Source organism: Acinonyx jubatus, chromosome D3, assembly GCF_027475565.1.
Source record: "Acinonyx jubatus isolate Ajub_Pintada_27869175 chromosome D3, VMU_Ajub_asm_v1.0, whole genome shotgun sequence".
In the NCBI taxonomy this organism is placed as follows: domain Eukaryota; kingdom Metazoa; phylum Chordata; class Mammalia; order Carnivora; family Felidae; genus Acinonyx; species Acinonyx jubatus.
Window position 1 is genome coordinate 85,168,790 of NC_069392.1, and position 72,089 is coordinate 85,240,878.

Genomic DNA, 72,089 nt, shown 5'->3' on the forward strand with positions numbered 1-72,089 from the left:
CCCTACTTTGTGGAGGGTTTTTATCAAGAATGAATGCTGTATTTTATCAAATGCTTTTTCTGCATTTATTGACAGGATCATATCGTTCTTATCCATTCTTTTATTTTTCTTTTATTTTTTTTTCATTTTTTATATTTGAGAGAGCATGAGCAGGGGAGGGGCAGAGAGATGGAGACAGAACTGAAGCAGGCTCCAGGCTCCGAGCTGTCAGCACAGAGCCTGATGTGGGGCTCGGACTCATGAGCAGTGAGATCATGACCTGAGTCAAAGTCGGACACTTAACTGACTGAGTCACCCAGGTGCCCCTTATCCATTCTTTTATTAATGTGGTGTAACTGTTGATATGAAAATATTGAACCAGACCTGCAGCCCAGGAATAAATCCCACTTGATCATGATGAGTAATTTTTTAATATACTGTTGGATGCAATTTGCTAGTATTGTGTTGAGCATTTTTGCATCTATTTATATCAGGGATACTGGCCTATAATTCTCCTTTTCATTGGGGTCTTTGGTTTGGAATCAAGGTACTGGCTTCATAGAATGAGTTTAGAAGCTTTCTTTCCATTTCTATTTTTGGAACAGTTTGAGAAGAATAGGTATTAACTCTGCTTTAAATGTCTGGTAGAATTCCCCTGGGAAGTCATCTGGCCCAGGACTCTTATTTATTGGGAGATTTTTGATAATGGATTCAGTTTCTTTGCTGGTTATGGGTCTGTTCAAATTATCTATTTTTTCCTGTTTCAGTTTTGTTAGTTTGTGAGTTTCTGGGAATTGGCCCATTTCTTCCAGGTTGCCCAGTTTGTTGGCATATAATTTTTTGGTAGTATTATCTTAAAATTGTTTGTGTTTCTGTGATGTTGGTTGTGATTGCTCCCTTTCTACCTGGCCCCCGTTTTTGTTTTTTGTTTGTTTTTTTAATTTTGAGAGCGAGAGAGAGCGCCCCCATGACTTGGGGAAGGGAAGAGAGTAAGGGGAGAGAGAAAATCCCAAGCAGGCTCTGCAATTCCAGTGCAGAGCCTGATGTGGGATTCAAACTCATGAACCGTGAGATTGTGACCTGAGTTGAAAACCAAGAGCCTGATGCTTAATCAGAGCCACTAAGGTGTCCTCAGAGCCACTAAGGTGTCCCAGATCTCTCCTCTTCCATTTGTGATTTTATCTACTTGGGTCCCTTCTATTTTCTTTTTGGTAAGTCTGGCTTAGCAGTTTATCAATTTATTAATTCTTTCAAAGAACCAGCTCTTAGTTTCATTGGTCTCTTCTGTGTTGTTGTTTTTATATCCTTGCTTTCTTCTCTAATCCTTATTTTCACTCCTGTTGGTGTTCTTTTTTGATGTTCCTTTTCTAGCTCCTTTAGGTGTAAGGTTAGGTTGTGTTTTGGGGACCTTTCTTGCTTCTTGAGATAGGGCTGAACTGCAATAGCCTTTCCTCTTAGGACTGCCTTTGCTGCATTCCAAAGGGTTTGGACTGTGGTATTTTTCATTTGCTTCCATGTATTTTTTTATTCTTTAATTTCCTGGTTAACCTATTCATTCTTCAGTAGGATGTTCTTTGATCTCATGTATTTGAGGCCTTTCCAAATTTTCTCTTGTGGTTTACTTGAAGTTTTATAGTGTGGTCAGAAAATAGGCATTTTATGATCTTGATCTTTTTGTACTTGTTGAGGGCTGATTTGTGACACAGTATGTAATTTATTCTGCAGAATGTTCCATGAGCGCTTGAGAAAAATGTGTATTCTGCCTTCGGACGAAATGTTCTGAGTATATCTGTTAAGTCCATACAATCCAGTGTGTCATTCAAAGCCATTGTTTCCTTGCTGATTTTTCTGCTTAGATTATCTATGCATTGTTGTAAGTGGGGTGTTAAATCCACTAATATTATTAGTAATGAATTTCTTTATGCTTGTGAATAATTGATTTATATATTTGTGTACCTCTAAGTTGGAATAAATACAATTCTTATATCTTGTTAATGGATAGACCCCCTTAATTATGATACAATGCCCTTTTTCATCTCTTGTTACAGTCTTTGTTTTAAAATCTACTTTGATATAAGAACGGCTACTCTGGCTTTCTTTTGACCTCCATTATCATGATAGGTTGTTGTCCTCCCCTCACTTTCTATCTGCCAAGTGTCTGTAGGTCTGAAGAGTCTCTTGTATAGAGCATATAAGTGTGTGTGTGTGTGTGTGTGTGTGTGTGTGTGTTTATTTATCCATTCTGATACCCTATATCTTTTGATTGGAGCATTTAGTCCATTTATTTTCAGAGTCATTATTGAAAGATAGGAATTTAGGGCCATTGTGTTACCTGTAGAGTTGGTGTCTCTGGTGATGTTCACTTGTCTTTTCTAGCTTTTTATCCCCCCCTTTCTGAGTACCCTTTAAGACTTCCTGCAGAGGGGTGCCTGGGTGGCTTAGTCGTTTGAGTATCTGACTTCGGCTCAGGTCATGATCTCACGGCCTGTGAGTTGGGACCCACATCGAGCTCTGTGCTGACAGCTGGGAACCTGGAGCCTGCTTTGGAGTCTGTGTCTCCCTCTCTCTCTGCCCCTCCCCCATTCGTGCTCTGTTTCTCTGCCTCTCAAAAATAAATTAATTAAAAAAAAATTAAGACTTTCTGCAGATATGGTTTAGTGATCATGAACTCCTTTAGTTTTTGTTTGTGAAGCTCTTGATCTCTCCTTCTATTCTGAATGTCAGCCTTGCTGGATAGAGTTTTGGCTGCAGATTTTTCCCATTCAGCGCATTGAGTATTTCCTTCCATTCCATTCTGGCCTGCCAAGTTTCAGTGGACAGGTCTGCTGTTAAACTTCCGTGTCCACCCTTGTAGATTAAGGACCTTTGTCCAGGGCTGCTTTCAGAATTCTCTTTATCTTTGCATTTTTCAAGGTCCACTATGATACTTTGTGACATTGACCAGTTTTTGTTGATTTTCAAGGGAGTTTGTTGTGCCTCTTAGACTTGGATACCTATTTCCTTCCCCAGATTAGGGAAGTTCTCAGCTATGATATGTTCTGTTACCTTTTCCCACTTTTCTTCTGAGACTCCTATAATATGGATACTGTTTCACTTTACAGAATCCCTGCGTTTCCTAAGTCTCCTTTCATGATCTAATAGTTTTCTTTCCATCTTCTTTGCAGCATATTTTTCGTAATTTTATCTTCTGTATCACCTATTCACTCCTTTGCTTCTTCAGTCATCATTGTGACTATATCTAGTCAGTTTTGCGTATCAGTTACAGCTTTTTTTTTTTATTTCAGCCTGGATAGTTTTTAGGGCTTTGATCTCTGCAACAAGGGTTTCTCTATGCTTTTTTTCAATCCCAGCTAGTAGTCTAATGACTATTGTTCTCCATTATTGTTCAGACATATTACTTATGTCTGTATTGAGCAAGTCCTTGGCTGTGATTTATTCCTGATATTTCTTTTGGGGAGAATTCCTCTGTCTTGTCATTTTGGTCAAGTTTCTGTCCCTTAGGTATTTTTAAAGCTTGTTCTGTTTCCTGCACTTGAGAGTAATGCTGTTTTCAAAAAGGGTCTACACTGTCCAGGGAGTGGCACTTCAGGAAGTGTTTCTGGTGCATGCTGTGTGCACTCTGCTGTTAGGGTTTGGCTGCTCTTTCCCACTGGTCAGTCCTCTGTGGAGCACCTCCTTGCTTGCAGTGGGAATGTTTGAACCTTTAACTAGGTGTGCTTTGGTTTGTTTGTTAAAATAAGCCTGGAAAAAAAAAACACCGATTCAAAGAAAAAAACAGAAAGAAAAAGGAACAGAAAATCCCAATAACAATAATAACAAAACCCCCCCAAAAAAACCTATACAAACCTGATTCTAAAGAAAAAGGAAAAAAAACAAAATGAAAAGAAACCTGATTAAAAAATGAAAACCAAACAAAAAACTGAGTCTGATTCCAGAGGGATGGGGGAAGGAAGGGGGGGGGAATTAAATATGGTCCTATTTCCACCAGAACTGCAGGTGGTGCTTTGAAGCACTTGATTTTCAGTATACTTGGTGCATGAAGGGTACTGCTTGGGCTGGTTGGGAGGAGAGCCCTGCTGAGCTGGCTGAGAGTCTGTTGAGTCTGTTCTGCCCCAGGAAATAAGCAGTTGCCAGGCACGGGGGACAGGGTTTGGTGTAAGCAGGTCCTGCCCTCCACTGCAGGCTGCTGTACTGCTCTGTGAAGTCCCATGTCGGTGTTGAGGGAGGAAATGGTGCCCCCCTACCCTCTATTCCCCAGAGAGGGGATCTCACAACCCTGCTGTTCAGGAAGCCCATAATAAATAGCGAGGGCAGTCGATGTGCCCTGAGCCACAGTTTTGGTGCATGGCTGGGATTCAAAACTAGAAATCTTTAAGAACCCAGCACCACATGGATCCACCCCCGCTTCTCTGGAGTTGAGCTTCTGTGTGCTGTGTCTGATGTCCTTTGTTCCCCCAAAACGAGTCCCATGCCTGTTGTGTGTGTGGAAACTATGGTGTAGCACTGTGAGAAGCCACAGCCAAGTTATTGGAATTCTGGATGTGCCTCTCTCCCCTGAGGACAAAAGCCTTTTGCTGGCATCTGTGAGGTGTTTTGTCCTTGGAGAGGCATTATACCGTATTCCAAAGGTACTCCAGGAATAAGGGAAACACCCTCTCCCACTGCACCTTGGAGATCCCTACACCCTGCTATGCACTCCTGGGCCAGTGCCCTCCTCCCAGGAGCCGACGCCCCAGCTTCGCTCCAGGGAAAGTCGCACACTTCCAGAACCTCACATTTTGAGCTCCACATGCTGTTTACAAAAACCTGTGACACCCAGTATTACTTGATTCCAAGTCTGTGGTCCAGAGAGGTTTTTCTTTAGTACAAACCTGACGATGCACTCTTCAACACTTCTTTCTCTCCCTTTTGTCTCTCCATAGAAAGCGTTCCCTCCCCATCACGGCGCTGCCATTTTTCTCTCCCTCCATTTTACTTACATGTACCTCGCTCCTGCCATTCTGTCTCCCTCCAACCTTGGAGATCCTTCTGTTACTCTGCAGGTCAATTTCCTGAGTGGTCCCAGTGATCTGACCTTCAGTATAGCTGTGTTTAAGGGACCAGGAATGCCCAGGGTCCCCCTACTTCTCTGCCATCTTAACCCCTCCCCTCAATGGTCAAACTTTTAAAACAATTGCATGCATTGTCTTAATTTTAAGAACAAATTTAAAAAGTAGCCAGTCATTTTATCCTTGTTATAAAAAGGCAGAAATTAACTTTTTACATGACACATTTTCCTGTGGTTACATAGCTAAGATGTGGTGAAGCTGGGATTGAAATCCACATGTGTCTGCAGCAGAGAAATGGGGAATTGGGTAGACCTAAAACCTAGTTTCAGTTAATTTTAAATACTTGATGTAAAAATTATTTTGGATTTTCATTCTTCCGAGTGAAGAAAAACCCCATACCACCCCCCCCCCGTTTTTTTCTCCTATCTTAGTTGACTGTTGTGCTTGAGATGGGTTATGGTTAGTCCAGAATGGTGGGGTTCATTATCATGTTTTCATATTCAATGTCCTTTTCAATTTCGTACTCAACTAAGTAAGATTCTGACAACTACTGATAAGGTCCCTGGATATCATGAAGGATGAAGAGGAAACCAATTTTAAGTCATGTGACAAGGTTAATGTAAAGCTCTTTACTTTGTCATGTTCAATATTTGGTCCTCAGGTCTGTTGGAGCAGGTGTGGTCCTTTCACTCAAAGCAAGCATTGTCAGCCTGTAGAGCCCCCTCTAATGTTGCTAATCTTACAGCCCATCTCTCCCTCTCGCCCTCACTTCTCTCACCACCTGCATTTTAGAGAGCAGAAAAAGAGGGCAAACCTAGTACGTGTCCTTATCATTCCCCTGCCTGTGTTCCTTTTTCATCTTTCAGTAGAGTTCAACAACCCTGCACATCTTCTCTTCCACACTATATCCTAGGTGGAATTTTATTCTTTAATTTTAATAGGCCATTCTTTCTCATTGTTGTTAAACAGCTTTTGAGAGTTCATTCAGCATTTGAGTTCCTATAGAAGAGACTGCCTTAATATGTCACACTTCCGAAATGAGAAGCCGTCTGTTGCCAAACCCTTTCCTCCAAACATCTGGCAACCACTGATCATTTTACTGTCTATAGTTGTGCCTCGTCCAGAATGTCATACGGTTGCAGTCATGCAGCATGTAGCTTTATAAGGGCTTGATAGTTCCTTTAAATAGTTACTCTGAACAGTCTGTCTGAATATACCACAATTGGTTTATCCATTTACGTATCAAAGGCCATCTTGGTTGATTAGGTTTTGGTGATTCAGAATAAGGGAGCTATAAACATTTTTATGCAGGTGTTTGTGGGGACATGAGTTTTCACATCAGTTGGGTAAATGTGTTTAGCTGTGTTCCAAAGTTTACACTCACAGTTTACATTCATACCAGCGATATGAGATTGCCTGTCCACATCTTTGGCAGCAGTTGATGATGTCAGTTTTTTGGATTTTTATCTACATAGTTAAGTAGTGTTACCTTATTGTTCCAACTTGAAGATCTCTACTGACAAATGATGTTGAGTATATGTTCATACATTACTTAACAGCAGATTTTCTTATTGAGTTGTATCTTTCAAAAAACGTTAAAATTGTAATTTTGAAATGATTTCAGACTTACACAAAATTGTAAACACATTACAGAGCATTACCCTATAAATTGCATCAGATGTGTGTTAAACCATAACTTGATAAAAAGTTAACTAAGCTATAGGGCTTATTCAGATTTTACCAACTGTTAGTAATGTTCTTTTTCCACTCTAGGATCAAAATTACTATTGTGTACTACATTTAGTTTTCATGTCGTCTTGATGTCCTTTAATCTATAACTGTTCCTCTTTGTCTTCTAAGTCCTTGAGCATTTTGAAGAGTACTGGCCCAGTTATTTAGTAGAATAGACCCTTGCATTTGGTTTGTATGATGTGTCCTTAGGATTTAATTCATGTTGTACAGTTTTGGTAAGAACCCCACAAAGCAATAATGTGTCCCTCTCACCGTATCCTATCAGGAGACCTGTGATGTTGACTTTTTTTTCCTTCATTTAATGGTCATGTTAACTTTAATCACTTGGGTAAGGTGTTGTCTGTTGTTTCTCTGTGTTTGTTTTTTTCATAATATCTGAGGAGATTCATGGAGACCATATAAATAACTTTTTTTTTTTTTTGTCATGAGTTAGTATACTACTTTTATCACTCACTAATGAATTACTTGGCTGGGCCAAATGGTGGTTCTTCTATTTTTATCATTCCTTTTATATTTGTTGGAATTTGCCTGCAAGAAATAGTTCCCTTTCCCCCTTTGGACTGTTCATTAAATTATTTGTTAGTGTGTTCTCCTGGTATCTTGTTCTATTTGGGATCTTTGCCATTACTGTCATTTTCGCTCAAATTGGCCCAGGTTTGGCCAGTGGCAGCCCTGTCAAAAGGCACCGTTACCCATATGATATGCTCTAAATTTGCTATAAGTTGAAACCTAACACCAGACGACATATTTCAATAAAAAGGAAGCCTACACAAAAGAATTCACTTGTATATGGGGCACCTGGGTGGCTCAGTCGATTAAGCATCTGACTTCGGCTCAGGTCATGATCTCGTGGTGTGTGGGTTTGAGCCCCATGTCAGGACAGCTCAGAGCCCGGAGCCTGCTTCAGATTCTGTGTCTGTCTGTCTGTCTCTCTCTCTGCCCCTTCTCTGCTCCTGCTCTGTCTCTCTCAAAAATAAACATTAAACATTTTTCAAAATTTAACCTTGTATAAAATTTACATATTATGTATTCATGTGATTATGTGTGGGTATGCATATATACATTTGTGTAAAAAGGTCTTGACTTTGAAGTATTTTAAGAGTTACTATTGACTTTTTTTTTTTAAAGCACGTAGCCTCTGTAGTGTAAGATTTTCCTCCAGAAACAAAAAAAATGATGTTCTTCACCAGATGGTTTTGCCTAAACAAAATATCTGTTCAAGTTGATGGGTCAATTGATTCATTTGCTTAACAAATAGAACCGAGAAAAGAAGCCCAGGTCCACCGGGAAGGGGGCCGGAAGAGCTCAACTTTTCCTCCCATCCTTGGTCAGGTCATACAAGCTTAGGCACTGATGAGGAAAGGTGGCCCCTTTAAAATGATACATGGGAGGCAACCCGCAGAGTTGAACCCGGGGCCTTTATTTATTGGAGGGAATGTAAAAACAAGGATACACTGGAGGCATGAAAGGTGGGTTTATCTGAATGCTGACACGTTACTAATAGTCCTACCTGGCACCTTGTTCCACACATGGCAGGGGTAGCCATCACCTCTGCCACAGAAAATGAGCTCCATTTCTACTTAAGAATTTTCTGCTCATATTAAACAACTTCTTCTCCCTTCTCCCACCCCTCCCTCCACCCTCTCCTCTTCCCCCTTTTTTAAAGTTTATTTTGAGAGAGTGGGACAGGGGCAGAGAGAGAGGATCCGAAGCAGGCTCCAAGCTGTCAGTGCAGAGCCTGATGTGCTGGGCTGTGTCCCATAAACCGTGAGATCATGACCTGGACCAAGATCAAGAGTCTGATGCTTAACTAAGTCGCTCAGGTGCCCCACATTCTTTGCTTTTTAAGCCAACCCCTTCAGAGGTTCATAGATATTGACATCATAACTACAAATCCATTTTTCTTCTGTTATATCATACCTGGAAGCTGACAGCCCAGCATAACTAAAGTAAATCTTGATTATTTTGTAAACTTTGTAAAAAGTAAATTTTGATTATTGAAACCTTGTACTTTCTGGCAATCCGTATACAGTAAGTTCCAGAGGAAAAGCCACTGAGAGAATTAGAAATAGGCGTCCGTTCTGAAAAAGCAATCTTAGGAAGGAGTAAAGCCACGATCAGGAATACTTCTTACTCCTGAAATGGCAAACTTGGGGGATGAGAGCCAACGAGAAGCCCCAGTTTGCAATGTCAGAATCCAGAGAAAAATAAACCTAACGTGAGCCACTCTTCTGGCCAGTATCTTGACTGCTTGGGCAGTGCTTGATTTTTGTGTCCTGCAAATGAGGAGCTGCAGTGCGAGGTCAGGCTGGTGGCCAGCAGTGGTCATCCCCGTCACGTTCCTGTGTCATCTGCTGTAGCCACACACAGATCGTTGGGTCACGAGTTCATCTGGCCTTGGCGAGTGAAATAAGGGGACAGATGGGAGTTGCAACTCGCTTCATCTGTATCCAGTATACTCCCTGTAGAGGTACTACTGCTTTTTCTTTTCTTTTTTTTTTTAAGAGCCTAAATGTTAATGGTAGATACTTAAATCATTTGATTGCTGTTCTGTTGGGGGTAGTTGGTTTAAGTCTTAAATTGTAGGAAACTACCTGTTTTGACCCAGCTGAAACAGAAACAGCTCTATGCACTGAAACTCTATGCCCCTTGAGACCACAGTGGCACTTCAGGAAGCACTATCCTGAGGAAGGGAGTACCCCGAGCTGCTCAGAAGCTAAATATTCTTCTGAACTTCGTGAACCTTTTTTTGTCGTCTTGCTGCTTGGGACCTCAACCCTTTGCCCCGATTTGAAATCGGCTTTTCCAGACAGTTTTTTTTTTTAATCTTCTATTAAAAACTCGAGTTTGGATAATACTGTCACTTAAGCACTGTGTAGTAGGTCTTATATCTGCTGTAGTCTTTCTCTCCTAATCCAACAAAGCTCATTTTTAGCCTGTGGTTTTGTATTCGTTTTCATAAGATTTTTCCAACAATTCTTAAAGGATACTATTACAAATATATTTATAATATATAGGCTAGTTACTTGGGTTGGTAGCCCAGGATATAAATATTCATTAACCGGTATACAAATTGGTTCTGCATATGTAATGGTTTTAAGTAGACTTTCACGTGTCGTGGGTAGGACTTCCTTCGTTGTACTTAAGGTGTTGTGCTAGATGAAGTACATCTTCACCTAGAAACTGTAGAAGCAGTTTCTACAACTGCTAAGCACTTTATTTGCATTATCCTGTGCAATACTTAGGAAGAATATTCATTCACCACATCTACTGTGGGCTCAACCTTGTGTGCTAAGTGTTGAGGGGAAGCCACATCAGAAGGAACATGCCCTCTGCCCTCAAGAGACTGAAGATGTGGCAAGAGAAATTTACATTTGTATTACCCAAACAAATAGACAGTTATGAACTGTGAAAAGGGCCAGGAAAATGTAGAGGTTGAGGGAAGACTTCCCATGGGAAGGAGCAGCGGAATAAACTTCAATATACAGAGGAGCTATATAGACGGGGAAGATAACCATTTTTTAAAAACCCTGAGGCAGGGAGGAGTAAGGCTGAATTTTGAGATACAGGAAGAAGGTTTTTACGGCTGGAGGAAAGGGGAGGCTGGATAGTGAACTCAGACTTCTAACAAGAAAAGTGGTAGGTCAGGTTGAAACTGTTGGGTCTTAGAAGAACAAAGGTATCACAGAATTTGAAGTTGGAGGGGTGTGATTTGTGATGATACTCAACATTTTACAAGTGTACTCTACTTAGTGGAAAACAGAATGGAGTTGGGAGCCAGAGGGGGGTGTAGGCTGTGGGGGCTTGGCTCTGCCTCGAGTCAGAGGCTGAGATCATAAACAATACGCCTCTGAAATCCTCAAGCTTCTAGTCTGAAGATTGTGCGCTTTTAGTGCTTAACTAACGGGCAGTCGGGATTTCTGTTACTCCCTTTGAAAATCAGCAGCTATTAAGTTAAAGGGGAGCGGCCCACATATGCTGGCTGTTGCCTGGATTCTTTCCGCCCAGCCATTCTCCACCCTTACTACACCTTGCAATCAACAGGGGAGCTTTCCTTTTTTCTTTTCTTTTTTTTTTAAATTTACATCCAAATTAGCTAGCATATAGTGCAACAAGGATTTCAGGAGTAGATTCCTTAGTGCCCCTTCCCCATTTAGCCCATCCCCCCTCCCACAACCCTTCCAGTAACCCTCAGTTTGTTCTCCACATTTATGAGTCTCTTAGGTTTTGCCCCCTCCCTGTTTTTTTATATTTTTGCTTCCCTTCCCTTACGTTCATCTGTTTTGTCTCTTAAAGTCCTCACATGAGTGAAGTCCTATGATATTTGTCTTTCTCTGACAGGAGAGCTTTTCAATTTACTGAGCCCTGGGTCCCACTCCCAAGGAAACCGGTTATGTGATACAGCACAGATCTTTTATAAAGTGTCCCAGTTGATTCTATTGTGCATTCACAGTTGAGGACCCCTGTTCTGTCTCCTCCAATTTCTTCTAGGGAGCTTGACACCTGGGTCAGCGCTTAAATTAGGTCTTGACATGAATGTGGAATGTTCCCAGACATCAAAATTTTATATTAAAAGACAAACAAACAAACTTGGTGTCTTTCAAACCACATAGATTTTTTTTTAATATGAAAATCGATTATCATACATATAGGTTTGGTAAGATGACTGAAGTCTAAATCTACTCTGGGCTGCTTGATAGTACCTTTTGGTGGTCATGAAAATATTCTCTAACTGTACCGTGAGACAACACAGGAATGAGGTGTTTGTGCTTGACACCAGAGTTGTTTCGGTTATTTCCCTGTTCCTAAATCAGATTCCTCAAGAGAGCCTCTCTGGAAGCAGAATCAACACGAGTGTTCACAGCCAATCTCATCCAGTGAAATAATTATGCATCGCTGTAACTTCAGCCATCTTCCCTCCACTTCGGTGCTCTAAATGACTGGTTCAGAATGCCCTTTCCTCAGTGACATGGAAAAGAACACGATACAAGTTTCCTTTCAGCTGAGGAGCTAATAATGAGAAAATATTATGTCTGTCTTTGGCAAGGAAAGACCCCAAGAGAATTCTAAAGAGTTGTTTCAACTAGCATCTCATTACAAGTGGAAACCTTTTTCATTTTAACTCACTGAAAAGATATCCAAAATACATATTTTGTCTTTGGTTCCAAGAATAATCCCTTGGGGTTTAGGCACCAGTGTCTTTTTTCAATAAACCATATTTCTTATTATCGAATGGAGAGAGTTGATAACATTCATTAATAAAAAATAAAATTCTTTAGGAGACTGTAGATGATTCAGGGGCCTAACGTAAAACAAAAATTTACCACATAATTTATTGGAAAGATGATTTTACTGAGGTTTAATAGAATTTATAGAAGACTATATTCCAATTCATTTTGTGATTTTGAAATTAAGTGATAATTGTGCTTACTGCTGGCAACAGTGAAAGGGGTCATACCTATTCCTCTGCAATACTATGAATTAAAGATATTTATCGTCACATTTATTCTTGGGTGTATACAATTTTTCTTCAAACAGCTCCTTCCTACTCTGCTGTAATGTGTCTACTTAGCTAGGTGATAGTCCCCAGTTAAACACTGATCTAGGTTTTGCCGTGAAGGCTGGTTCTAGATCATTAAAGGCCATGATTCATTGACTTTAAGATTGGGGAGATTATGCTAGATCATCTGACTGGCCCAATTTAATCCGTAGAAAGGATTTAAGAGTAGAATTGAGGAGTTTCATGACAAGGAGATTCTGTCTTTTGGTCATAAGCTTCATTTCATGGACAAGAATTTTCGTCTGTCCTTCCTGACTGTCTGCCCTGTGGTTGAAGTTGCCTCGTAGCTTTCATAATCTGGTAAACCAGTTCCTTACAAAGTCTATCTTACAGTACCTCCTCTTGTTCTCTCTGTAGCCCGTCTGCTGCTCCCACCTTGTGGTCTTTTAGGTCCTCACTATGTTCATCCCGTAGGAGTGTTCTCTGGAGCAGTGCTTCTTGAGATTCACCTGAAGACCTTGTAAAACACAGGTGGTTCTGTATAGTAAATCTGGTGTGGAGTCCTGAGTACCTACATTTCCACCATCTCCTAGATCTGAGATTGGTAAAGCCTTTTTGTTTTTTTTTTTGTAAAACGCTAAATAGTAAACATTCTAAGTTTTATGAGCCATACGGTCTCTGTTACACTGCTTGTTTCTGCTATTGCAGTACAAAAACGGCCACAGATCATATAGAAATGAATGGATGTGGTTTGTTCAATAAAATTTTATTGACAAAAAAGGTAACTGGCACTGAAGATTGCCCACGCTTGTCCTAGAGTCTGCCAATGCAACTGGTTCAAGGGCTACACTTACAGTAGCAAAGTTTTGGAGCAAAGGTTCAGAGCAGTAAAGCATAAATTTTTGTGAGGTGTTTTGTTTCTGTAGGTTGCTGGAAGCTTCTACCGGCTCACAAGAGCCAATTTAAACATCTTTGGCCATTTTGTGAACTGCAGACTGTTCGTATGTTGAAATGGGCCCTGGTGGAATATTTCACCATGGAAATCAGCAAATGCTAAAACTCAGGACTTTTAATCCACACCCTCCACCCCGAGGTTTTAACAGCAAACCGCTGGTGGTGGTAACTCCTTCAGGGTTCTTTATAACTTGATTTGATCAAGTTTGAAAAGATTAGAAATAAATAAATAAATGGTAAATGAATTATTTCAGCTGACATCCATTAAAATTTTGTCAAAATTTGACTTTTGGGGGGTGGTCTTTGTCAGACACAATAAGTAATTCATCTGATTCTTGTCATGGAAAAAATAAGATTCAAATATTTATGGATTTTTGGCACCTGTTTTTCCCTTGAAAATGTGAAAACAGATATTTTAGACCACAAATAGCTGACTAAGGATTAAAGGTAACCTCTTTCACTTTCCTTACACGCTATGATCAGCGAGAGGCAATACGGTAGTGAAAGTCACATGATGTTGAGTGTAAAAGGATTTATTTTCAATTCAATTGACCATATCTATTTTCTCCCTTGAATTTGGAAGAGCCATTATTTTTATTAGCCATTAGTGTCATCCCGGTAGAAGTCTAAGCTCAATTTGTAAGTGTTTAGTATTGGAAGTGTCTGCTCATCTTCACGTTTTATAAGCTGATTGGAATTGGAGAGGTGAAGGTGAGTAATTAGAATGTCATAGCCACTTCGCAGCAGAGCTGGGCCTGGAACTTGGGCCTTCTGACTTCCCGGGCAGCACTCATTCCACTGTGCGCCAGGCTCCTTCAGCGCTGCTGAGCTCACACTGTGCACCAGGCCGTGTGCCAGGCTCTGGTCATACAAAGCAGAATAGAAGACGTCCCCTGCTCTTGAGAAGCTTCATCTCCTGCAGGTAAAGAAGTGATTTCAGATTGCTGGAAGTTTTAAAGTAGGCAGAAAAAAAAGTTCTGTGGGTGTAGAACGTGGAAGGAAGAACTCTGAAAAAGGGAAGTTGAGAAAAACTTTCAAGAGAAGAAACATTAGATCTGTTTCTCAGAATGTTTGCTGAGGGATTGAATGAGTACACGGACGCATGCATGATGAATTGGGGTAAAATCATGAGTCTGATGACTCGGTAATGGCATCTACGTAGATGCGTTTCCTTTGCCTATTGTTCCCGAGCTGTCCGATAAAGGAAGGGGTTTCTGTAGGGATCCTTGTTGAGCAGGATGAGGAAGGAACTCATTTAGGTTCATGTGTCCCCACCCAAAACACAACACGCATCCGGAGACAGCAGGGACACTGCGTAAGGAGGCGTGTTAAATCCATCACCTCAGGGGTGAAGAAGCAAAGGAGGCTAGTGGGTGGTTTCTATGGCATTCATGGCACCCAAGTCTTGGCTGTTAATTTGTAAAGCTCCTATCACTAGGCTGCTCCGTTTTCCCTCAGATGTGCAGCAAAGCCTCACATTGGCTCCTGGGAGACAAATGTGTGCATCTCTTCCCGGCTTGATATTGGGTGAGGTCATGTTGGCAGCCTGCCGTTAACCATGGTGGGAGTACTTAGACCACGGAAATCCACAAAAACCGTAGGTCAGGGACTAGTGTTCTTGGTGTTTTTTTTTTTTTTGGCGGTGTGTGTGTGTGTGTGTGTTTTAAATAAAGGAGAGCTTGTTTACCACCATCTTCTTGTACGTTTGTCTGTTTTTACTGACTTCTGGCAACGGATGGAAAAAGTAACCAGACTGAAGGCAGCACAAGTACAGGGTTGTAGAGTTGGCTGGAGAGAATGGGCTGAAGCTGGTTGGTGGCCATGATGGCTGTGATGTTCGAGGGGCTCAGACCTAGCAGACCCTCTGAGTCTGGGAGCATGGAATCAGGGCAAAAGAGTGAAAACTCACACTGGTGTGTGTGAACATGCCTACCTGTATGTGGAGAGAAACCCACTCCATGGTTTTTCCCCTCGAAGGCCTTGGTCTTTTGTTCAGATGCCTTCATAAGTTTGGCCAGGTTTTCTGTTGTTGCTCAATTTGGCAAACTTTAGGGATTCAGAGAAACCCTACAACTTGACCTAGACTTGTCTCAGTGTTAGTGAGATTCCACTGTCATTCAAAATAGTGACATTTAAGTTCCTTTGTTTTTGTTTGTTGTACTTAGAAAATTTTTTAAAGTTTATTTTGAGAGCATGAGAGCAGGAGGGAGGGGTAGAGAGAGGGAAGAGAGAGAATCCCAGGCTGGCTCTGGACTGCCAACTTGGGGCTGGATCTCGGGAACTGTGAGATCTTGACCTGAGGTGAAATCAAGAGTCAGATGCTTACTTGACTGAGCCAGCCAGGTACCCTTTTATTTCTGTTTTGTAGTGAGAGATTCCATTTGAATGAGAACAAATTCAGCTTAGCAGCTGTGCATTCCAGTGTTCATTGTTGATTGTCAGTTTCTTTTCTGGATTCTTTTTTCCCTTTACCTGATTCTCTTACATGTTCTTATCCTTGTCTTTTGCAGGCCTTTTTATCTCTCTTTGCTTGGAAATTATTCTTTTGGTTTAGTATGTTACAGGAAGGAACATTTTGCCTCCAGGTGAAATCGATAATGTGGACCAGAGGTCTTTGGCTGGTTAGAGAGATTTTGTGCCTTCACGTTTTGGTGTGTCCCTTTTCCTAAGTTAATTCTTGTTTCCTATTTTGCTTAAGGGACTACCACAATGTCGTCCAGCAGATGTTCGGGTCTGACTGGACAAGATTTTGTTTTCTTTCCTTTCAGGTTGTCAGACTGCGGGCAGTGAATGTGTAGTAGTAATGGGCCCGCCATGTTCTGAACTTCTTCCATCTTTTGTACTTCTCTTTGGGGCGACAAGACTCAAAGGTTTATGCCGCCTCCAATGGCCCCTGGGCTGAACTCTGTATTTCCTTCACATACTTCAGAGACGGTACGAAGATTGTGAGCAGATTGGATTTTTTTAGTGACCTGGCATCACTAGCAATTAATAAAAGCTGACTTGTGTTTTGGTCACTTAATTAAATTTCTCTCACCTACTTCTTTATTTTGCCTTAAGTCGGAAGTGTTCAAAGCTAATTTACTTAGTTGGGGATGAGACCGTGGCTGTGCATTCCCAATCCTGGATAATTATTTCCCTTACCGGCTTTTGACCTTGTAACACAGATAATTTGGAATGCAGCTCTTTGAAAACCAATTTCCAAATATAGATCTTTCCTGAATGTGATTTTGGGGGCGACTTTCATTAGTCTGTTCAGAGATTGGATAAAGTATTTACCCAAATCAAATATCTAGTGCTTAAAACTCAGAGAAAATAGAGAAATGAATTTAGAAAAGCTAGAAAAGTATTCACATAAATTCCACTGTGAATATTAAATTCCCAAAAGGAGACATACGTGGGCACACCTGACAGGGAGTGGAATACTGTTTGTGACATTACTAGAAAACAGGACAATAAATGTGTTCAGCTTATTTCCTTCATTTTAATTAGAAATATTTTAAACATGGAAGATTTTCCTACAAAAAAAATTCAAAATGGTGTATCACTAGCCAATTACTGATTCAAATTTCATCCCTTACAGAAGTCCTACTGTAAAGGATTTTCACTATTAGTCCCTTTTGAGTTTTACGTCTTGTACGTAGGAAATAAATTTACAGTATATTCATACAGAACAGGCTCAGTTAGCCCATCACTTTGCTTCAAATATGCAACCAGGTGTTAAGAGTATGTGAAAAGCTATTTTCTTTCAAGTGCCATTTTTGAGAAGAAAAAAAGCAAAAATACTGATGCACAGAGAATTGAAGTAAATTAATCTGATAATATAAGTGAACTGAACAAGCTGTGCAGTATAAATATTTTAATCACTTCTTGATCCAGAAGTGCCACATCTACAAAATGAGCAATTATGTTCTACCACTTGGGAGTCGACTCTAATTACAAAGCTGTAGGATATTACTAAATGTTAATATATGTAAATATCAAACATCAGGCCCTTAACTTTCCACGTGATTTTAAAAATACATATACATGTAATCTTTGTTTCTGATAACTACTTTTGGCCTGAACTGCATAGGGCCAGAGGTTGAGTATTAGTTGTCTTATTAAGCACTTTATATTAGAAAATACTATTCAGTGTTTTCTAAGAACAGATATTAAAAATAGGCAATGGAAATACATAAACATCTAGAAAGCTATCAATTTAGGGTTCTCCATTATACCATGCCATTGTATTTCTACCCTGGATTTCTACGTCCACCAAAGACGTCTGGGGGCCACGTTGATGGAGAAGTTAGACACACTGGACTTTGGTAATCACCAGTACTGGCTTTCAGACCTGAGACAGGGAACACTCGGCTGTAGAACTCTGCTTGTCCTGCTAGGATGCATTTAGTTCCTGTGATATCTCAGATGGCTTCTCTATTCACAGCTTTGTAGTGGGAAAAGGACAATTTCTTAGGATGAAACCTTATGTATGTATATGGAACGTAATTTTAGATAGTCTGGAGGTATGTAGCAGGCTAAGTTTTAAGGTGACTCCTCATTCCTGGCCACTGTACACATCTTCTCCCATTCTTGAATCAGTTATAAATCTTGGTGTTGCCGTGAAGAGGTTTTGTAGGTGTCAAGTGCCATATTAGTTGATGTAAGGATGACAAGATGACACAGCCAGGTCTGACCTAAACACATGACTCCTTTAAATACAGGGAGCTTTCTTCAGTCATAGAATGGAAATCAGAGAGTCCAAGCACAGGGACGATTTGACACTGTTGCTGGCTTGTAGGTGGAGTAAGGGGGTGCCTCTGGAAGCTGAAAGCAGCCTCAACTGACAGCAAAGACACAGGGTCCTAAATCCTAGAGCTGCAAGGAACTGAACTCTGTATATAAAAATGAGTATGGAACAGATTTTTCCCACAGCCATCAACAGGAGCTCTGCATATCTGATTATCTTCATTTTACCCTTGTCAGACTCTGAGCAGAGGGCCCAGTTGTGTTGTGTTAGACTTCTGACTTACAGAGCTGTGAACTAATAAATTGGTATTTTAAGCTCCTGAATTTGTGGTTACTTTGTTATGCAGCAATAGAAAACAAACGAGTCCTAAAATGGTTAGAGAGGGAGGGAACCCAAACATAAGAGATTCCTAAAAACTGAGAACAAACTGAGGGTTTATGGGGGGTGGGAGGGAGGGATGGGTGGGTGATGGGTATTGAGGGCACCTGTTGGGATGAGCACTGCGTGTTTTATGGAAACTAGTTTGACGATAAACTTCATAATAAAAAAAAAAACAAAAAACGAGTCCCTCTCTCTCTCCCTCTGCCCCTTTCCCACTCACTGTCTCACAAAAACAACAAATCATAAAAAAAAAAAAAAATTGCAGTGGGTAAAGGGCTACATCAACCATCCTGCCTGGAACCATCTCTGTGGATCTTTCTTAATTAGGAAGAACCTCAGCAGGCTCATGATGATGTCATGAAGCTCAGAATATTCCTCAAATTTCACAATATGTTTCAATCTAGAAATTGGGCTACAAGTCCCTTGCTCAGTCTTAGAATCCTACCAATACTTCTACCCTTTAAAAGTTGACTGAGGGAAAATATCCTTTAAAATAATGCCTATTCTTCCTATATAAAATACCCCTGTGAAAAAAATAATCCTGTGAGATTTTGAGGAAATTGCCGAGAAAATCACCAATACGCATTTCTTTGGAATAAAGCTAGGAGAAAGATATTGTGGCATGTTTCAACTACTGTGTCTTTTATCATGTGTCAAGAACTCTATATGCTTACCCAATCAATAAAAACAGTGGGAGTCAATGCCAATTTCCTGTCTGTGGTGGACATTGCCAACAATTTCATTTCAACTTTCCATTGCAGGAACAAAGAACACTCATTCATGTTCACACGTTGTCCGGCCGTGATTTTGCTATTCCTATTTTTTTTGACATTTTAGTTTGTTTTCTGTGCTTTACATAATGCAAAATGCTTCTATATCTCTTAGCAAAGAGTATACTAAATTTACTTTTCTCATTTTAGAGATGATAAAAAAATATGTTCAAAAATTATAGGGATGATGTGTGGGTACAAATCCCATCCCTTTTTAGTATAAAATGATGACTTAATTAGCATACTTAAAATGTAACCCATAATGTAGGAGAAATATTCCCTCATAAGCATGAAGACCTATTTTGAAAGTAATTTTGTCATTTCCCCTTTTTCAAGGGATTGCTTCTTGGGCACTGGAAGGCCACAGATCCAGCGCATTCCCAAGATGGCCAAGATTAGAATTTTCTGCTTTGCTCTCCGAGGATTCAATATGTTATTAGGTTATATTTGCTAAATCCAAGGATACTGAGCTACATCGTGTGTTCTCAAAAATGTTGCTTACAGAAATAAATTTTCTCATAAAATAACTAACGGTTGCACCCTAAGTTGCATCAAAAAAGTGCTCCATTTAGGTAGAAGAAAGTCTGCAGCAGTTCCAAAATGTCCTACCCAAGGATGCAGTCTTCGCCTTGAAGCTGATAGACCAAACATAACCTGCTTGAACTCTGTCTTCTAACTTCTCTTTTAAAATAAAATGCACTAAAAGTGAAGACAAAGTTGTGGATTTAAATCATTCAATTTTGAAAAAAAAATCACCCTACTAAATTATCTTAGAATCATAATTTAATCAGATAATTTTTGAAAGTGTTCATTTTTCCTAGCTTTAAATATTCCATCTCCCGCCCCTCCCCCCCCAGTATTTCAAAAAGTACTTTTATCTTTGCATCCATGTTTGTGTGTATGAGCTTGGCAGTTTCTGTAGCTATGACTTGGAGGCTTATTGAGACTTTTGGTGAACTGGTGAAAAAAAAATTTAGGACAAGTAGAATTAATTCAGCTGTACAATAGATCCCTAAAGGAGATAGCCAGTGTTCTTTCTATATAGGGTATTAAGTAACTATTAGGAAAGAAAGAAAAAAGGCTGTGTTAATATGAGCTTTTTAATTCAGTATTGAAGCAAACAAATTGTAGAACAATGTGTATAGAACATACTCCTGCATAAGACTATATGTTAACTATATAGTTAACATAATGCAATTGTCTGTGTACTTTTGGTGTGTGTGTGTGTGTGTGTGTGTGTGTGTACGTATGTGTATAAACGAGAAATTTCTGTGAGTTTAAAATATTTTGAAGATGTAGGATGAGTGGTCAGTTTTGGTGGAGGAAAACATTATAGTGTTCTTTCAATGGCCACATGGATCTATTACAATTCTCACCATGCACATTTATTTTCACAAAAGGTCGAGTAATGGTAGCTAGAGGGGAAATGAGAATCAAGATTAAAGAGAGGCCTCTGCTAAGTACCACGGTACCGGGAGCAGATTTGGTTTCTTCAGTGCTCTATTATCAATACCTAGTGGAGTATCTAGAACACACTAGATGCTCAGCATGTAGGTAGAAAGTAGCAGTAGAAATTTCTAGATGGCTGCTATTTGCATAGTCCAGGTAGGGGCATTGCTCATTGGGAGTATGGTCTTAGCCGGTCCTATTAAGGAAATAGACTTCATTCAACCAGAGGAGGGCGCCAGCAAAGGCTGGGTGAGTAATCAGAGCAATGTGGGTTGGGATGGTGTTCCAGTGCCTTTAGGAAAATAAGAGTGCTAGTGAGAGGACTGAAGTTGGGGTCTAGGTCAAAGGAATGGGCAAAAGAATTGGACATGAAGGAGAGTCTGTGGTGGTAAGTGTACACGTGTGGGGAATAGTTCTGGAATCACTGCAAATTGGTCTTTGAGTTAGACAACTCCTATGACTCCACCAGTGAGGATGTAGCTACTGCTCTTCCCTGGCCAAGAACTGTTTAGAAATTTGCAGAAACTGAGCTTGAAGATGGGAGTGTATTAGTCAATTTGGTGGTGCTGAATGGAGAGGAGAAATGAATGGTGTGGTTTGAGATGCTCATTTTAGCAGAACTATCTTGCAAAAGGTAGCATGTCTCTACTTTTTAAAATTTTAGAGCATGAGTGCGAGTGTGGGGAGGGGCAGAGAGAGAGAATTTTAAGCAGGCTCCATGCTCAGCATGGAGTCTGATACAGGGCTTGATTCCATAACCCTGGCATCATGACCTGAGCTGAAACAAAGAGTCACATGCTTAACCGACTGAGCCACCCACGTGTCCCACACGTCACCTACTTGGTTGAAGTAACTGCAGGGGTGAGTATTATGTGTTCCAGAAACTAGATGATGAGTCACCCAGTGTTGCTAAGAAATGTCTTGAATTATATTACTGATCTCTTAGGTCTTCTAAACTTGTAAAATAACACACGTGTGTGTGTGCATATATATATATGTTTTTACATAATATATACTTTACTGTATTAATATAGTAATAGTGGAAACTATGTTAAAAGTAGAAATTTTTAGGGGCGCCTGGGTGGGTCAGTTGGTTAAGCAGCTGACTTCGGCTCAGGTCATGATCTCGCGGTCCGTGAGTTCGAGCCCCGCGTCGGGCTCTGTGCTGACAGCTCAGAGCCTGGAGCCTGTTTCAGATTCTGTGTCTCCCTCTCTCTGACCCTCCCCCGTTGATGCTCTGTCTCTCTGTCTCAAAAATAAATAAATGTTAAAAAAAAATTTTAAAAATGTAGAAATTTTTAAAAGATGAGATTTTAAGAAGGCATAAATAAGTTTTCGAGTTAGTCCCTACTTTAGAACATGATCTTGTCTAGCCCATGGAATAATCTCCCTAGTGGCCACCATGCATGGTGGCTGAGGAAGTGAAGGTGGCAGTGAAGTCACTAACACAGAGTTTATATCATCAGGTAGATAAATAAAATGCAAGGACAAAAACAGAAAGTGAAACACAGATTCTGCAATTAAACTGTTACCACTGTCTGATAGGGAAGAAAGGCACCCAATACTAACAATTTCCTCATCTGTCATTTTTAACCAGAGTAGTTTGGTGGCATCAGTTTTTATTTCTGAAACATTTTTTTTTATCCATAGTGATTGTCTGGATAATAAAATTCTCCTGGGCACAAAAGCCACAGGGGACCTGGATGCGTACAACTTCATACTCAAGATTTTTGTTCTTACTAAGTAGCTTATTCCCAATTCCATTTAGTGAATGATCTTACTTTCAGACTCTTCTTGGGAGATGACGTCCTGTGAACTTCCTCACTATTCTCATTGGGTTGCTCCTAATCAGCTACAGCCCCCTCAGAGAAACCTGAAAAGGATTCTATCAAATATGTTGATGAGCAATTTCATCGGGTCCTTTATTCCAAAGACTGTTCTTGGCACTCTCTGTTCCACGTTTCCTACAGCCTATCAAGCAGAAATCCACCATTGCGGTTTGAGTGTGCTGACAAATTTGAGGGTATTTTGGACGTAGGAGATTATATATCTTTGACAACTACATCCCCCCCCCCCACCACCACCACCAAAGAAAGAAACCTTAATACAGGACCTTTATTACAAAGTTACTGAAAGGACTAGAGGAACAAAGGAGAGATTCTGCCTATGGGAGGCAAGCAGGTTACGTGGAGGAGGAAGCATGTTTTCTTCTATATTTGTTGGTGACCTTGGGCAGCTGCTTTATAGACAGCACTTCTGAGTTTCTGCTTAGGCATCTGGTTTCAACTAATGGTAGAGATCTTAGTAAATACCTTTGTCTTTTTCCTCCCCCCTGTTTTAGAATGTGAGCAGAAGAGGGGCAGAGGGCAAGAGAGAATCTTGGGCGGGATCCAAGCCCAGTGCAGAGCCCGTTGCAGGTTTTGATCTCGTGACTGTGAGATCAAGACCTGAGCTGAAATAGAGTCAGACACTTAACCGACTTAACTATACAGGTGCTCCGGTAACTACTTTTTAATGAAAGATTGAGGGGGAAGAATGTTGCCAGAGATATTTTGGATGTGTCAGCAACAGCTTGTCTAAACTAATTAGTCAAATTTCTCTTTTTCAAAATGAGAAGATTCAGTGATTTATTTCAACAAACATTTTATCAGTCACCTACTTTGGGTAAGACCTTTGCTATAAGTTGTAGAAATGGACCCATGAACATCTTCTTTCTTCAGCATTTTATTATTTAGTAGGTAAGACAAGTACAAAGCAACATACTAACAACGATTTTGTTTATTTTTGTTATGTCCTTCCCCAACCCAGTAACCGTGGCCCTAGTCCAGTTATTCCAGAGCAAACAGGACCTCATTTCAAATGCAAGCATCAGTGTTTCCTTATTTGAGTAGAATTCGTCTCCAGAGGGACTTTGAATGTAGTCAGATTAGCAATCACACTCTCTTCTCTCAGATCTTAGAGCCAAGGTCCGAGTCTAAATTTACATAATCTATCCATCATTATTTAATCCCAGAAAGTAGAACTTTCTGCAAATGCTCTAATATTTTCCCTTACTCTTGTTAGTGCATTCTTTGTGCCTCCGTAAATTTGGACATCATCCTTTTTCAGAATCGCATTTCCATTCCTAGAATTAGTGTAGTGCAAGATGTACATTGTTTTTTGGTATTATCAATAGTTATTCTCCAACTTTTATTTACTTTTTAAAATTACTGCATGCAATATAAAACAGGGATCCTAGGAGAATAATGAGTAGTGAGTGTATCTCCACACCTAAGGAAGAGGCAAAGCTTCCAGTAGGGTTTCATGGGACAGACCTTGGGGCCTTGAAGGGTAAGAGATTGGACAGCATGGACTGTGGATGAATACGTGCAAGATAGAATGAATAGAGATTTTTGAGAGGAGAATGAAGTATAGAGAATGGGAATGCTAAGATGTTGGGTTAGATACACATTCTAGTGGCCCTGAATGCCAGTGTGGATACTTAGCTCTCATTCATTAGGCAGAGATAAAGATGTTAATGCTATTAACATTACAGGTGAACGTCTCACCTCACAGTGCTGTGTAGGATGGATAGAAGCAGAAAGAAACATGTTGGGAATGTTAGACAATATTCAAGTTTCAATCTCCTTGAGATCTAACCAATGTTAATGGGACAAAGTTGGCTACATGGCGTGAGGGAAATGTATTTGAAAGATTTCTCACAGGATTTTTGCATTGAATATTTGGTAGTGGCATTGGCCCTCAAAGAAAATACAGATGGAATAGTGGTGTGTGTCTGTGCTGGTTTGGGTGGGGAAGGACTTAAGAATTGCTGGACAGGATTGTGTTCCATTGTGAAATATAGTTTAAGGTATCTGCAGATGATGAGATGGTGCTATTCAGTGAGTATTGGACACATGAATCTGGAACTCAGAAGAGAGTTGGCATCGTGCCGTCGGAACTGTGAGTCATTCATGTGGATATAAGATTTGAGACTTGACTGAACGGATTGCAGGGCCAGGAATGTAGAAGGTGTGAGGAGTGGGTCCAGAGGCAGGACACTGGGGATTAAAACCAATGGTATAAATACTATTCAACAGAAAAGACATAGAAATGACAATCGTGGAGTAAGAGGAACCAGCAACTGGATGCATGGGAGTAAAACAAGGACTGAGGTCACAGACCTGGGTGGGGAGATGCCAGCCAGGTGAATTACTCTCACACACTGTACAGTTCCTTAATTTAACCCTTCAAAATCCCTCTAGGTAATGAATTTTAATTCTCATTTTATAGAGGAAGGAATGGAGAATATGGAGAATGAGAAGTTTGATGTTTAGCTAGGAACATGAGGCTGAGTTTTAATTCTAAGCTGAATTGACTTTAAAATCTGTGCTTTCTGTATTGAATTCTCTGTTGAACCATGGTGCATCTCAGCCTGGAATACAGATGCTTTTTTGGCACATTGTGCCAGTAACTCAACTATCGTCTTCATGCTCCAAGCCCACACTCCTGTGCTCAACTTTGCAGTGATGGGGCTGGGACTCTGCAAATGTTTCCTGGATTTCTTTGACAAATGGCATGCTATTAGGCGCTGTTAATGGAAAGCACTAGAGAATATTGGAAGAGTAGAAAGAGAAGAGGGATTTCTTGTTTTTTTCAACTTATGTCAGTGTTACTTTAGTGGCAAAAAAAAAAAAAATGTAGCTCTTACCCGCTCTGCCCCGCGCCCCCAGCTTCTTTCGGCATTCTGGATATCAGCCATATGGTGCCTCATAATAGAGGCATGGACACGAGCTACAAGGACTTTTGAAGATCCAAGCATCCACCTCTCGAGGCCCTTGCTCTGAGCTCCTGGTGATTCCTCCTCTTTCCTTCTTGTCCCTCCTATTCTGGTGCTGGTAGATCTGCTTTCTCTTGTTACCTCTGCATTCCACTGTTTTTCCTCGGTGAGCCTTCCCACACTGTGTAATGAATCCCCTTCATTATATTGTATCTATTTGAAATACTCAGTGAGGTTGAGTTTTCCTTATTGGATCTACATGCTTGGAAAAAAAAGCACAATAGGAAAAATAAGTTCATCAAAAGGGAAATGCCACAGTTCAAAAGAGGCTAGGAATGACCAAAGGGTGTTTAATTTGGTTGTCAGGTTATTATTTGCCTTTCAGAGATTTAAGTTAGTGGAGTACTGCTCACTGAGGTATTTTGCCATGTTTTTTTCAGTCAAATGACAAGGATGAAAATAAAACATTAAGTAAAAAAGAGGGAGTTTTTATTTGAGACAACGTGGAGACTTACAGGCTTTAAAACACAAAGTTTGGAATAGTAACTATGGAAATGCACCAGCATACAAGTAAAGCCTGGATCAGTGAATTTCTACTTAGAAAAATCAGTGAGAGTCTAGCTCAGGTCTGACTACATAAAATTAGAATGGTTCCAATTGTCAAAATTCATTCTGTCTAGAAATAAAAGAAATCTTAGTAGGGCTTACTTAGCAGTGGGGAATAATGTAGCTATGGCGACGAAAGTCGCCACGATTAGAAGATCCCCAGGAGCAGGGCCTATGTTGTTGAGGTTGTGAAGCATGCCGGAAGTTGGCCTTCAAAGATTCAGATGTAATCAGTGAATGCTTCTTTTAGAAGGTAGCTATTTAATGTGCTCACTACAGGGGAGCGGAGATCTAGAAAGGAGGCCCTAGCCAAAAAACGAACATCGGAGATCCAGAGAGGACTTTGTTCTGAGTGATGAGAAAGTTCAGATTGTACCTGGAATGGGTGGAAGTAGAACTGACTGAATTTGAGAAGGTAAGAGCGATACTGTGGAAAAGGAATGTTAGCTAACTATGGAGAATGGCTTCAGAAGACGAAAAAAGAGCATAAAGTTAAACCAGTGTCTCAAGTCACTAGGATCATGGAAGGTAGGGTGACACTGCAAGAAGAGAGAGAATGGTGTAAATGAGTTGCATAAACCCAGTGGGTGAGTTAAATTGGGATGGGATGGGAATCTCCACCATCTTGGAAGTCCTTGGTGGCGGAATGAATCATTCCAGTTCCTTCAGACACTGTACTGACCTTGGTTTACTAGCCTGGTAGGGAAAGGAAGCCTTGGTGGCTGTCACTTAGTTCTTGCCACTGTTGCCTTTACTCCTTAAGCCATGGCATCAAGGTGGGGATTCTGCCAGTTGCTGTGTATGTTCATTTTCTTGTAAGCTCAGGAACTTGGGAAATAACAAGGGTAGTCTGCAACCTTAATGGGTCAAAAGTCCACTAATTGTCTGGAATCCACAAACCTCCATTTTTGACCAGGCCACAAGTGGCGTTTGGGGTCCCTGTAGAGTACTATCAGCTCAGAACCAATTTTTGATAAGCCCTCCAAAATGGACTCAGTTCTCTTTCCTACTGCATTAGTTACCCTAGCATGTGATGGTACATCCCTTCAGGGAAATGCCAGAGGAAGACTTCAGATACATTCATGTTAGTGTTTCAGTATCTTTTCTAATGGGATGACGCTTCCCCTTGAACAGTTTGGATCTATGAATTCAAAGGGTGAGCTAGATCTTGGATCTATGAATTCAGAGGCTATGGCAACTCAGGTCAGGTTTCTCTTCAACAAATCTGATTTTCTCATTCCTGTGTAGTTAACGTTATACTGTTATATTAGCTTCAGGTGCACAGCGTGAATTAGCAATCCTGTAATTTCTCAGCACCCATCATGGTTAAGTGATCACCTTCACCTATTTCAATCACCCCCTCTCCCCCAGCCCCCACCCATACCTATTTCCCCCTCTAGGAACCAACAGTTTGTTCTCGAAGAGCCTGGTATTTTTTGTCTTTTGATTTTTTTTTTCTTCTTCCATTCCACATGTGAGTGAAATGATATGGTATCTGTCTTTCTCTGACTTGTTTCACTTAGCATTATTCCCTCTTCTAGATCCATCCATGTTGTTGCAAATGGCCAGGTTGTATTCTTTTTTACAGATGAGTAGTGTTGCATTGTGAATATGTACACCACATCTGCTTTATCCGTTCATCTATGGATGGACACTTGGATTGCTTCCATATCTTGGCCATTATGAATAATGCTGCAGTAAGCATAGGGGTGCATATCTTTTCCAATTAGTGTTTTTGTTTTCTTTGGGTAAATGCTCGGTAGTGGAATGACTGGATCATATGATAATTCTGTTTTTTATTTTTTGAGAAACCTCCATATGTTTTTCACGGAGGTTGCTTGCCCCAGCTTGAATTTCAACCAACAATGCACAACAGTTCCATTTTCTCCATATCTTTGCCAACACTTGTAATACCTTGTGTTTTTTGATTTTAGCCATTCTGACAGGTGTGAGGTGATATTTCACTGTGGTTTTGATATGATTTCCCTGATGATTAGTAATGCTGAGCATCTTTTCATGTGTCTGTTGGTCATATGAATGTCTTTGGGAAAATGACTATTTAGGTCCTCTGCCCGTGTTTAGATTGTTACTGCTTTTAAGTGTTGAATTATATAAGTTCTTTGTATCTTTTGAATATTACCCCTTATTGCATATATCATTTAGAAATAACTTCTCTCATTCAGTAGGTTGTCTTTTTGTTTTGTTGTTTTCTTTGCTGTGCAGAAGCTTTTTATTTTTGGTGCAGTACCAATAGTTTAGTTTTGCTTTTGTTTCCCTGGCCAAAGGAGACAGATCTAGAAAAATACTGCTATGGTTGATGTTAAAGAGATTACTGTCTATGTTGTTTTCCAGAATTTTTATGGTTTCAGGTCTCCCATTTAAATCTTTAATCTTTAATCCATTTTGAGTTTACTTTTGTGTATGCTGTAAGAAAGTGGTCAAGTTCTTTTTTTTTTTTTTTTTTCAGGTAGCTGTTCAATTTCCCCAGCACTGTTTGTTGAAAAGACTGTCTTTTCTCCATTGTATATTGCCTTCTTTGTTGTAGATTAATTAACCATAAAAGTGTGGGTTTATTTGTGGGCTCTTTCTTCTGTTCCAAAGATCTACATGTCTGTTTTTGTGCCCATACCATACTGCTTTGATTACTGTAGCTTTGTAGTATATATTGAAATCTGGGATTGTGATACCTCCCCACTTAGTTCTTTTTCAAGATTGCTTTGGCTGTTTGGGGTCCTTTGTGGTTCCACAGAAAATTTAGGATTTTTTTCTAGTTCTGTAAAAAAACACTACTGGTATTTTGATAGGGATTGCATTAAATCTGTAGATTGGGTAGCATGGACATTTTAGCAGTATTGGTTTTCCTAATTCATGGTCATGGAATAGGTTTACATTTGTTTTGTGTCATCTTCAATTTCTTTCATCAATGTTCTTTATAGTTTTCAGGGTATAGGTCTTTCACCTCCTTGGTTGAGCTTATTCCTAGGTACTTTATTATTTCCAGTGTACTTATAAGTGGCATTGTTTTCTTTTTTCTGCTACGTTATTAGTGCATAGAAATGCAACAGATTTCTGCACATTGATTTTTGCAACCTGCAACTTTACAGAATTCATTTATCAGTTCTTGTAGTTTTTTGGTGGAGTCTTTAAGCTTTTCTATATATGGTATCACTTCATCTAAAAATAGTGAGTTTTACTTCTTCCCTACCAGTTTGGATGCCTTTTATTTCTTTTTGGCTTCTGATTGCTGTGGCTAGGACTTCCAGTATTCAGTTGACTAAAAGTGGTGAGAGTAGATAGACACCCTTGTCTTATTCTTGACTTTAGAGGAAAAGCTCTCCATTTTTCACCATTGAGTATGATGTTGGCTGTGGGTTTTTCCTATAGAGCCTTTATGATGTTGAGGTATGTTCCCTGTAAGCCTACTTTGTTGAGGGTTTTTATCATGAATGGATGTTGTACTTTGTCAAATACTTTTTCTGCACCTATTGAGATAATTCTGTGGTTTTATCCTTTCTCTTGTTACTGTTGAGGTGTCACCTTGATTTGCAAATAGGAATTACCTTTGCATCCCTGAAGTCCCACTTGATTATGGCGAATGATTTTTAATGTGTTGTTGCATTTGGTTTGCTAATGTTTTGTTGAGGATTTTTGCAACTATGTTCATCAGAGATCAGAGGTATTGTCCTGTAGTATTGTGTTTTGTTTTGTTTTTGTGATGTTTTTATCTGGTTTTCGTATCAGCTTAATGTCGGCCCTTGTAGAGTGAATAAGGAAGCTGTCCTTCCTCTTCTGTGTGTATTTTTTTTTTTTTTTTGGAATAGTTCGAGAAGAATAGGTATTAACTATTTGAAATGTTTGGTACAATTCACCTATGAAGCCTTCTGGTCCTGGACTTTAGTTTGTTGGAGTTTTTGGATCACTGATGCTATTTTGATAATTACTATTACCAGTGATTGGTTTAAAATTTTCTATTTCTTCCTGATTCAGTTTTGGAAGGTTACATATTTCGAGGAATTTATTCATTTTCTCTAGGTTGTCCTATTGGTTGGCATATAACTTTTGATAATCTTTTCATTTGTATTTCTGTGGTGTTGGTTGTATCTCCTCCTTCATTTATGACTTAATTTGAATCCTCTCAATCTCTCCCTCTCTTTTTGAATCAGTCTGGCTGAAGGTTTATCAATTTTGGTTGGTCTTTGTAAAGAACCAGCTCCTGGTGTCATTGACATATGTTTTAGTCTCTCATTTATTTCTGTTCTCATTTTTACTTCCTTCTTCTACTGGCTTTGGACTTTGTTCCTTTTCTAGCTTTTTAAGGTGTATGATTGTTTATTTGAGACTTTTCTTCTTTGGGGGGGGGCTGCATTATTAGTCTGTTCTCTTTTAGAAGAACTTTTGCTGCATCCCAAAGATTTGGGACCATTGTATTTTCATTTTCATAGGTCTCTGTATTCTTTAAAATTTCCTCTTTGATTTCTTGGTTGGCACTTTCATTGTTTGGTACCATGTTATTTAATTTCTATGTGTTAGATTATTGCTTCAACCCTTTTGAATTTGTTGAGACTTGTTTTGTGGCCTAACATATGCTCTGTTCTAGAGAATGTGCACTTGAACGTGTATTCCACTGTTTTAGGATGTTACCCTCTGAATATATGTTAGATCCATCTGGTCCAGTGAGCTCTTCAAAGCCACTGTTTCCTTGTTGATTTTCTAGATGATCTATCCACTGATATGAGTGTTGAAGTCTTCTACTGTTGTGTATTACTATCCATTTGTCTGCTAATAGCTGCTTTATGTACTTGGACACTCCCATGTTGGATACATAAATACTTAAAATTGTTATATCTTCTTGTTAGATTATTCCCTTTATCAGTAAGTAGTGTCCTTCATTGTCTCTTGTTACAGTCCTTGTTGTAGAGTCTGTTTTGTCTGGTCTAAGTATTGCTACTCCAGCTTTCTTTTCACTTCCATTTGCATGATAAGTGATTTTCCAAATCTTAACTTTCAATCCACATGTGTTTTTAGGTCTGAAGTGAGCATCTTTTGTAGGCAGCATATAGATGGGTCTGGCGTTTACAGTCTGTTCATTTACCCAATGCCTTTCCATTGGAGCATTCAGTTGATTTATATTCAAGGTAATTATTAATAGACTACTTCTTTTATGGTTGTTTTGTATGTTCTCTGGTTCCTTTCTTATTCTTTTTTTGTGGTGTGATGGCTTTCTTTAGTGATATGCTTGGATTTCTTTCTCTTCTCTGCATATCAAAGGTTTTTGATATGTCATTCCTATTGGTATGTCATTTTTGACATCCTACACATATGGCAGTCTATGTTGATGGTTGCTTAAATTTGACCCCAGTCTAAAAGCAATAACTTTTTACTTTCCCCTCCCCCATGTTTTATGTATATGATGTCATAGTTTACATCCTTTAATTTTGTGAAGCCCTTGACTGGTTTTATAGATATAGTTTACTGCCTTTGTGCTCTAACCACTGTATTGGTTTTCTAAGTGGCTAGTCTTTTATTAGGTTTGTATGTGCCTGTGAAATTTTTTCCTTTCCTAATTTTCTTATTCCTGATTATGGACTTTTCTTTCCACTCAGAATTTCTTTTAACTTTTCCCACAGGGCTGGTTTAGTAGTGATAAACTCCTTTAACTTTTGTCTAGGAAACTCTATCTACCCTTCTATTCTGAATGACAGTCTTGCTGGGTAGGGTATTCTTGGTTGCAGGTTTTTTCATTTTAGCACTTTCAACTTATGCTGCTGCCTTCTGGTTTGGAAAAGTTTCTATTGAAGAATCAGCTGATAGCCTTATGGGGTTCCCCTTGTGTATAACTTTTGCTGCTTTTAAAATTCTCTATTGCTACTTTTTGCAATTTTACTTATGTGTCTTGGTGTGGACCTCCTTTGGTTGATTTTGTTGGGTCACTCTGTTCCCTGGATCTGGATGTCTGTTTCCTTTCCCAGATTAGGAAAGTTTTCAGCTGTTATTTCTTGAGATAATTTTTATGCACCCCTTTTTTCCTCTCCTTTTGGGTTCCCTATTTGAATGTTACTATGCTTGATGTTGTTGAGTTCCCTTTACTTCTCATTTTTCCTTTGCTGATTAGTGTGGGTGCTTTCCAATATTGTCTCCTAGCTTACTGGTCTATTCTTCTGCTTCCTGTAGTCTCCTATTTATTCCCTCTGGTGTATTTTTAATTCAGTTGTTGAATTCTTCATCTCTGGTTCTTTTTCTATTTCCTATTTGTTGTTGTTCTTGTTGTTGTTGTTGTTGTTGAAGGTCTTACTGAGATCCTTTACTCTTTTCTCAAGTCCATGGAGTATTCTTATGACCATTACTTGAATTCCTTATCAGGCATATCACTTAGCTCTTTGATTTCATTTAGATCTTTTGCTGTTGTTTTGTCATGTTCTTTCACTTAGGACCTATGCCTGCCTCTCCTCATTTTTTCAAGTCTCTGTGTATATGTATATTAGGAAAGTAAGTTATATCTTCTTGAAAGTAGTGGCTTAATAAATAGACCTTGTGGTGCAGTGTCCCTTGTTGACCAGTGCCAAGGGCTAAAGAGGTGTCTCCTATGTGTGTTGTGTGTGCCCTTCAGTACAGTCAGCTGCAATGGCTCTTTGCCTGTTGTCAGTAGGGTTTGGTTCCTCTGCTGATTAAGGGGCCGGTCTGGGACTGCCTTGGGCTTTTATAGTTGGGTCATACCAGATATCTGACCTCAACCCATTTGCTGGTGCCACAGTTGTACCAAACTGCAGGATAGCACTCTTCATGTTGTCTCCTGAGAGGCTTTTGTTGGTGCAATAGGGCCTGTCTGGCCAGGTGTCAGCCCCCCCCCCCCACTCACCCCCACCCAGAACTGACTTGTGTGGTTATCTTCCCCTCTCCCAGGGCAAGAGTCACTTTGGAGTGGTGCTGGTCACTGTTGTAGCTGCTTGTAGAATGAGAAGAATCAGAAGCTGCTTAGGAGGGACTCCTGTGGAGTGGGGCATGTAGGATGTGGTGAGTCTAGGAGAATGTGAGGGCAGGGTGTGGTATTAGCAAGTTATGTTGAGTATGCTAATTCCTGCAGGAGTCTAGGTATCTAGACTTGGGAGGGTGGGTAGAGAAATATCATTTGGAATCTTCCTTATTCTTGAAGGAACCTTCTAAAGATCCCTTGTAGCTCCTGCACACATTCTCAGATTAGTAAACAAATTCTCCCGTTCAGGCTTCTATAACGCAATACCACAGACTGTGTGTCTTATAAACTGGAGGCTTGAGCAGCAACATCACACAGCCTGTCCCAACCTCAGGCCTTTGTCAAACGCTAACGAAGCTCAGGGCTGGAAGCTGGGAGACCCATAAACCAGAGTGGATTTCTGGCAGCCCCAAGCAGCGAAGAGACAAATGGCAGTGGCTCTCCAGTGAGAATTCTGGAGTTCTTTTCTTAAAATAGCGGTAAGACAAAGGTACTCTGACTCTTGTTAGCCTGCGCACCAAACGCAGCCCACCCTTGTCTGTGCTGGGACCGAGATGTTCGGCAGTCTGGTCTGTCTCTGAAGAAGATAAAGGTGTCTTCTTTTATTAAACATACAACAACATGCATTGTTGTACTCTCTTAGTTGGGGCTGCTATAATAAAAATGTCATAGGCTGGGTACCTTTCAAATGATGGGATTTCTCTGTGCTGGAGGCCAGAAGTCTGGAAACAAGGTGCCGGCAGATTTGGTGTCTAGTGAGGACCTTCTTCCTGTTTCATAGATGGCTGTCTATGTACTGTGACCTCACATGGCGAAAGGGACACGGGGTCATCCTGGGAGGGCTTCGTTGTCCCGACCTAACCACCTGCTAAAGGCTCTGCCTCCAAATACCATTACAATGGGGATTAGTTTCCAATCTATGAATTTTGTGGGTACATAAACTTCCAGTCTATAGCCAATCCCCAATAAATAGTTTCTGCAGCTTGAATCATGTTTTCCACAAAAACTAAGCATACATGTTCACCTCCAGGGGTTTATATCTGGTAGAATGATCATTAAACAATGGAATATGTAGATACACATAGGATTGCACATTCTTGAAGGTGTATGAGTGAAACATGTCAATTGCCTATTGCCTAGCTCTAATTAAATGCCCCAATAGTAACTATGAATAAATACATATTTGTTTTATTTCTAACAAAGCCCATTTCTCTTCCTGTTAATGCTGCCATGATATGCTTGTGCAGTCTAGAAACCTGGAAAAACCTGGTCACTTCCATTGCTCAAACTCCCCATATCAAATTAGCTGCCAGGATCTTTTCCTTTATGTCCCAAATTTGCTTTTGTTTTCACATTCCTGTGTCTGTCTGTTGCCTCATTCCTACACTAGTATTTTAACTGTTTTCTCCACCTCCAAACTCCTTTTCTTTTACTTCATCTTTCCTTTTGGTCAAAGTGCCCTTCCTGAAATGTGAATTGGTCCCTGGCTTAAAGTCCTCTCATGCTTACTACAGTGATTCACAAAGTACATCATATGGAACTGCTAATAGAGATTTCATACAAATGCATATGCACCCAGACATATTTCATAAATCATTTGTGAAATTCTGAGTTATGCTTGTTAACTGCAGGATTCATCAGTACCTTTAATGAGATCATGTGCATTGTGACTATCCAGGCAGACATCATATGTAGCGTTTCCATAATTTATTAAATCTTTAAGCTTCTGTTGAGATTGTTTCAATACACATTTTAGAAAATACTGATGCATTGTATAAGATTTAAACTTTTGAGCATAGTTTATAAGCTTTCTATGATTTGACCAGTGCCAATCTTTTTTTTTTTTTTTAATTTCTTAATGTTTGTTTTTAAAAGAGAGCACACGTGCGAGCATGAGCAGGGGAGGAGCAGAGAGGGAGGGAGACACAGAACCCGAAGCAGGCTCCAGGCTCTGAGCTGTCAGCATAGAGCCTGACATGTGGCTCAAACTCACAAACCATGAGATCATGACCTGAGCCAAAGTTGGACGCTTAACCGACTGAGCCACCCAGGTGCCCCAGACCATTGTCAGTATCTTTAATCTTCGGTCACTTTCTTCTTCACCTCTGCTTCAATAATTGTGGACTAAGCACTGTCCTAGGCATTGGGGATAAAGTGCTAATTCAACAGTCATGGCTGCCACACTTAGGGAATTTAAATCTAGAATAGAAAAAAATTACACATGTAACAACAACGTCAATGAAGGAGGAGGAGGGAAGGGAGTACTCTGGGTAATTTGATAAGCAGATCAAACGTCATGAAGGCAGCTGACCGATAGCCTGTGTATACCTGGGAACACACATTAGGGTTCATTACCACATATAGTAGAGACAAGACCGAAAACATTATCTTCAAAATGAAGACTTTGGTTATACTGCAACTAAAAGTATGTTCTTTATTCAAAGTGGTGTCTTTATTCACCCCATTGCACAAAGTAGCCTAGCATCCTTATCATAAAACTGACTAGTGTTGAACTTGACAGGAAAATGAAACTTTACTAAGTTGTTTACTGCTTATCTTGTTAATGCCCATTAAACGTAAATGTCATGGTTAACTACTGAAAGTTGAAAAACAAAGGCTCTAGAACCAGACTTTCCTGTTGATTCCTCCTACTACATGGAATTCTAGACCTTGGGTATGTTACCACTTTTCTCAAGTGAGCGTAATAATGGAGCCTCCCTCCTACTGTTGCATGGACGATTCCTTGAGTTTATCAGCACATGTCGTTTAGCAAAGACAGACGAGTGCATTAGAACGTGTCTGAAAAAACATTGCCTTTATCTTTCAGCTGGTTAAAAGGAGAAGTGAAATAAGCTGTGTTATTTCTTTACATCTGTGGTATGTTCAATTCTTTATCTGGCGACCTGTGTAATTCTGGTTTAAAAAATCCCTATGAAGCAGTTTTGTCGGAATTAAGTCAGTAGGTGGGCACATCCAAATTTGTCTGCTTGCTCCACTTATTAAGAAAACCAGTAGGAGTAATCCCTGGTAGGAAGAACGCATAGAATGAGTACCGGCAACCCTCAGTTACTTTTGTATTATAGAAAGAGTTTCCACAAGGCGCTAAGAGAAAGAAACCTAGTTGATGCAAGAATTTCTCTGTGGTTTCCCTGGAAGAGCCTCCTGTCTGGGTGTGCACCTGTTAGCTTCAGAGCTGTGCATGCCCACAATTAAGATGGTTTTCTCCTCGATCATCTGGACCTTGACCTCTCTCTTGTGAATGCCAGTTCTAGGTGGCTTAGGGTGTGTTCTAAGATGCAGTAACCTACTCAGATTACTGACACCTTTGTTCAAGGCACCTGTGGGAATTTTGATGCTTGTGATGATATTTTTATGATATTTGAATTTTTTTTCGTAAAAGTAGAAACTCAAAGCCTGTTTCAAATATCCATTGACAAAATTTGGAGGCTTTTACACTCTAACAGGATTTTATTTTATTCTGTGTATGTCAGCATTTATTTCCTAGGATACTCTCATCTGGAGCTGTATGGTCTCTGATGGTAGCCTCTAGCCACGTGGCTGTTTCTATTTAACCTTAATTGTGATATTATCCAAAATTCAGTTCCTTTGTCACAGTAACCACATTTCAAGTGCTCAATAGCCACATGTGGCTAATGGCTACTATGTTGGACAGCATTAATTATAGAACATTTCCATTAGAGCAGAAAGGTCTATTAACCAGTGATGAAATGCTAGAACAGAGAGGCCTGAAATCAGAGGTAGAATCTTACCCTTGTGCTGAATGTACCAGTCACCCATCACAAGAACGTTAAGACATCGGTTGATTGAGTGATATCTTGCTGTTTTTTCCTTGTCACTGGAGCTCGCCGGGGTTCCACGAAACCAGACCTCTGTTACTTGAGGTTCTGACCATTCTGATTGTTTCAAATAGTTCTGCTTCCATCCATCTTTCCTAGATAAACCTTAGTTCCTCCACAGGGACACCACTGCCCTCTGGAGCCCCTCACAGCCATCACCAATTTTTTTTTTTTTTAACACTTGCTTCCCTGGCTTCTCTGTGTTCTTCAGATTCTTCGTTAATACTCAGTAATAATGAATGCCAGCAATGCTTGATCATCCTCTTGTGGTTGTACCCAGTCTCCTTTGAAGCTTTACCATTCTCTATGCGCACTTTTTTTCTTGTGGATTTCTTTTTCTTGCTGAGTTCTTATTCCTATTTTTTAAAATTGAGCTGTAGTTGAGATGAATGTTGTGTAAATTTGAAGTGTGCAACATGTTGATTGGATACACGTAGATTTTATGAAATGATTATCACTATACTCTGCTTCCTCATCATGCTCATCAACAGATTCTTTACTACCTTTAAGTTTATTTAATTTGGGGGGGGTGCAGAGGGGCAGAGAGCGAGGGAGAATGAGAATCCCAAGCAAGCTCCACAGCATTGTCAGCATAGGGTCCAGTGTGTCAGCATAGGGTCCAGTGTAGGCTCCACCCCACGAAATGTGAGATCATGACCTGAGCCGAAGTCAAGAGTCAGATACTTAATCGACTGAGCCACCCAGACACCCCCCTTGCACTTCTACCTTTATCTGCCATGTTTTGTTTTGATATTCTGATATATGCAACATCTTTCTGCTTAATCTTTGGATTATTCTAATAGGATTTTTAATGAATATTCCCACCTGTCCTCTAGCCAAGATCTATATCACTCAAGCTAAGCCAATCAAATGCTTTTTCCCTGGAATTTACATCTTGAGTTGAGATACACAAAATATTGAAAAAGACTGGAGCTCATTCGATCTTGCTTTTCCATGATGAAAATGGAGATGAGTTCTTGTAACCAACATCCAAAATTGCCTTTGTCCTTGTCCTTTTTTTTTTGAGACTGATTTTTTTAGTTTTCTAAAAAATTGGCTAACTTCTAATAATTCCTTTCAATTTATTTGCTATTTGCTATAGTGCTGGTTTCTCTTGCTTGCAACTAATCTGAAACAAATGGTACTATAATGGGATTATAAAAGTGACAATTTTAAAACATGAATTTGGTTGAGGTTATGTGGAGGATTAGGAAGTTGTAAATTCTTATACAGGAGCAACACAGCTGATTAAATTGTTCCATGTATTCATCTGGGGGCTTGTGTCCCATGGTTCTGACTATGAAAAACTATAGAGTGACTGTGGCTTGAGGAAATATTTTGCTCTTCATTCATTAATCTTAGTGTTTTCTCTTCAGTTGGGTTTGGTTTTTTAACAGACTCTAATTCCCATTTGTGGATCTGTCTTCCCCAGTCTCAATACTTGGGGTTTGGGGTTTGATGAGGTCTCATCCTTTCCAAGGAATAGAGCATGGATGTGGTCTATTTCTAGCCTCACATCTCAGGATACAATGTTGTTTTTAGGTTGAGTACCGTTATAGGTGACTCTAGGCTTTCATTTGATGTTTTTTTCCTGCCAGACATGCATAAGATATGATATGTAGTTGGAGATGCTACAGACTTTTTGCTCTCACATGGAACCTAATCTTAAGTCAACATGCAAAGAATAGCAAAGCAGAACTCCATGATAAAGAGAAATCTAATTGTCTTTTTATAGTCATTTTATTTTTTTTTAATTTTAATTCCAGTATAGTTAATAGTATTATTAGTTTCAGGTGTACAATATTTAACAACTCCATTCACCACCCAGTGCTCATCAATACAAGTACACTCCTTAATCCCCATCACCTATTTCATTTATCCCCCCTCCCCCTCTGGTAACCATCTACTTGTTCTCTATAGTTGAGTCTATTTCTTGGTTTGTCTTTTTCCTTTGTTCATTTTTTCCCCCAATACATAGGAGTTAAATCATATGGTATCTGTCTTTCTCTGACTTACTTTGTTTAGCATTATACTCTAGCTCCATCCGTGTCATTGCAAATGGCAAGATGTCATTCTTTTTTATGGCTGAATAATATTCCATTACACAGCATTACTTTTTTTTTTTTTAATGTTTTTATTTATTTTTGAGAGAGCATAAGCAGGGCAGGGGCAGAGAGGAAGGGAAACACAGGATCCAAAGCAGAGTCCAGGTCAGCACAGAGCCTGGTGCGGGGCTCAAACTCAAACACCATGAGATCATGACCTGAGCTGAAATCAAGAGTCAGACGCTCAACTGATTGAGCCACCCAGGTGGCCCATTATTACTTCTTAATCCATTCATTAATTGATGGGCCCTTGAGCTGCTTCCATATCTCAGCTATTGTAAATAGCACCGCAATAAACATAGGAGTACATGTATCCCTCTGAATTAGTGTTTTTGTATTTTGTTTTTGGTAAATACCTAGTAATTACTGGATATTATAAAGATTAGATTTCTCAAAATGTTAAAAATAGAGAAATCTAAGCTTTAAAATACCATTTGAACCATTAAATCCAGGAAGCCACCACCATCACAAAAGTTTTGAGACATGAGCCAATAATTCTCCAGGATTCATAGTTTTTGCTATCAGTTAAAATATCCTAAATGATATACTTCCACCATTCACTGAAGATTTGGAAACAATTTCATAATCTCATTATTTCAACTCTTGCTATAATTGTGGAAAATTTTGAGATACTAGAAATTTTCCTTTAGAAATATTCTAAAATAATAAATGGTAAATATTAAGTCTATTAGCAAAACCTTCCCCAAATTTCAGGTCTCCCTATGATATTTGATTTCAGAGACCTCTCTGCTCTTTCAAACTTCCATTGTCTCCAAGTCCCATCCTTCTTTTTCCTTTAGTTCACCTGTACGCACCCATGATTCTCCTTCTTCAATGCTATGAACTATGCTTTTATCAATTTTCTTAGAAACCACTTTTTCCTGGATAGTCCAGTTAAACTATAACTTTGGAGAAATGAGATAATTCCGGTTCTCAGCACTGGGCGATTGACTTACGTTTGGCTAAAGCCACATGGTCCTCCAGATTAGAGCCTTGCCTCAGACTGGTCCTCAGGGAGCCCTTGGTAAGACCCACCTTCTATTTACACAAATAACTATCCCGCATTTTTGCTTTTCCCTTCAAAACTCCAACTCAGTCCCTATTCCCTTCAGCCTAAGTAGATGGCCTTTCTTCCTTCTTCAGTGAGAACACCAGGGCTTTCAGTAATAATCTTGCTGCTTTTCTGCTGCTACATGTAATTACATTTCTCTTAGCCTGCATCTTACCTATGCACCTTACCTCTTACTTTAAATCCTTGAGACCACCTCCACCCTTTCCCAGACTATCACTCTATTATTCATACCCTCTCTCATATATATTTAACTTCTTCCTCTCCACTCAGTGTTTCCCCTCAGGCTGTATACATGCTCGGTCTTTGCCTAAAAAGAAAAATCACTGTCAGTAATGAGAAAGCAGGCTGAAGGAGGAGGACAGGGAGTCGGGTCACTGAAAACTGTGCACATGATATTTAGGAGTTTATACTTAGGGGCTGGAAAGCCACGGGATGAAATCAAGCAGGGGTGTGACCTGGTCACATTGGCAATATAGATGATTCTGTTTGCTTTGTGGAGATGGAGTGGAGGTATAAATAGGAGCTAAGAGTGTACATAGTGTTCCTAAAATGTGTTCTGCAAAACATTAGATGCTAACTGGTACCAGACATTCCTACAAAAAAAAAATTGGTTTACAGACAATTACATATAACAACTTTGGCCTAAATATCTTTCCTTCAAGGCCTCTAAGTTTTGGTTTATACTTTAATCAACTAGGTCTCTTTGAACAGAATTTATTTCTAGACAGGTAGACCATTTAGCTTCCTTTTTGTCTACCAGGTGGCAGAGCGATGTTTATGTCCTGGTGTATTCTGTGGCTTATAAGAAGATGGTCCTGCACAGGTGACTGCTTCTCCTTACTGCCCCTGGAGATCAGCACATGGTTCAATACGTGCTAAGTACTCATGGGATGCCACGGGATGCTAAGGCATCTTTGCTTATGTAGTCATTTAACCAAAAGTATGTTTTAACTTCTTCCTCTTTACCCCATTGGCGAAGAAGGCATTCTTGTCCTAGGGTAAATGTGGACAGCAGAAGACTGACACCTGACATTGGACAGATGCGATCAGCACTTTGATTAGTCACATGAGTTCACAGCCTGGGGAGGAGGACACTACATGCCATATAGGACCCTACAAGGGTTGTGCAGGGGAATGGAAGGAGCAACCTGGGGCTGTGTAGAAGGCAGTCTCTACTCTCAGGTGGATGTGGTGATGCCTGGTTCTCCCTGCAGCCTATGATTGGCTTGTTGGAATGATTCCGCAGGCTGGCAGGGAGCTGAAACCCACTACTCAGAACTAGACATTCTGCCAAGTTTGTTAGAAAAGTTGGGTTTTTTGGTTCGAAGAACTTACCCAGAATGGGCAGGAAAATTCATGGTTAGGCAGTTTGAAGCTGCTTGATTTTACCAGATGACAAGGTAGATTGGAAGCCTTATGCCAACACAAGGTATGCTTTCCCTTCTTAGGCACTTCTTTAGGCCTGGATTTTCTTGTATCCATGGAACTCCATGTGGAAGAAACACAAAGACCACTAGCAAGACATTTGGAACTTTTTTGTTCTTGTTTACCCAAGACCTCTCTGACCACACCTCAACTAGACATTTCCTCCGTTATTGAACATAAGAGAATGAATTAATTTAACAGTTACTTAATAGGTTCTTATGAGTATTCCAATTAGAATCATGATGCTACTTTGCTTAGGTAAAAATGTGTTTATGTACATCTAAATTTCCCTCGTGTATTGTTTCTTGTAGCAGTGTATTGCCTTATCAGAGACTGTAAAATAATCCTTCACGATTTTATCATCGAAACTTTACAGGTTTTGTAATTTTGTTAATGAAAGTCAATTGTTTCCTCAGGTATTTTGTGTGAAGCAGATTTCACATTTCCTGCAATAATATCTGATATGGGATCTTCCTTATTTTTATGTTTCAATTTCAATATATTTTCCTGAAGAAGCAACATTTTTGTGAGACCTATTTTTCTTATAAAATGTAGAGGCATGACAGATAATGTCCTTTGAGATGCTTTTCGTGACTATGGGATTTTTAGGTTTCTAAGTTCTAATTGTATTTCAGTTTCTCTGCATATTAGATTAGTAAACTGCATCACCTGCTGAGCGTCTGGTATAAAACGTGTGTACATGAAAATCTACATCACTTGTGCTCTGTTTTCATTGAATTGTGTACCCCTCAAAATACGTAGAAGCCTGTGTCCCCAGGATTCGTGAACGTGACCTTACTTGGTTGCAGCTAAGACGTGAATGGAGAGGAGGTCATACTGAGGTGGGGCGGGCCACTACTACAGTAGGGCTTGTGTCCTTAAGAGCAGAGGCAGGCACAGGAGAAAAGCAGGAGATGAGGGCAGAGACAGGAGTGAGGTATCTACAAGCCAGTGAACAGTGAGGATTACAGGCAACACCAGGATCCAGGAGACAGGCATGGGACCGATTCTCTCCCAGCGTCTTCTGAGAAAGCATGGCCCTGTTAATGCCTCGATTTTGAAATTCTAGCTGCCAGAATGGGAAGAAAATTCTTGTTGTCTTAAAGTTATTTAGCCTGTGGTACTTAGTTATATGAACTTGGTAAACCAGTAGATTCCCCTAAGGACCAACTAAATCATCATCATATACAAATGTCCATGCGGATGTCCTTGGAATTTGAGAACTGAGAGTCCTAGAATAGAAATGATGTTGACTGAATTATTTGCGCTTAGAAACCCAGGGTTTTTAATGAGTTTCTCTAGTGACAGGGTGTGATGTGACTAGTGACAGGGTCCCCTCACAAGAACTCTGGTTTCCTGACAGCTTTCCTGACACTCTGCCTATCTTGCATTCCCATTGAAGGGTGAATACATACGTTGCCTGTCTGCCCTCGTGGAAAGCAGAGAGTGAAGCCTTTAAAAACCACATGTGTAAGGCAAGAGTTATGGAATTCAGGAAAGAGCCCCAGGATGTGTGGCCCCGGTGGAAAACCTCCCGGGGTCTTTTCAGCATTTAAAAAATAACGGGAAAGTTGTGATTGGGTCTATGAGGATGACTTTCATGAAATTAAATATGCTTATGAGGCCTAAGTGGTTGGGACAAATGAGTAATAGATATGTGCTTTATTTTTTATGGAAGAGAAGTAAACTTTGTACGTTTACTTTGAGCATGCCACTGACACCATACACTTGGCCCTTATTTAATATTCAGAGCAAATACATTGTTTGATCTGAATGCAGGCACACTATCTCACTGCTGCTGTGCTCCGTTGTATGCTGTAGGTCTTCTGTGATAGCTTTTCAATGTGCCCAAGGACAGAGACTGGAAAGTCAATTGGCATAGGGCTTTGCGTGAAGATGGTAACTTCACAATAGTCTTGGAGGATGATGGTCACATGCCAAATTGAGCAAGAGAAGGACACAGTGAAAGCCTAGTGGAGCATTTTAATTTAAATGAGCCCAGGAAACATGAAGCACGCAATTGAGAAAAATAACCGTAACCAGAAAGTTCCAAGGTTAAAAGTGTGCATGTGTGTGCACGCACACACACACGGGCATGTGCACATGCAGGTTTATTTCCCCGAAACAGCTAAAGACGTAGGATGAAGTTGTTTGTTGATGCTTAGGAGAGAAAGCATGCTCGCATCATGGCGCACTCCTAGGAGGGATGGGGGTGTGGTCAGAGGGAATAGTCAGGATACCTTGGAGAAATTCAGGATAGCCTTTTTTCCTACAACTTTAAAAGTTCTGTTTTTCCGGGAAAAAGCATAATCAAGTCATTTTTCTTTTTCAGTCTTTGAGATTTATCGACTTAGTATATAAATTGAAAAGGGTGAGACTTCTACCCCGGTTTTATTGTATATTTTAATAGTTACTTCCAACTGTTACAGAGCAGTTACATATGGTACAAAGTTTGGGAGGTGTGATAGTGAAGGACAGTCTTCTTACCTGTTCCCCAGTCACATAATTTGCTCACGGTGACGACCACCAGCGTTATAAGGTTCCTGCTTTTCCTTCCAGAAATAGATCATGTATATGATTTATAGACACATGGAATTGTACCATATTATACATATAGCTCTACACTTTGTTTACCTATTAATTTTTGGCAACCAATAAATCTTGGTTAGGATACACTATAATTAGAGCTTCCTGCCCCTTCTTAATGAAGATATGATTTCCTATTATATGGAGGAACTATAATTTGCTTGGTCCCCAACCGGCTGTTCTCAGTTGTTTATGATCATTTGATAATAAACTGTAATAAATAATGGGAAAAATAAACTCTTTTACTGTTTACTACATATACATATGTGTAAACTACATACACATACATATAAACTCTTATGAAGCAGGATTTTCTTCATAATCTCTAGATGGATATCCTGACTCTTGGAACATACATTCTAGGGGGAGATAGGCAATAAGTTTAGTAGTAAGTATTATAGTATGTTAGAATTAATGACTTCTATAGGAAAAAGGTAGAGCAACCCATACAGGTGGTTGGAAATTGTAGAAAGCGTGTGGTCTGTCGACATCCTTGAGGTGGAGGAATTTAGTATAAGGCTTGAATATATTAGGGGAATGTAGCAATAAAAGGCATCTGGAAGAGGTTTCAGAAGGAAGGATCACCCAGAACAAAGGCCCCCAGACAAGAGAATGTGTCTAGAATATTGTAGAAACAGCTGACCTAAAGTGAGCAGGGGAAAAGGGGGCAGTGTAGCAGAGGGTGAAGACCCAGGGTTGACAGGGTCACCTAAGGTGTGGGGTTTCACAGGGTTGGGGTTCTTCATAAAGGAGTTCTGTAGCCTGTCCTTCTGGAGGGACCCTCCCAGTACAGAGATGGATGTTAAGGGAGAAGGAAGAAGCCACAAGGTGGCAGTGAGGAGGCCGTCACAGTCACCAGGAGAGCTGGGAACTAGCCACACCCTGGGTATGTTTTGAAGGTAAGGTCACCAAGATTTGTTAAGGGATTGCATGGGTTTTGTAGGAGAATGTGAAGAGTCAAGGTCACGAAGCATTTGGGAGAATGACATGTTCATGAGAGAGCAAGGAAATTCTGTGCCACTGCAGATTTGGGAAGGGAAATCCAGGCTTGAGTTTTGGATCTCGGAGCTCTCCTGTCTTTGTCTCTCCTGCTTTTATTTTCTTTTATGTTGTTCTATGTTACGACTCCTGTAGGTAGAACATACCTATCACTCGGTAGATACTTCACAAAAGGGTTTGAACGTAGGAAGATGTTGTGTCTGGATAGTTAGCATTGTCAGCTGTTCAGATTTGTATGCCTTTCTTTGCTGCCTTGTCTTTGCTGGGACTATCAGTACATTGGCAAATAGGATATGTAAGGGGCATCAGCGTCTTGAGTGTTTCACTGAATTTTACTTTTATTTTCTCTTTCATGTATTCCCGTCCACATGTTCTATCAGTTATGCTTTTCAATAGTTCCTTCAGAATATTGTTTTATTCCAACAGATGATTCTGAAGTGTGAAGTTTTGGGGGTCTAAATCTGATCTTTGGGGTACTTAAGGTGATGCCTGCTATTGGCGTTTTATCAGTTTTTTGCTAATTCCTTTATATAAGTTCATGCTTGGATGAGTTTCATCTGTAGGATTCCACAATACCTTCATTAGGGGTAATTATACCCAAAGAAGATTGGTATTTTCTGGAATGTTAATCAGCTGGTATTAACAGGCTGAAATAAATCCATATTAATTTCTTCACGTGGAGGTTTTCTCTCCGTGTGGAGGTGTTCCTTAAATTGGAATCCCAGAACCAAATGTTATCAGGTCCATAGTTAATAAAAGTTTCAGGGACACTGCAATTATTGTTCTTGCTAGTGGGGGTATCACATCATCACCACCGTTAGGGGTAACAGTACTGTTTCTCCATGGCACAGGCAGGGTCCTTTGTGGCTCTCCTCACATGGGCACAAATGATTCCCTAGTCATTTTTCGTTAAGTGTTTCTATTGAATTTCTTAACCTCCTGCCTGGTGTTCTGTGTCTGCTCCCTCTCCACCCTCCTTTTATTGGAAAATACTTAGTCTCCCCTTTCTTTTCTCTCCCTGCTTGTCAGTTTCTGGCATTAGCATTTCCTTTAAGGAAGAGCAGTCTCCTTCCAATTTCAAGTTTACGTATCTATATTTTGTTTCATTTTTCTATACTGTTAGAGTCATCCCGAACTTTCTTTAGAGCACAGTAATGTCTAAGTATACATATTTGCAACTTTCTGACATCTGGTCCATGGCAACAGAGTGTTTTAAAAATACCTAGTCCATATAGTCCTGGAGATGCTTAAGTTTTTTTTTGCATGTATTGAACACTTTTAATGTGGTGGTTTTGAAATTTAAATCGGGATTGACTTTTTTTTAAATAAGACTTTATTATTTTTTAGATTAATTTTAGATTCACAGAAAAACTGAGGGAAAGGCACAAAGACTTCCCATATGCCCCCAGCTCAGACACATGCAAAGCCTCCCCGTTATCATCATCCCCACCAAAATGGTGCATGTTAAAATTGATGAACCTACATCCTAAACACCCAAAGTCCATAGTTTACCTGATGGCTCACTCTTGGTGTATATTTGGTGAATTTGGACAAACGTATTCTATGGCCTGTGTCCACCATCATAGTATTAGTGTTTTGGCTTTCCCCAAATTCTCTGTGCTCTGCCTATTCATTCTTTTCCCCTCTCCCCCTGCCCAGGCTCGGGAACCACGGGTCTTTTTACCTTTCATAATTTTTCCTTTTCTAGAATCCTATATAAATGGAATCAAACAGTATGTAGCCTTTTCAGATTGGCTTCTTTGACTTCGTGATACACATTTGAGATTCTACCATGTCTTTCTGAAGCGGCTGTACCATTTGACATTCGTGCCCAGCAATGAATGAGTTTGTTGCTTCACATCCTTGCCAGCATTGGTGGTTGTGGTGTTCTAAGTTTTGATGATGCTAATAGGTGTCTAATGGTATCTCACTGTTGTGATTGACATTTCCCTAATGACATATGGGGTGGGGCTTCTTTTCATATGCTTGTCCTCTGAATATTTTCTTTAGATATCTATTCAGATCTTTTCTGCCCTAACCCCCTTTTTAAACTGGGTTGGTGGTTTTCATCTTGGATTTTAAGAGTTCTTTGCATATTTTAGGTAATAGTCCTTCATTAGGTGTGTCTTGTGCAAGTGTTTTCTCCCAGTCTGTGTCTAGTCTTCAAAATTTCCTTTACACAGCAGGTGTTTAACTTTGATGAAGACCAGTTTATCAATTACTTCTTTCCTGGATCACGCCTTTGGTGTTGTATCTAAAAAGTCATCACCAGGGGTGCCTGGGTGGTTCAGTCATTTAAGAATCTGATTCTTGATTTTGGCTCAGGTCATGATGATCTGGTCCCTGGGATTGAGTCCCATGTTTAGCTCTGTGCTGACAGCATGGATTCTTTTTTGGATTCTCTCTGTCTGCCGTCCCCCCCACCCCCCCCCCCCCGCAATAAATAAATAAACTTAAAGAAAAAGTCATCACCATACCAAAGTTACCTAGATTTTCTCCTAGGTAGAACTTTGGTTCTAAAAGTTTTATAGTTTTTCATTTTACATTTAAGTTTGTAATACATATTTTGTTTGTTTTTGTGAAGGATAGAAGGTTTGTGTTGAAAGGTCTTTCCTTTCTTACCTTTCTTTCGCTTGCGGATGTCCAGTTGTTTTAGTACCATTTGTTGAAAAGACTCATTGCTCCATTATACTGCCTTTGCTCTTTTGTTAAAATCAATTGGTTGTATTTAGGTGGGTCTATTTGTGTGCTCTCTGTTCTAATCCTTTGATAAATTTGTCTGTTTTTTCAATAGTACCACACTCTTCTGATTACTATATCTTCATAGTAAGTCTTGAAGTTAGATGATGTCACTCCTCAAACTTCATCTTCTTTAAAACTGTGTTGACTATTCTGGGTCTTTTGCTTCTCCACATAAACTTTAGAATCAATTTGTTGATGCTCACAGAATAGAACTTACTGGGATTTTGATTGGTATTGCACTGAATCTATGGATAAAGTTAGGAAGAAGTGACATATTGACATATAATAAAGTGACATATGTCAATGATGAAAGGAAATAAATTTTTACACGTATTTTGTCATATCTATACTGAATTCTATCACTTGGGGGGTGCTAATATGAGCTATATTATGCTTTTAATTTCCAATTTCACTTATTTCTGGTATATCAGAAATTCATTGGCTTTTGTATACTAACCTTGTATTTTGCAACCTTGCTATAACTGCTTATTAGTTCCAAGAGATTTCTTTTCTCAGTTTGGAATTTCTGCATAGATGGTCATGTCCTCTGTGAATAGTTTTATTTCTTTGTATACCTTTTATGTATACCCTTGTGTATACCTTTTCTTACTGCATTAGGTAGAAGTTCCAGTATGATGTTGACAAGGTGTTGTTAGAGGAGGCATCCTTGACTTTTATCTTATGTTTGTAGTAAAGCTTTTGAATTTCTCACCATTAGGTATAATGTTAACTATAGGGTTTTTTTTATGATACTCTACCCAGTTGAGGATATTTCCATCTATTCTAGTTTTCTGAGAGCTTTAATCATGAAAGGGTGTTGGGCTTTGACTTTTTTCTTTTTTTTTTTTTTTATCAAGGCTAATTGAATTTCATAATGGTAAGAGAATGTAGTCTGGGTCCTACTGATTTTGGGGGTGGGGTTAAATAGAATTCTTTAGATTTGATGAGACTGTGTTCAAATATATAGTCAGTTTTTGTGTTTCCTATGTGCTGGGAACTAATTTGCCTGTTTTCTACTCTTGGTTGCAGGAATTGTTCTTTGTCTTTATATACCAATTAAAATGTCCTTTTGATTTGTGTTGCTCATATCTCTAGTATATTAACTAATTCGTCCATTTTATCTGTCTGGTTTCAAAACAGGGGTACTAAAATAGGTTCTGAAATTACTTTTTTTATTATGCTATATGCCCTTATCGTACTTCAGTAGTCTTTCTCGTCTTTACCCAACATTTTGAGTGCCATCTCATGAAAGACATTAGTTGCCTTATTACATCTATTTTACTGTTGTTCTCTAATATCAGAACTCTAAACTGAGCATTGAAAAGCCAACATTTTTAAAGCCTCAATTGCATCATGCTATGGCCATGTGACTAAGTTTTAGCCAATGAGTTATAGGCAGAAACAGTATGTTAATTGCCTGAGATCTATCCTAAAAAGAAAAGGTTTATTGTTGATCTTCATCCAGTTATCTTGAATGAGCATAGAATGATTGAAGCTCCAGAGGGTATTTTGTATCAGAATAACCACAGTGTGAGAAGGAAGCACAGATTAAAGAGTTTTGGGTCTTTGATGACATAGCAGCCCTTGTATATAAGAGAGAAGTAAATTCCTATTTTGAGGTTACTTTTTTTTTTTTTTAAATAAAGTCAATCCTATTTTAATTGATACCAGGCAGAGCTCACTAATCTCAAAACCAATGCTTTGGTTGGAATACCACTAAAATAAAATGCAACCCTTCCGTGGTTGTAAAAGTATTTATATTCCTTGATTTATGGTTTGGAAAACGATGGAGGTGTAGGTTGAAATTCTTTTCTCTCAGAACTTGAAAGAGCTCCTCATATCCAGTATGCAGTAATGTTATATAGAAATTTAGAACGCTGGTAATCCCTCCCTTTCTCTGGAGTTTAGAGCTGCTCTTTGTTTCTGATATTCTGAAAATTGTTGATGATGCACTTGTCAAAAGAAAATTGCACCAGACAAGTTAAATAGGCACAGAGGCTTTATCAGGGACCATTGCAAGTTGAGAGCTTGAAGTGTGCTGAAAGAAAAGTTGGTAAAGTTTTTAAGCACTGGGATGAGCTAGTGGAAAAGTACTAGAGGACCATGTGGGGAGAGGTTGATCAATGTGTCCATTGTACCTTCTGTGTTTACTAATTGGTACTTGTTAAAATTAGGTTTCTACCCTCACCTTAACACCTCAGAGAGAGAAGGATGCTGTCTCCTTCTATGGTTACTGTTGACAGGGATGCCTTCCAGGGTTTTGAGAAAGGCCTTCATGGGTTGTAAAATTTGCAAAATCCTGAGAGAACATTGTCTCTCAAAGGAGTAAAGAAAGAATTTATGATTACAAATTTTCTAAAGATATTACTCTATCAAAATGGAGGTCCAGGACACCTAGCTAGGAATAAACATATCTAAAGTTTAGTTAAGCTGATGGGAACATTAAGACCTTCTTGGTTATCCTTTTGTACTTTTGTATTGGACTGATTTTTTTCTTCATATCATACTTTTGATATGATTTTTTTTTAACGTGGAGATTTCTGTGCTTCTATTTTTATACCCATCTCTTCTATGTTCCCTTCTTTTTTAGTGTTGTTTATTTTGGGGGGGGGCAAGCAAAGGAGGGGCAAAGAAAGAGAGGGGGAGGGAGAATCTCAAGTGGATTCTGTGCAGTCATTGCAGAGCCCGAGGCAGAGCTCAAATCCAGGAGCTGTGAGATCATGACCTGAGCAGAAATCAAGAGTCAGAGGCTTAACCATCTGAGCCACCCCGGCTCCCCTCCCTTGAACTTTTATTAAATGCTGAAATTCCTTGTTGATGTATTCTGTTTTCTACATTTTCTATCTCTGATCTTTTGTTCAACTTTCTGTGATGTTTGTTCAACAGTATCTTCCAAACCTTTTATTGATTTTATTTCTCATTTTAATTATTGCATTTTGTTTTTTATGTAATGTTATACTCTGGTTTTCACTTTGTTATTCATGCTTATCATCTTTTAATGTGGTCTTATCCATGCTTGTTTCTTTACATTTATGACTGAGGCACAGAACTCATTGAGAACTATGAATATGGTCAGCATGAGCCCCGTGAATCCATTTTATATTTTAGGGTAATCAGCTATAAATCCAGCTCTGACTCTGAAATAGCTCAGCATGTCTGAAGCATTTTTGTCCCCTCTAATAGCTTTCAAATCCTTTAAAGAACTCCTAATTTCTTTTTAATTTGGAATTGGGAATTGGGTTCTCTTTATGCTTGTTAAGGATGTAAGATACTGGAAGTTATTAAAAATCCATATGCAGGACTTTAAATTTATCTCCTTGAGCCCCAAATTTCACTGTTCTGCTCTATCATTTTCAAGATACATGGTCTGTCATTGCCAGCTCTACTTCTATTTCAGAACTATGCAAGTATCCTTATGCCCACCTTAACTCCTCTCACCCACTCTCCATAAGCTATTTATTAACATTTCTTCTCCACTTATCACTCTCTATACTGTCTCATTATTGATTTTATTCTTTTCTAATTTCTTAGGTTTTAGAAAAATAACAATCATGTGATCATTCTTTTGTTATTAACTAGAACTCAGTCCCTTCCTCTTCCCCCATGTGCTCTAGTGTTGGGAAGGGGGAGGGGGTCCCCAATACCGGGTATCCATAGAAGGAAATAGTTGACATTGGTTCAACATTGATTCTAAATGCTGAGGGCCGGATTCCAACATCACTTCTAATATGGTTCTTCTAGTGTTTATTGGCCTCTTGGGTGGTGATTATGTGTAGGTGTGTAGGTCTGCGTGATCAGAACCAGGTGTTCCTGGACCTAATAACTTTGAGTCAGGATTTTCTCTCGAGGAGATTCGTAGAGCACTGCACTGGTAGACCAGCTTCCTCTCCCTGTTGTGCTTTGAGGAATAGCTGGCAACTGTGTCACATCAAGGAGAGGCCGTGCTATTTATAGGATGACAGATAATTGTTTTTGTTTGAAAATATTTTTTTCAAACATATTCTAAATACAGCCTTCAATTATGTGCTTTTTTAAAGAAAGAAATTCATTGCAATACCAAATAACTGGCTTTATTTGTTGTGAAAAATAAAGGTTAGTTATTTAAGAACCCTAAGTTACATATTTGCACCTTTCTGTCATCCTATTTAAGGAAAGCCACAGCCTTGATTTTCAATTACATGTGTGATTTTCTGAATTTAATAATAAAGCTGGCATTTCTTTATCTCTAATGCATTCCAGTACTTTAACTCACGTAAATTCATGAGTTGTTTCCAATCGCAAAACTTCCCTATGGCTTATCAAGGGCAGGGTTATTTTAGCAAAAGCATAGCATACGGTGCATAAATAGCACTCATATATAAACATAGCATGCACAAGAGATTAATACAATTTTCCTTTTTCGAGTGATTAATATTTACCCTGGCAGCTATAGCATTTTAGTCTTCCATTAGTTGACAGATGTGAATAAGGGTTGCATCTTGCCTGTACAAAGCTGCTATATCTTAATACGTGTTCATAGCTTAGGGACTGTGAAATATGCTCCAGGAATATTTAGAACTCTCATAGGAATTTCTTGTGGCTTCAGTGGTTTTTTTTCACAAATATATTAAATTGAATATTTTATTTCTTCAGGGCAAAAAGTTAACTGGCTTGAAACTCACAGGTGCAGAACAATAAACCAAATTCCAGCTTAAATCTGGACATTCAAATGTGAGTCATCGGCTGCTTGTAACAGCCTCATAGCATAGAGCATCAGGAGAGGTTGGAAAGGAAATAATGATTTATAGCTTTGAAGATAAGGTAAACAAGATAAGGTAAACAAAAAAAGAACATGTTTATATTTGACAGATAATTACAAATAGATATACTCTGAGGTTTTATTTTGGGGAATCAGACAAGTTATATGGCATTTTCACTAACAAAGGTTAATATTCACATACTCAGGCTTTGAGTGAACACTTCTTATGACTTTGCCACCACCTCTTTAAACATAAGTTGGCTTTTACATAGATTTTGTGTTGACATGATGGCTTGTAAGATTATGAAGGACGCCCAGATTTTTTTCAGTTGTTTGAATATTCTTTAGTATGTAACATGTACAAATAGAAAACGATAAAAATACAAGTTGGAAAATAGATGCTGTGTCACAGATAATGCATAGTGGTCTCAAAGACGTGTATCCACAAGGGGGCGCCTGGATAGCTCAGTCTGTTAAGCATCTGACTTTGGCTCAGGTCATGATCTCATTGTTCATTGGTTTGAGCCCTGCGTCAGGTTCTTTGCTGACACTCAGAGCCTGGAGCCTGCTTTGGATTCTGTGTCTCCCTCTCTCTCTGCTCCTCCCCCACTCATGCTCTGTCTCTCTCTCTCTCTCAAAAATAAACATTAAAAAAAAAAGATACGTATCTACAAACACGTAAAAATATAGAATATTTTATTTTATTTTTTTAACGTTTATTTATTTTTGAGACAGAGACAAAGCATTAACGGGGGAGGGTCAGAGAGAGGGAGACACAGAATCTGAAACAGGCTCCAGGCTCTGAGCCGTCAGCACAAAGCCCGACACGAGGCTCGAACTCACGGACCGCGAGACCATGACCTGAGCCGAAGTCGGCCGCTTAACCGACTGAGCCACCCAGGTGCCCCTAGAATATTTTAGTATTCTGTGTCATGTATATAATTCTAAGAATGTATATCAGAAACATATACACATTCATATATTTCTGTGTATGTATATATTTGCACATATACACAGTGGGAATTTAATGCATATTAAAAATTCTTAGTCATATTTGTCTATGCATTGATTGAATAAATAGTTGTCCATAATACTAGATGCTTAAGTTCCAGTACAGTGCTCAGGGGCACTCACTATAAATGAAAGGAGAAAATTAATACAATTTTAGGGTCTGAATGGAGTGATTTTTGAGGCCAATGTTTTAAGGCAACGAGAAGGATGGGATTGGGCAGAATTTAACATAGAATTGCCTTAAATGGTGGGCTCAGGAAGGCAAGGGTTTTAATCAAGTAGAGAGCAAGATGTTAATGGGGCCAAGTGAGCTATTTTATTTTACTAATAGTGTCATTTTCCAGGAGCAAGTATTTTCTGGAGTAAATAGCCAAATAATCTCTACTCCTATTCAGTGCTATTTTACTTAGAAAGAGTTCATATGATCCCAGTATAATTTAACAAAGGAGTAGGGAAACTTATTAGTTTTACTTCAGTTCTCTCCTGGATATGATCAACACAGATACTCCTCTCTGTTCAGTATGTCATGGCTGCATACAGAGTTTTTAACAGTGGTTGTTGCAATCTCTGCAAGTGTCAGATTCTGCACCCCCCCCCAACCCCTTCCTATAATTGAATGTTACTTGTTAGGTCATTTGAGAGAATGGTAGCTGCTGGGCTGTATTTAAGACTCCAGAGATCATGCATTTCGGTCCTGCAACATGAATATTAAGGGAAGGATTAGATCACAATTTTAAGCCTACCACTATGTCGAGAGGCAAAAATGCCCACATGAAACTAAATGAACAGACCCCGTAGCAGTCTTTGGAGCTGTCAGAAGCAGAGACATTAAAAAAATAGGCAAAATACTAAAGGTCAGTAAGTTGATAGCTGGTTTCAAGTGTGTAAGACAACACAGAGTATTCGACCAGCAGAGATGAAAATAATTGGGTAGATGATTTAAAAACAAACAACCAAACAAAAAAACCACCACCAACAAAAACTTTGATGAAAATGTGACCAGCCATGGGTTCCTATTTTCTGGATCTTATTTTTGGGGTCTTAGATGGAAGATGTCTACTTTATGCACTCATTGTCTTGATCCTAAGGTCTTGCTTAGAAGCCATTTCAGCCATCAAGATTCTGTCTCAGGAGGATTTCTAAACATTCTCTGCTTCGAGTCTCCATTCTGGACAGTTCCCAGTAATTCAAAGATGGCTTATGTCTCTTTAATTGAGAGATGTGTATAGAAGTCTCATGACCCATAGATCATGACCTGATTTGAAATCAAGAGTTGCTGCCCAACAGATTGAGCCACCCAGGTGCCCTGTATTAACAGATTCTGATTGGGTCCTTTTCATTAATGTTCTTGCTTACTGTACACAGTGAACTAAAGTTTTTCAAATTAACTTTATTTTTAATTGAAATATATTTGACATATAATCATGTATAAATTTAAGGTATACACATGTTGATGCATTTATATATTGTAATATGGTTGACATTGTAATTATATTTAGCACCTCTGTCACATCAAGTAATTATCTCTTTTAGTGGTGGAAATAATTAAGATCTAGTCTCTTAGCAAGTTTGATAAAAATACATTATTTTTGTCTATATTCACTAAACTGCATTAGATTTCCAGGATTTATTTACTTACTAGTTGTGGGTTTCTTCCCTTAAACTATCCCTCCCCACCCCCCCTCAACCCCTGTTAGCTACCACTATATTTTAGCGAGATTGACATTTTTAGATTCTGCAGATAAGTGAATGGTATAGGGTATTTGTCCTTCTCTGACTTCTCTCACTTAATGAAACATTTTAAAGCAAGTGCTGGTAAACAAGTCACTAATCTTAATAAGTTAGTTGTTTTAATTGGCTCATTTTTTTCTAGGAGTATTTCCTGGGACAAGTAACCTAGAAATTTCTGCTTGTTGCATATTGGTTAACATTTATAAGGAAAGGCTCCCTGCTCTAAATTTTGTTCATTTTAGTCCTGAAGGAGAAATAATTTATAATAACCTATGTGCTTCAGGATTTGAGAGAGAGTGGAATCTGAAGCCTCTCATGGATCATCTTACTCGATTTAGCATGCATTGAAATTGGGTATTGCAGTTTGCAAATCATTTGTGTTTTATGTGAAAATGTTTAAGCTTGCTTTATGCTAAAGAATTAAACCTGCCTTTTTAAAAATAGATTAAATATCGGGTAGTATATGCACATCCATCTTTCACATGTATCTTCAGGTTAAACATGGTTGATTTACTGGAGGCTAGCTTTGTTCAAATAGAGTTTTATGTAGATCAGTGGTTTTAAAATCGAGTTACACTTATCACTGAGTGTACATGACAGCTACTTGGGACTTGGTAGTTATGAGTATCAATTTCAAGGGCCTAAAACTCCATGTGTATTCCTTCTCTCAGCAGATCTTCATGACAGAGTCCCTTAGTCTCCATGTTGGTTTTCATTTACGCCTCTCATTGTGCCATGGCTCTTCTTCCGGTATACTAAAGAAAGCCATACTTCTAGCCTATCCGGAGTCTTCGCATGGTACCTTACCCTAACAACACCAAGGAAGGGACAATGGGAACTATTGTTCTTGGTATTGAGAAGAGAGTTTAATGACTGGGTACAAATACTTTCCCAGGTCAGTCTTAAGAATTTTTTTTTTCAGCATAATTTTACAAGTACCTAACAGAGCTGTCACAGTACTAGATCAAAATGGAAAAAAAAAATAATGAAGTGCCATGTAGTTTTTGATACTTACCTCAGAAGGAATTGAAAGTATTGTGTACTTTTCTTGAAATAAAGCTTTTTATGTCCTATTTTCAATAAATGTTTTAATGTTTATTTTTGTTTTTGAGAGACAGAGACAGAGTATGCATGGGGGAAGGGCAGAAGGAGAAAGGGAGACACAGAATCTGAAACAGGCTCCAGGCTCCAGGCTCTGAGCCATCAGCACAGATCCCAACACAGGGCTAGAACTCGGGAATGGTGAGATCATGACCTAGGCTGAAGTTGGATGCTTAACCGACTGAACCAACCAGGTGCCCCAATAATGTTTCTTAATGCTTACCTCTATAAACATAGAAATTAGAATAGAATTTGTGCTTAAATGTGTCTGAATTTAGGTGTAATATTCACATTTGAGTCCTGAACTGTTGGCAGAAATATATCCAAACAAAACAAATTTTAAAATTTAAGAGTTAAATATAAAATTTCATTTCATTTTTAGTTTTGATAAATTACATAAAATCAGTTAATTATGCATAATATTACATAATTATAATGTAAGGATTGCTACATACAATTATACCTAATTCCTTTTCACTTGAGACCTCAACTGTATTTGTAACTGATTAGGCAAACTGGAATGAGCAGTCCAAAACTCAAAATTTTGTTAGACTATTATCTCTAAAAATAAGCATAGGTGATATATATGTAATCTGTATGTATCCACATGTATGTATATGATTAGGATAAAATTCTCAGTAAATAATAGGAACTTGAGAAAAATGTACAATTTCAAATTATTAAAGAAACTTTATTTATGTATTTAAACCTTTGTTCAGTACATATAAAATTTTAAATGTTTATTTTTGAGAAAGTGTGTGTGAGTGAGCAGGGAGGGGCAGAGAGAGAGGGAGGCACAGAACCTGAAGCAGGGTCCGGACTCTGAGCTGTCAGCACAGAGCCTGACGCAGGGCTTGAACTCAAGAGCCAGGAGATCATGACCTGAGCTGAAGTCGAATGGATGCTTAACTGAGCCATCCAGGAGCCCTGAAATTTTGTAACATTGGAATTCTGATGGTTTCAACTAAAACTTAGAATGACACATTTTTAGAGGAAATAAAAATGTATAAAGGACAGTATTTTAATAGAAATTGTTTTTTGATGTGTAATCCAAGAAGTTTTTGTTGAAGTATGTTAAGTTTTGAGAACTTTATCACATCTAGGGAAATAGCTAAGACAACAAAGACAATGTAGAATAGGAATCAATCATATGGGATTCAAACTCAGATCACAAAAAGGATAGAAATGAGATATCAGACATGTTGCTTTCTTCCCAGTGACTGTAGAGCTGTTGACACTCAGTGCACATAAGTGATTTCTTTACTCAAGGAAACTGGACCATTGAAGCTTCTGTGTGAACACGATCATAAAATTGTGTTGTGATGATCCTCATCGCCACCACGTTAATAACTAATATGTGTGTTGCACAAGCCACCCTGCCAGGCACTGTTCTGTTAGGAATATTATTCATTTAACCGTCACCTCTAGGAAAACAGGCATAGGGAAGTAACTTCTTTTTCTTTCTAGTGAAATATAGTTGACACAGTGTTCCATTAGTTTCAGGTATACAGTGTAGTGATTTGAGAACTTGGATAAGTTATGTTCACCACAACAGTAGCTATGATCCTATACTACCTTGATATAATACCATTGGCTACATTCCCTATGCCGTACCTTTCGTCCTCGTGACTTGTTCATTGCATAACTGGAAGCCATTTTGCCCCTTCCTTCTTTCCCTGCCCCACCCCTTTGGCAACCACCAGTTCTCTGTATTTTTTGTGTCTGTTTCTGCTATTTTTGTTTCATTTGTGTTTTAGATTCCACATGTAAATGAAGTCCTACGGTAGTTGTCTTAATTCACTTCACCTATTACCCTCTAGTTTTATCCATATTGTCATGAAGGGTAAGATCTCATTCTTTTTTGTGACTAATACATGTACACACACACATATATATACATATATATATACGTATATATACATACATACACATACACCATAACTTTATCCATTCATGTCTCTGTTGATGGACCTTTAGGTTGCTTTCATATCTTGGCTCTTGTAAATATGCAATAACCATAGGGGTGCATATATTTTTTCACATTAGTATTTTCATTTTCTTTGGGTGGATACCCAGTAGTGGAATTGCTGGATCTTATGGCATTTCCATTTTTACTTTTTTGGGGACCCTCCATACTACTTTCTGTAGTGGCTGTACCAGTTTACATTCTAACAGTGCACGAGGATTCCTTTTTCCTTGCATCCTCGTCAACAGTTTTTATTTTGTGTCTTTTTGAGACTAGCCATTCTGGCTAGGGTGGGGCGATACCTCATTGTGGGTTTGATTTGCCTTGCCCTGATTATTAGTGACATTGAGCATCTATGTATGTATCTGTTGACCATCCATATGTCTTTTCTAGAAAAGTGTTTATTCACGTCCTCTGCCCATTTTTAATTGGAATTTTTTGGTGTTGACTTAGATAAATTCTTTACATATTTTGGATATTAGTCTCTTACTTGGGTGTATCATTTTCAAATATCTTCTCCCATTTTCTACGTTGTCTTGTTCGGTTGATGGTTTCCTTTGCTGTCACACAAAGAGGTTTTTAAGCAGACATAGAGATAATCCAGGGCAATTTTTGACTTTGGCCATATGGGTTCATGTTTATCAAATGTGCATAAATATCACAAATAAAATGCATGAATAATCTTATTTTGTAAATAAGCCACTAATTATTCTTTTGATGTCCATTAAATCAACAGTTTATTATGCTTATTAGTTCATAAAGTACTGTTTTGACAAAGTAAGTGTGCCTTATAAATGATCAAAGTTCAGTGGTAACTTGAGTTCCTAAACTTCGAAAAAGTTTCGTACAGATTTTGATTCTTTCCTGGCAAGGAAGAATAAAAAGCAAAGATGGAAGACTGGGTGGGTCTTTAAGATGGTGTGAAGAGGGTGAATCTTCTTGACTCCCCCAAAATAGGTGTTAAATTGTGTAAAACTGTCAAAACAACCATATCCACACTTCTAAAAACAACCAGTGGCAAGCTATCAATTGAGCAATGTTTATTCAGAAAGGGTGAGTCTGTGGTCTTGATCTTGCCTGGGGCCACCCCCCTCCACCCCCACCACATCTTGCTCACAGGATGGTTGGATCACAAGTGAAAACGATTCCTCACTTTGAGGTATTGATGCTCAATCGAGCTACGGAACACTTGTTGACCTTGTCTCCCACTGTGCTGTTTCTACAATGTAGCCTTCAGTGTTAGAACCTAAAAATAAAGGGAGGATTTGATTAAGCAAAAAGAGCAACGCTGAGGAGAGGGTTAGAAGATTTTGCAAATCTTCAGTTCTGAGAATCTGCTTCTGATGAAGGTCCTCTGTCTCCAGGAGGCAATATGTGATGGTGCCCATTAGAGAACCTCCAGCCGCCTGCTGTTGAGTAGTTGTTCAGTAAATAGTAGTTTTGTTTTCTCTCTCTGCCCTGTTTGACATGTGGGCAATACCATTTTCTCTTTAAAGCAAAAGTGATGTCGAAATAAGTGCAAATTCCAGACTTTATTCCTCTGGCATTACTCAGAGCGCCATATATTTCAAGTCTACTCTTGATAGAAATAACTCCTGTCTGTTTCTTTAAGGGTAAGTGGAAACTTTGCTTTGTAGAACCTGGTCTTAAAATCCCCCCAAGCTCCCTTTATACGTTTCTAATATCTACACTGAATTCTGATAATCTCAGACAACCCCGCATCCACATACAAGTAGGTAATTTATTATAAAGCCAAATATACTGTAGAGGGATACATATCGTGTGGAATAAATTCAGCTACTTTGCCCTGATTAGTTCTCTGTTGTCAAGTGATAGATGATGTTGTTGCTGTTGTTGTTTTAATAGACAACCTTGATGATCTGTGGAAGATTATTTTTCCGTATTAGTATATTTTTGCTTCAGGTTGATTTACAAATGGCTTAGAAGTAGGCAATCTTGAGGCATACGGCTAATGAAAGATAAAAAAAATAAATTGGTGATATGGTTCCTTAAAATTTGACACTAAAGTTCCGCAAAGTCACAGACCATACGCTTCAACTTGGCTTTTGCTCTAGCATTCTTCTCTGTAGCACTTTTCAACAGAGAATAAATTATAATGAAGCATGCAGCGGAGAGCCAGATATCAAAAAAGTGCTAAGGCCAAACTTTCAGAGGACAGTGTTATTTTACTTTCGATAAAGTTAGCTCTTAATATTTAACTGAAAATTATCTCACGTGATTGTGTTAACCTCAGTTTTTGGAAACCTTCTGCCCTTATGAAACTAGGAGAAAGTTTCTGGTGATAGGACATTTTGCATTTTAGAAATGCAAAGCAACCAGTCATTACAGATGGCTGGAAGGAATAAACTGTTAGAGAAATACTGTGTTCAGAATCCTTGAGGCTTTATGTAAGACTATTTGGGAAAAGGTAAAATTGCTTCTGGCTGCATTCCCTAGGAAAAATGTAGAATAGCTGAAAAGTGCTTTATAGTCTTGATTAATCGGCGGTAACTCTTTAAAATAATTCAGTATAATAATACTCCTATTGTATAGATAAAACATAGTCCCTGAGAGGGAAAGGATCCTGCTTTGTCCTAATAGTGGATTGGCATTTTGGAGTGGTTGCACTGGACAGAATCTTTCAGACCAGGAATGATTGGGAGGGTGTTTGTAATCATCATACGAATTGTGATGAGATTAATTTACAGTTGAGTGGGTTTTAAAAGTTTACTTCCGGAAACTAAAATTCTAGCCTCTGTACCCACCTGTTTGTTTTGATAACAAAGCTGGAATGATTGTCATACCTGTGTTAACGTCAAATAATGTATTAGGCTTTTGTAAATTTCTCGTTCCTTTTAAATAAATTTAAAATTTTGAAAAGTTCTTGGAGTTCAAAATACAGTCAGATGTGATACTTTCTTCTCCAGATTTGTATTTTAATTTACACTTTTTTTCCTACAATAGTTCCCCTAGCGTAGACTTTTGTATAGCTTATGTAATGAACTTAAATTCCAAATAGTAGTTTACAACAGGTCCGTACTAATTCAGATCGAAAAGGTTCATGTTGAATACAGATGGACCAAATCTATATAATAAATGTTACTGCATTTACTTCTAAATGAGACATAAAAAAGTGATTATTCTCAGAACTGTCTCATTTCTGAGAAACGTGCTGTAGTATCACCTGCATCATCTGTGAAATGGGCAGAATGGCTCTACAGGCAGATGGCGTTTCAAAGAAAAAAATTTAAATATATAGGAAGAGCTAGAAAAAAGTCCTAGGTTGAATAACGTACAAGCTAGTGTAACATTCCTTAACATTAGGGTAAATACGTTTGTTATCAACTTTATTACAAGTAATGAAATGATTCTCATTTTAACTTATTAGAAAGATAGATGTGTATTTTGGCATCTTCGTGAAAGTATGACATAGTCTAGCCTTGTTCACTTTATTTATGTTGTCATTAACAACTCAATGAAATAGAGCCTTTTAACATGCATTGAAATTCATACATATTTGTGTTTTATGTTCATACGTTTAAGCAGATATTAATGTCCACTAAATTGAAACTGAGAGAAGCATTGCTTGAAATCCATGAATATGCTTAGATTGTCTTGATTTATTCTTAGGGGTTTAATATAATATTTGAGAAAACAATCAAATTTCATTCTTCTAAATATTTATATTTGAATTATAGTGAAATATGGAAGGTTGCTTATATTGCTTCTACTGAGATGTGAGCTTATGAAAAAGAAAGCACAAACTCTCGATGTAAGGGTAAAATATGATCACAATATATATGGATTTTCATAATCCCTTCCACGGCCTTTCTGCTCTAAGATGAGAGTGGCACATATTGTGGTCCAGGTTCTGTGATATTGCTGTTGATTGAGGGCTAGAATGAATGAACTCAAGCAGGAACTTCTGCCTTTATTAGATGATTAAAGAATTGATTGCCCTGCCTAAAGAATGTGTTTATGCCTCCTTCTAGGGCATGTGGTAGAATGCAAAAATAGCTTCCCTCCAAGATTATTTTAATAATAATGTAGAAATAGGAAGTTAGGTCGTGTTTAATATGTTATAATTCCCACCAGAAGGCAGAAACTTAATAGAAGTATATTATTAATCAAAATTTCTAACTATAATGCATTGGGGTTCACAGCTCACTCTTAAATGAATTCAGATGTAGAGAAGGTATATTTGTGCCTTCCCTGCCTCCCTCTAAAGATGTCAATGTATGCAATAAAACTCTGTTGTGTAATGAACTGTAATGTGATGTCATTCAAGAAAATAATTTAGAAGTAATTTTTTTTCCTTGGTATGCAGAGTCTTACAGAAAGAAGTTTCATTGCCTCATAGTTGCATATTTAAATTTAATGACTTAGTTTCAGTGTTTCTGGGAAATTTTAAGCAGGAGTTTTATTCCTGGTGAATTTACATATCCGGAGGGGAAAATATGATTAATGAACACAATAGCCTTACAAAGTTAAGGAAAAGAAAATGACTTTCTGAAACTTCGTAATTATGGAGCAAATCACGTAAACAGTCTTTTGTTGTGAATTTGACAGCTTTAACAGTGTGTCATCTTAGTAACAGAAGAAGCATTTTAAATAGAACTTAGGAGTACTCTCTAGTATTGTTGGTGAGCAATCTGAAGCCCTCATTGGTCAGGTAGGTTACCTGAGGTCCTGCAGGTGGGGAAGCACAGTGGGGATTAGACCCAACTCCCTTGATACTCTGTTCTTCATTCTTGAGACCGGAGGTTACACACTTACATAAAAGATTCTTTTTCAAGGTGAAATCTTGTTTACTATCCAATTATCCAATATTATTATCCAATAATATAGCAGAAGACCAGGCATTTTCTCCATTGATGACTGTGATAAAACTGAGAGTTAACACCGTGTTTGTTCTCTCTCCCGAGAGTGCAATAAAACAGATATTGCATGTACCTTGAACCAAACGCCTTTTGGGACAGAAGGCAGAATTAAATTTTTCAGTCATTCTTAATAGCTGTTATAATATAGTTTGACATTTTCATACGGCAGGTAGGAAATTAAGCACAAAATCCCTTTTATGATGACACTCTGATAATTTAAATAACAGACACCATCTAAATTATTATCCTGAAGACGTTGGCATTTCAAACCTGTTTTAAATTCTCTGAGGAATTGGGAAAGATGGGTATTTGTTTATTTGTAAATATTACAGTGAAAGGTAATAAAAGGCACTTCATTTAGCTCTGTGTTAGCTTGTGAATATGAAAAACTAGAAAAATGTGAAGAGCCTCTTTGAAATTTTAGCGAAGTTATACATCAACACTGGTGTATTAAATAATATTTCATTGATAAATTAAAATTAGATTAATCTTTTGGTAAAATGCCTCATCTACATTTTAAAATTGAAAGTTCAAATGTATTCTGTCAGCATACAAAAGATTTGTAAGAAGACAGATCACTTTGGAATTAATTCAACCTGTCCCCTCCGGAATGTAAAGTCAAGTAAGTGAAGGACATATGTTCTGAGAGAGCAAATGCATGTGCTTTAATGTTTAAGCTTGAAATCCTTCAATTTTCTCAGGTGTTTTCTATGCACATTCATTGAATCTATTTAGCTTTAAGCAAATGCGTTTTCTTGGGACCACTAGGTGTCATTGTATCTGTTTTTAAGGTTTGTAGCATACCAGTGACTTTCACACATCATCCTCTTTCTGAGGTCTTTATCAATGATATCAAGAGTTCATATTAGAAGACAACTAAAGGGAAAGAAGGAAATGTGATCTAATGAGACCGAGCAAATTAGATCCTGCAAAAGACCATGTTATTAATATAAATCAGAAGTATAATCAAAGCGTTGGCATTTACAGCTGTTTTAGTGTAAGATCCCAAGGCCTTATTTCGTATAATATGAAAAAAATCACTAGACAAGTTAATATTACTTTAAACTCTGGTAAAAAGAAAAAAAAAACCTGTGAATTCTGCTTACAGTGTCATTGGGTTTTGCTAAATACTTCCTAGTAGAAGGGGTACAGAATGGATACTGCATTGAAATGTATACAAAATTGAGAGAAGAAAGTCTTCTTTCAGTGGAGTTGACAGTTCCTTTGGAGGAATGATACTTAAAAAAATGACATATACAAAAATATATAGTAATATATTTTAATATACAGTGTATGTAACATAGATCTTGGCAAATTGGAATGATTGTCACAGCCCCCTTACTTTGGTAAGGGCACAACTGTGAAGATAGATACATTCTGAGGTCTTATCCAGAGATTTTTTGAAGCAAGACAGTATGTTTTGAAGCAAGTCAAATATTGTTTTGCAAATCCAGTATCTTCTGATAAGGAGTGGAAATGCATGAGGTATTGCAACACGATCTTTCAGACTAAGTCCCAGGACCTGCCAGCCTTCCCCTAGTCATTAAGGAGCTTGTGCCAGTGCACTGGGGTTGGGGGAGTGGATGGAGTTGGGGGCTTTGTAGGCAGAGGGGCAGTCCTTTCTAAGTGCTAGTATTTAAATCTCTTCACCAAAGAAATGTGGAAGGGGATTTTTGACTTCACTGTGTGATGAAGATAAGCATAAAGAAAGGTGGTCCAGTCATATGGGAGAATCACAGCCGAGTTTAAATAGGGCATCATTTCAGTAGTTGCAGGCAGGGTGTTTGGAAACTACCAGAGAGATGGTTGCTGGTACTAGCACAGGAGTGTCTGTACCACCTTGAGATAGCCATCTACAGGAGCCTTAAATTTGGTTGAGGGATGCGTCTAATCTGATAATCAGACAAAGAGTCGGAAGAATGAAGATCCTGACCTCAGGTTCTTCCCTCTCTTCCTCTGTTGTCAGTGCCCATCAGTGGAACCTACTGGCAGCAGATCCCAGGGAGCTCATTGATACAGTGGATGCAGATGACCTTGCAGGAACCACCTCATGGTTTAGAGAAGGTCACAGCATACCTGGTGGTCAAATAACATGTCCCTCACACTGGTGCTTGATTCATCTATTATTGGATCATGCAAGTATCGTGCATCCAATCTTCTAGATCCGCCTAGTAGCTTAACGGATACACCTATAATTCTTAATTTAGAGCAAAATAATTTTGGCATCCAGAGTAGTAAAGATGAAAGCTTTCACTCTTGTCAGATGACATGATAGTATATCTTGAAAACCCTAAAGACTCCACCAAAAAAACAAAAAGAACCCACTAGAACTGATAAATGAATTCAGTAAAGTCTCAGGATACGAAATTAAGGTACAGAAATCTGTTGCATGTCTATACATAACGAAACAAATTAAAACAGTCTCAATTACCATTGTACCAAAAATAAGATACCTGGGAATAAACTTAACCAAGGAGGTGAAAGACTTAGACTCTGAAAACTATAAAACATTGATGAAAGGAATTGAAGGTGACATATAGAAATGGAAAGACATTCCATGCTCACGGATTGGAAGAACCAATATTGTTAAAATCCCCATACTACCCAAAACAATCTACAGATTTAATGCAATCCATATCAAAATACCAAAGGCATTCTTTGCAGGACTAGAGCAAACAATCCTAAAGTTTGCATGGAACCAAAAAGGACCCTGAATAATAGCCAAAGCAATCCTGAAAAAGAAAAAAAAAAGAGAGGTATTGTAATTCCAGACTTTAAGTTATATTACAAAGCTGCAGTAATCAAAATAGTATGTTCCTGGCACAAAACAGACACATAAATCAATGAAACAGATTAGAAGACCCAGAAATAAACCCATGACTACATGGTCAGTTAATCTTCAACAAAGCAGGAAGGAAAAAAAATCTCAACAAATGATGTTAGGGTTACTGGACCACTTTCTTACACCATACACAAAAATAAGATGGATTAAAGACCTCAATGGGAGACTTGAAACCATTAAAATTCTAGAAGAGACCACAGGCAGTAATTTATCTGACTTCAGCTATAACACCTTTTTTTTCTTTGATCTGTCTCTTGAGGCATGGGAAACAAAAGCAAAAAATAAACTATTGGGACAATATCAAAAAAAGCTTCTGCACAGTGAAGGAAAGAACAAAACTAAAAGTAACCCACTGAATGGGAGATGATATTTACAAGTGACCTATCCAATAAAGGGTTAGTATCCAAAAGAAAGAACTTACACAACTCAACATCCAAAAAACAATCCAATTAAAAAATGGGCAGAAGACATGAACAGACATTTCTCCAAAGAAGACCTACAGGTGGCCAACAGGCACATAAAAAGATGCTCAGCATCACTCTCATGAGGGAAATGGCAAATCAAAACCACAACAAGATATCATCTCACACTTGTCAGAATGGCTAAACCTTACATAAACAAGTATCAGTGAGCATACAGAAAAGAAGGAACCCTCGTGCACTATTGGTGGGAATGAAAACTTGTGCAGCCGCTGTGGAAGACAGTATAGAGGTTCCTCAAAGCGTTAAAAATAGAACTACCTTACAATCCCGTAATCACACTACTGGGTATGTCCCACCCCCTCCCCCCCACCTCCCCACCTCTGAAAACACTTAAAGGGCTACATATATCCCTATGTTTATTGCAGCGTTGTTTACAATAGCCAAATTGTGGAAGCGGCCCAAGTATCCATTGATAGATGAATGAATAAAGATGATGATGATGTGTGTGTGTCTATACACACACACACACACACACACACACACTGGAATACTGTTCAACCATAAAAATGAAATTTTGCCATTTGTGATAGTATGGATGAGGCCAAAGAGTATAATGCTAAATGAAATAAGAGAAAGACAAATACTATATCATTTCACTCATATGTGGAATTTAAGAAAACAAACCAAGATCAAGCTGATGGTTACCAGAGAGGAGGTGGGTGAGAGGACGGGTGAAATAGTTGGAGGGGACTGAATGATGAGCATTGAATAACGTATAGAATTAATGAGTCACTATGTGTTATACCTGAAACTAATACTGTTATTTTAACTATACTGGGATTACAAAACTTAAAATCCAGAACACGATGATTTATGGTCTAGGTGCCGTCTCCCTGAAGTTCACTTCTCTCCAACTGTGAGTGTGTAACTACCCTTGATTCTTCAAGGGTACCACGTCCTGCTTTTTACCCTCTGTGCTTTATCTGTGCTGTTCTTTTTTTCTTAGAATGCCTTTGTCCTGTTTCTTCTTGATTGTCCTTCAACATTCAATTCCCCAAGAAGATCATCTGTCTTTGGTAGGGTGCCTGGATGGTCCAGTGTTCAGCTCAGTTCATGTTCTCATGGTCCGTGAGATCCAGCCCCACATGGGGCTCTGTGCTGACAGCATGGAAACTGCTTGGGATTCTCTCTCCCTCTCTCTCTGCCCCTCCCCTGTTCATGCTCCCTCACTCATGCATTCTCTCAAAATAAACATTAAAAAAATGTCTTTTGGTGTGTCTGTAATAACCCTCTTTCCTTTGTTGCAATGTTATATATACTTTCATCACAGGTGACTTGTCCTTTTCTCTCTAGACCTGAATTTCTCCAACAAAAGGTAGTGATTTACTCTGTGTCTTTAGTAGATTGCATGTAATTTTTTGTGTATGGATTGCTATTTGTCGAACGAGTAAACGAATGTGTAGAATGCATAATTTAATGGCTCGTAGCAGCAGGTATACTACACGTTTCCTTTTTCTGATAAAAGAAGATGCTCTTGTGATACGAGCTGGCATCCAGTGGGGTCGGGAGGAGATGAGAGACGAGTGTCCCAAGGATGCAAGTTCCTTCTCTCAAACAGAGGCATCTGGTAAAAGACAGTAGGTTGTCATTTGCTTTCCATTCTTTTTTTTTCCCAATGTACCTTACACTTGCAAAATTGGACATATAATTGAAAACTTCAGAACATCTGTCGCAACCCGTGTGAAGATGCCATGGAGAGCAAAAAGTTTATAAGCCTCTGTAGACAGTAATAATGGCATTCTTGGATTTCTTCATAAACCGTTGATTAGAGCTCTACAGTATTTCACTAATTTATACTATCGAGAGAATTATACTACTGAGCCTCAAGCATAAAGGACTTACAGAAACTGCAAGCAATAGTAAAGTCATAACCCTGAATCTGATCAGTATACGGATTATGAATTCCAGCAAACTGGTTAAACACTACACATTTCAACCCAAGTTTATACGTACTTCTGTTAATTTTTTCACACCCGACCTATTGAAATGGAAACGATATATGAACTTACATGTACACACACAATTTTAAAAAAAGATTAGTTTTTCCTAATTTAAGAGAGCATGTGTGCAAGTCAGAGGGGGAGAGAGAATCTCAGGCAAACTCCATGCTTAGCACAGAGCCAGACGTAGGGCTCCATCCCATGACCCTGGTGGGATCATGACTTGAACTGAAATCAAGATTCAGACGGCTCGGCGCCTGGGTGGCTCAGCTGGTTGAGCATCTGACTTCGGCTCAGGTCACGATCTCAGGGTTTGACAGTACTTAGGTGTATCACAGTATTTATTACTTAGTTTCCTGTGCCTGACCTCCAATGAGCTCCTAATAATACTGAGGACAGGAAAGGAAGTCTGTCTCCTTCATCTTTGTAGCCAATGTTCCTGTCACCTAGTAGGGCCCAGGACATCTGTGTTGAACTAATGGCTGGTTTCACTAAGTGACCTAAGTGGTTGCTGCCAGGTGTTTTGAATATGCAGACACACAAGCAATAGGTGGGCAATAGGGCTTCTAATTAGCTGTATTTGAGCTTGGGGTTTCCCAAGGGAGTGAGAGAAACCGTATCGAATAAACGTAAATTTTCATCAGGCAAATGAGCAAATTCATTGTTCTGGTCTTTCATATTTTATGTCTTAAATAATTGGAATTCGGCAAAATCATTCAAAATATTTTGGAAGTGCAAATTTTTGAGACCTGAATGTGATTATTACCTATAATTATAGTCTTGGAATTCTGTGTCTGGAAGCAAAGTCGGAGAGTAGAGCTGTCTGACATCTAATACCTGTAATCTGTTTAACATCCTCTCTGACAGCTAATGTGAGTCAGCAACCAAAATGTCCGGATCTCCAGGTATCTGGGATTTGCTAAGTTTCCCTCAGACAGAGTAGTTCAGGACCAGTATCTGATTGTTACTTTCCAGTTGTTTAAAATTATGGAGCATGATAGGATTTGCATTATCTTTTTTTTATTTTCAAAATCCTAGATTTTATATGGTGGCAAATGATTCCTTAAGAGGGAAAGCTTAAAAAGTAATGTGGTGTTGTGTCATTCAAATGACCTACTTACGTTGCACTTCTTCTAGTACAGTGTTTCAGAGGCAGTTTTAAGTGGAAGAATAATGGAGGTAAGCTTTGCTATAATACGAGAAGAATAAGCACAACAAGCTGGATCCCATTGTCGTTTGAGATCTTTTTGTAATTGGACAATGTTGATAGCTGAACGGTTTCAATGCATGATATCATCATCAGGTGTTATTGTTGCTGTTTTGAAAAAGTAAAAACTTTTTGTGCTGGAGGTGTGAGGAGCTCAGAAGGTGACATTTCACTAATGACTCCTCTAAGAAATTGACAGAGACGGATGCGATGCCTTTATTGATGGCTCCGGAGAAACATGGTGCTTTCAAAATGACATTAGAGCTCTGGAAAAAGCTGTGCTTGCTTTTGTTTCCAAAAAAGAACATTAGATACCTTAATGACATAATACATATTTTATCTTAGTTTATAAATTCTCACTTGTCTCCTATTTAAACAGTTAATTGTGCTATTTGCTAAGATCCAGTAACTTCAACATTAATGACTTATATTACGCAACACCTCACCTCAGAGAACCTCAAGAAAACTTACACATGCTCCACTAATGAAATCTTTCCCCTCCCTTGTGGATGGAGTTTCTATAGACACTTTTATCCTATTACTTTGTTTAAATAAAATGCAAAGAAAGATGTGACTGAAATCTGGATTCAAGTAAAGATTACAGTGCAAGAGATCCTAAATATCATTGTAATTTAAAGACTATTACTGATATATTGATACTTCGTTAATGCAAATAGTTTTTTCATAGGAAACAGTTATAATCTCAGGTTTTTTCTCTTCCCCAAAGAGGACCATTAAAGAACTGAAGCTCTGTCCCCTGTGCTTGCCTGGGGCAGCTTCAGTTCTGTTTATCACCCCACTTTATCTTTCCTAATGTTTGTTTTCAAAACAAGGGTAGCTTCCGGGCTGGGCGGTCTAGTCCCTTCAGTGCTTCATTCTGGGTCAATTTGCTTGAGAAAGAGACAAAGGCCATCTCTTCCTGTCAGTGCAAGAGATAAGATGCCAGGACAGATTTTAAAGCTCCTTCCCAACTGTGAGTTCCAGTGAGCTTCTGAGACTCATGGTTTTGAATTGAACCCTTAGTGTAGCAGGTAATAATCTAAAAATATCCCTTGGCAAAGCAGGGCTAATAGGTGGTAGGGTCACACAGCTGTCTCCCCCTTGAGGATTGGGCCAACCATTGTAGTGGTTCATAGAAGGTTAGGAAAGTGTCATCACAAGAAACTAGAGTTGTAGACTGAATATGGTAGGATCTATGTATTTGCCCAAATCAAAATTACTGTGGATTATGTACCGTATTTGTACACAGGCATATCAGGTGATAGTGATTTGATTTTTTTTTTTCTGAACTAAAAGATTCTGTGGAAACATACTTCTGGTTTCTTCTGTTAACAGAAACCTTTATTATTATTATTATTATTATTATTATTATTATTATTATTTTTACCTTTGGTCTTTGTGCTTAATGTTTGTTTTCACATTGTAATAAAATTCTTAAAAATAAGTTCCAACATGTAGAATAGAAAATTGCTTATTTTCGGCACCACATAAAAAGCAAAACAAATTATGTAAAAGATGTAATTAGTTAAAACCCACATCTAATAAGTTTCTGTCCTCACTGAAATCGTACTAGAAGGTTTCTGTGCACAGCTAGTTGGATTCGAGCATATTCTCTGTTGTGCTGGCTTTGGTTTGTGGTGGGTAGGAATCATTCTATGGTTGATGCTTTCACTCTGGAAAAATGATTTCTTATGTTAGGGTTTGATGCCATTTGACCAGGAACCCTGTGAACCTCTAGACTTGATAACACAAATTGTATGAGATAGGTTTAAATCCTGGTGGCTGGTGGATGGAAGGTTTGGTATTTTATGGTATGAAATAATGAATCTAGCAACTCCATTATTCAGAAGAAATTCTCAAGTGAATTAATGGAGAAGGAAGCATTTTGTTCTTGCGTGAATTAGAAATGACTTTTAAGACCATGTACTTACTGGATCTTGAATTTTTTTTTTTTTTTTTGGTAAGGAAACTGAAGCCATTGACTGAAAATGGCTTGAAAATTCTGTAACTTGAAAATTCCCTGCATTCTGAACCTTGTTCTTCAAGAAATTAAAGCCTAGGATGACAGTGTGTCAGAGGTAGAATTCTACCTTTTGTGCGTGTGGTGGTTAACTGGTTAGATTAGCGCGCATTTTACTGTTTGTGAATTTTTTTTTTTTTTTTCAAACTTGAGTCTGTGAAGAGAGGAGCTAAAACAGAGGATGGACAGTTAATCACTACCACTGTCAGCAAGCTTTTCCATTTCCGTCTTATCAAATGAGATACAGATGAAAACCAAAACACAACAATATCCTTCTCTCTGGAGTATCAATGCATTATTCTCATCTCGATGAGAAACCCTGGTCGGATCAATAAGACATTTTTCCACATTTCCCTGCTGGCCACAAAGCCTCCAATTTCCACTTTAGCTATTAATTGATTCAAATTATATGAGATTGTACTGTAATATAAGGAAGTCACCCCATTACTTCTGACATTCCTTCTTAACTCTAAACTGCCCTTGGT